Source organism: Callospermophilus lateralis, chromosome 11 (genome assembly GCF_048772815.1).
Source record: "Callospermophilus lateralis isolate mCalLat2 chromosome 11, mCalLat2.hap1, whole genome shotgun sequence".
NCBI lineage: Eukaryota > Metazoa > Chordata > Mammalia > Rodentia > Sciuridae > Callospermophilus > Callospermophilus lateralis.
The window spans coordinates 119,955,558-120,027,646 of NC_135315.1; positions in this window are offsets into that span (position 1 = coordinate 119,955,558).

Genomic DNA, 72,089 nt, shown 5'->3' on the forward strand with positions numbered 1-72,089 from the left:
GAGAGAGGAAAACATACTCATTTTCTCTGATCACTTTCCCCTAGAGGGAAAGATCAATTGTCTTCAACATGACGTTCAACTATTTTTCTGAGTCCTGGCCTCAAAATTTTTCAAGTTTTCTGAAAACATACGGATACTGCCATTTACTATCTTGCTCAGATAGCAAAAATGTTAAGAAATTAAGAAATCACTGGAATAAAAGGTTAAATGGTCACCTTCTCTATCATAACCACATAGAGAATCACTGTGTATGGACCTGTCACCTCTCCCCATGCCCAAACTCACACTTACAAATACTCCAATAGGTGAAGGCATTTTTCCCCAAATATTTCGTTTATTTCCATGTTAAAAAAGCTTGTGATTTATTAGTCCATTTAAAACCCATTAAAGATCTACTTGCTTTGATTAAATGGCACCATTTTAAAGGTTAATCAGTGTCATTTTTCATATTTAAAACTTAAAGGTACAGTGCTCCTTACTTACTGAAAATTATTTTAAAAAATGGAAATGGGAACAATCATTGAAATGCATGCCTACTTAAAGTGTGGGGTAAACACAGTGAGGATCATTTATTGGTCAGACCCTATGGGTCAGTATGCTACTAATAATATACATCTTTCTTACTTCCAGAAACCACAAGGTCACTGTGAATGTCCCTATTTTTCGTTTTTCTCCATGTGTCTCCACACTGAGCAGGCTGAAGAAGGCTCCCTGTATCTGCACTTTAAATTCTAACAAACCATGTTGTTAGACCTTTGCCACAAAAGTGGAAAACTGTATTCTAACTAATGCATAAATGCATTGTTTCTATGTATGTTTACTTTATTACAATTTGTTTTATTCTTTTGTGTGCTTTCTTAATTTTTGTGCTATACTTAAATTCTGTGTATTATTCTAGCAGTTAATATTGAAACATCACAGCAAAGGTTAATGTCATCTTTGATTTCACTTCCCATCCGGGTTCTTACCCAGGTTTTCTATTCCATTTGGTATATAGATGATCATTTTGATTTTTAAATGTAAAAGTGCCTATGTAGATATTCATCTGTACCTTGCACTTTTTCATTGTCTGATGGGTTCTAGAGGTTTTATATTCTTAATTCTCAGATTACAGAATTACAGAGAAAGGTACAAATCAGTCTCAGAAAAATTGAAAAGAAGAAACTTTCAAATGTAAAAAATGATGGGCAGTTACTAGAAGACACATGCTGAAACAATTTAAGTGAGTTTCTTGGTTTGATTGGGTGACAAGAGAGTAGCTTGTTTGGTTTTCTCTTGAGATTTCTATTATGAGATTCTCTATAGAATAGGACCTTCCCATTTATCTGTATAGAATAGAATTTCTTTTCAGGTTACTGTCATCCTAGTAAGTCTTTATCTAAATATGAGAACTAATAGTATTACGCGGTTACCTGGGTTCTGCTTTTTAGAGAACTATAACATCAGAGAACTCGCATCTCTTTTAAAATGATGAGAACACACAAGTGTTGGGTAACTTATCTGTGCTTTATCACTGGAGAAAGAAAGAAGAAAGACCTTATAGCAAAAAACCTGTATACAGCTTGATCTTTTTGTTTAAAACATACTGAAGAAGCAATGGCACTTTGATATTTCTACGCCTAGTGAATTTGCCACAGACAGAAGGATTCAATAAGAATTTTTAAAAAATTTTTGATGAATTTAATCTGTACTCATGAATAATTATTTGGCTATGATTCCCTTGTTTACCAAGTAATTATGGTTTTAAAATCTGTTTGGGTTAGCATTTAGCATTTCTCCATCCAAGGGAATCATAACATTGATGGAATATCTATCAGTCTATTCTTATGAGCTAAAGTAATTAAAAAAATCTTTATTATTCTCTGTATGATAGTAACCTATAATAAATTTGGCATGAGTTGTTCAAATATTGACTATCAAAGCAGTGTCCTTCTGCTTCTCTGAATAAAGGGGAGAGAATTTGAAGAATTTTATAAGGCTTTAATGAAACTCATGATTTCAGAATCACCATATACTGGAAGAAAAATATGTAAGAGATTAGTCACATCTCACAGACACACAACCAACCACAAAATTATATGCTGTGTGATGCCAATATTAAGCAGACCCACCTAAATGAACTTAGAATCTGAATTACAGAAGGATGAAACTTTGGGGCTGTGCTGTCACTTATGACTTAATATCATTTCATTCCTATGACATTAAATCAGGAATGCACCCTTTTAAAAACATAAGACTTGTCATTACTCTATACAAGGAGGAACTGTTATAAAATTACTTCTGCTAAGCAAAAGACCTACCCATGTTACTTCTTAGATCTGAGTTACTTTCTAAATTAGGCATGCTACTATAAGAAAATGTACTTCTTAAAATCCTCCGAAGAAAATGAAAGTGTTGAACTTGGTTTCTGAGGTCATGTATAATAATTCTAAGACAGCTATTATTCCAATAAAGTTCTCTTGATTAGTTTTTCTTTAAAAATATCTTTGCAACTATTTAACATTTGCAAGCGGGATAGTGGAACAGATAGGGGTTCTCAGCAGGTACAGGGAGAACAGGGTACATTTTTTGTTGTTTAAGAATCACAATGTTGAAACTACATAATTACATAGTAACTGTTGACCTTGTAATTACACTGTAAGCACCTGCAGTGACAAGATAAATGCATGGTTGTTTCAGTCTTTTAAGCTATAGGCCTATCACCAGACCCTTACAATATAAGCTACATAGTAATTTATTGGTAAATAGTGCTTACCCAAGAGTAATACCCACACATGTGCCTTGCTTGTTACACACATGCATAGAAACAGGCCAACTTAGTGCCTTGGAGGCACCTTTATTAAAATGACAGAGGAGTCACATATGCACATGGCTAAGATTCCTAAAGTCATCTGTGGGCCATTTGGGCTATTCGTCACTGCTGCTGGTTTCCACATAAAGACTTATGAATAACCTATTTTTACTAGTAATTATTTTTCATTGCAATAGGATATAATTGTAGACAGTTAACTGGAGTCCCCTTGTCTTTCCAGGTTTACTTCACTTTAAACAAGACCATGATGGAAAGGACTGCAAAAAGATCAAATTCCATTTTAACAAGTCCTTAGGCAAAAAAATCTTTATATGCCTTTGCAAAGGAAAGGAAACAGTAGTGGTGAAAGATTTTCTAAAACAAAAATTCTTTCATAATGTAAACAATATTGGTAGCTATTAACACATATTGAATGCTTATTAAGCCCCAGGGCACTATGATAATTACCCCTAATTTTGCCATGTCTGCTCAAATTTGGATTTCAATATACTGAGTGCTTTAGTGATAGTTTGATTTTAAATAAGAAGCTGAGTGAAATTTGCTGTTGTTGTTCATTCCTTAAAAAGTGTTATTTTTTTTTTTAGTGTCTGCACTGTACCAGACCCTGTACTAGGTCATCCTTAGGGTCTAATCATCTTTCTAATGTGGGAGAAAAGTGAGTGATTCACTTTGATGTTTTTGTCAAAGTAGAACTTAATGCAAGCTATAGGGAGTAAATTAAAGTTACCCAGTAATGAGGGCAGTAAGGTATCTTGCAGTAATAAAAGAGCACTCCTTGCTAAGGGGCCAGTGTGTGTCACTGTCCAGAGATAAGAACAAAATAGGAGATTTGAAGCCATCACAGCTGGGACTTAGAACTTGAGTATGTGGAGAGATGGTGCCAACATACATGGCTCTCCATTCTGGTGTCAAAGGGAAGGAAAACATGCCCTCTCCCTACTCGGCATTCGATAATTGAGCCACCAGAACAAATGGACAGAAGGCAGGTTAACAGGAGAGAAGCCATATTTAATTGCATATGTACACATGGAAGTCCCATAAAATATGCAGCTCAAATGTAGGTAAAATGGTTGAAGCTTATACAGCATCGTTTGGAAGAGGAAATGGAGGCTTAGGACATCTGAGGGGTGCTGGGGTGCTGCTGGCAGCAAACTGTGGGACAGTGGACAAAAGTGGTCTTGATAAGCAGATAATGAGTCTTGAAGGATAAGGGATCTTGAAGGACCTCTGAAGAATTTGTGATAGTGTATGTCACAGTCTGTCTGGGCATAGTACTAAACTCATATCCTCTCCTGTGACAACAGTTCATCTTCCCTGGTTGATGGGGTTCTCAGAGAGCAGAGTCATGAGTGGGTCTCTTTTGTAGGATCTGTCTTTAGTCAGATAAGGAGAGCTCAGAGAAAGCCCCTCCCACAATTACCATTCCTAAAGTGCCCTCAGATTGGAGTCACCGGATGACCAGAGCCCCATATTCTGGGGTGGCATTCCTTATCCTCCTTCAGTAGAGAGTTTGGATTTCATCCTGTGGTCAATGTAGAATCACTGAAGATTTTAATCACCAGAAGGAGAAGTTCAGCTGTGGATAATGATTGAAAGTCAGGCAAGATTATCACTAGACAGCCATATTATGAGGTCCTTGCAGGAATCTAATAGAAAGGTGTTGTTGCTCAGAATTAACCCTTAGAACATCACAGAATCTTCCCATACTCTGTGTGCAAACTTCTTCAGTTTGGAGTTTTAATGTCACTGGCCTTGATGGATATTTCATCTGTCCAGTTCTGGTGTAGCACAAGGTAGACAGGACAATAGAACTGCGATCAGCAAACTAGAACCACAATTGTACAAGGTTTAGCAGTGACTCTTATAATTGCATCCTCAACGTAACGTATCATCCACTGATGTTTTTAAGTATTGTAGGTGGAAGTCTGTCAGCCTGAAGGTGGTTTCAGCTCATGAGACACGCTGCAATCTTCTCTTGTCTGAAACATTGAATCATTCAATAAATAAGCCACTGGCACTTCTCCCCGTGTGGCCTGTGTGTTGATCCACTTTTTTTTCCCAACCAATACACAGTTTTCACATGGCGTATTTGTTCTCTTTTGACAAGAGTTTGCAAGTGAACCTTCCTGTGAGAGCCTATATGTATGAAGTACTTTGAAGGGCTTATGGAAAGCTAAATTGGGACTGTTTTTCTTAACACATCAGTTTGTATGATCCGGGGGAAAAAAAAAAAAGCAAAAGGCAAACTTTTGTTTGGATTCAAATGTCATCTTTGCCTGTACCACATTTATTTTTATTTCCTTTCTGACAAGGAATGTTAACTTTCCAGGAAAATTCAGCTTCTCTATGAGAACAGCCAAGACAAACAATTTCTTTTAAAGGTGTGATTTTCCTTGAGGCTGTAATTTTATCATTTGGAGCAAATGGTGGTTTGTGGGGGGTGCGGGGAGCAAAACAGCCTTGGGGTGTAGACTCCATCTATGAGGACACCAGGTTGAACCATGCTTCAGATATTGTGGCATAGGGTTGTGCTGTCCTTTGCCTCTCAAGAGACTCTGATGAGAAACAAAATGGAAAACTATTCACAGTCTCCTTGGGTTAGATCTCCCTGAGCTTGGGGGAGGTGGGAAAACTTTTGCTTGCTCAGGACATATTATAGACAGATGTTGTTCCTGAAAATATTTGCATTGGTGACTTATTATATTGGTGCAAGGTGAATTGTCTGAAATGAAGTCAGCATTTTCCTTTCCTAAAAATGAAAATTTTCCCTATTCAGGTACAGCTGAAAATTTTTTTAGGTTAGCTTTTTTTTTTTTTTTTTAATTTGGAGTACCCAAGTATACCTTACAAGTACCTGAATTTCATGATTTTTACCCACGTCCCTTTCATATTGCAGATCAAATATATCAATATTTGTTTTTATTTTTTTTTCAGTTCATTTTAAGTGTAAATACATTTTTCTGTTCTCATGGTATTAAGAAAAATATATATTCCCTTTAAAGTCTTTTCTTTGTACTTTTGAATTTGAGTAGATATATTTTCTTATAATGCTTATTTATTTATTTATTTATTTATTTATTTATTTGGTATTTTGCAGTACAACCAATTTAAAGGTAAAGCCAGTGGTCTCCCATCTTTCACAAGCCAAATAAAAAGCTAACTGAAAAATGATATTTTGTTTTTAACCCAATCTGACTTACTAGTTTATAATAAGAAATGATATCAATAATAGATATTTTAAAAACAGGAAGAACAAGAAGAGATGAAGCATGACTTAAAAATTAAATTGTGCTAACATTTATTTCTATGTGACACCTTCAATTCTGCCCAATACTTCAGCTATACTAATTCCCTGAACTTTTACTATTAATGATATTCAAGCTGGAAAAAAAGAAGGTTGAAATGCCAACATCATATTGGAAGACAAATTTACATTTCATTCCCAACACCGTAATTTAATAAAACTTTTATGGTGTTATGGGTACCTAATTATGCTTGAAGCAGAGCGGGAATTTAACATTGTTCCACATATACAGAGGATTTGGTGGTGCTTTATTTTAAATGGTCCTTTGAAAGTGCGATGTAGTAGACGATCCACCAAGTTACACTGCTTTTAAAAGACATGTTAGAAAACGATGAATTACTTCAACCATATTTCATTTGTATGAGACAGAATCAACTCTCAGAATTCACTTAAGTTGACTTAGTACACTACATTCCTGGACTATCAGGTTTTGAAATATTCATTCCTCTGAGAATTGTAGCGATGTTGGTGTTACTACAATATAGACTCTTAATGCAAAATTTACATTGTAAGCTAAGATGTGAGTTTCCTGACAGTCTTTTCCAAGTAAACTTTATCTTATTTTCCTGGGCACCCTGGAATATGGTTTTATTAAATCACCTTTTTACCTCTTCTTATATCCAACCAAAATCTAGTTGATTAGATCTTTTCAAAATCTCAATAAGAGTCATGTCATCTTCCATTGCTTAAAATTCTCCGCTCCTCCTCCCCCACTCTAGATTAACTCTAGTCTAACCTGCCATTTACTATTCTCCAGTCTGGCTTCTGCCAACTTTAATTTAAATACCTGATGTTACAGCCAAATGGCTGTCTTCAGAACAAGTCCCTCACTTTCTGTGCCTGCTTCATGCTGCTCCTTCGAGGAAAATTCTTCCTCTCCTAGAAAAACTAACCTGGTGGGGTTTTCTATCTTTCAGAATGTGGCCCTTTGCTACCCTCTCCCCAGACAGAGTTGTTTATTCCAGCATTTGACTCTTCTACAATAGACTCTATTTCTTTTATGACACTTATTATACTGAAACTTGAAAAAAATTTATTCTTGTCCACATAACATAAAATTGTATTAACTCTATTAATACCCTGGTCATGTCTTGTTAAAAGAGTCTATGTCTTACTTGCCCCCCCCCCCCCCACACACACACCGAAGGGCTGAATGGTGTCCTCTCCATAGTAGGCACTTGGTCACTGTTGTGAAATGATAGGACATGTTTTTGAAACAGGTGTTTATATGTGCTAATGGAGTGGTCACATCCCCTTGCCTCTGAATAAATTGGACTTAGTGCTTCCGTTTATACTGTTTACAGTCCCCAGATATCAGGTGTAAAGAATCTGTCCATGCTCTAGTGCCATTAATAACTCCTAATTGGTTGGAATGATCAATTTTTCCAATCACTTTACACAACAGGGTACTTATCCTGCACGGTTACCACCTCATCATTTTATAAAGTTACATGAGTCAATGTGAATATTTTCCAGGCCCTTCATTTTGAGAGTCAGTTTTATTTTTCTTTAGAGCATTTTATGTTTTAGACCAGTTTCAACCTTCTTTAGCCTGTGATAGATTAAAAAATGAATTGATTTTCAAATTTAAACTAGGCTTGCATCCCTGGGAAAATCTCACTTGATTGTGGTATATAATTTTTGTTGTTGTTGTTGCTGCATTTTATTTGCAAGTATTTTGTTGAGGATTTCTGCATCAATGTTTATACTGGTCTGCAGTTTTCTTTTTTTTCCCCCATGCTTCGGATTGGACCTATGGCCTCATGCCTGCTAGGTGAGGGCTCTACCACTGAGCTACATGCTCAGCCCAGTTTCCTTTATTTTAGGTCTTTGGTTTAGGCATTGGGGTTCATGCTAGTCTCATAAAGTGATTGAGAAGTATGCCCTCTCCATCTACCCTCTGGAAGAAATTGCCGAGAACTGGTGTACTGTCTTCCTTAAATGTACAGTGGAATACATTAGTGATCACATTGTTGGTTATAGATTCCATTTCTCCAATAGCTATAAACCATTCAGATAGTCTCTTTCTTCTCATATGAGTTTGTGTAAGTTGAGTCTTTTGATAAAATGGTCCACTTCATCAAGGCTATCAAATTTTCAGCTGCTATGTTTTCTGTATCCCTTAAAAATCTTTTTAATGCTAATATTACCTATAATGCTTTCCCCTCTCTTATTTCTGATGTTGATAATTTGTGTTCTTTATCTTTTTTCCTTAGTTATCCTGGTTACAGGCATATTGATTTTAATGATATTTTCAAAGAACTTTTATTTTGTTGATTTTTCTCTCTTGATATCCTGTTTTCAGTTTCTTCATTTTCTGCTATAATTTTCATTATTTTTTTTACTTGTGCCTGTTGAATTTATTTACCCTTCATCCTCTAATTTCTTAATGTGAAACTTAGGTGATGGATTTTTAGATTGTCTTTTCTAAATAAACATCCAAATTCTAGAAATTTCTCTCCCCTGCTCTTACTGGTGCTATACATTTTAATAGGTTTTACTTTCATTTTTATTTAGTTCAAAATACTTTGAAATTTCTGTCAAGATTCCTTTTTTTGACCCGTGTGTTATTTGTAAATCTGTTAGAATTCTTTCATTATCTGCCGCAGTCTCTCGGCTGGGCACAAATCACGAGTCTCCACACAGCTTGTAGATTCAAACAGCAATTCTATATTCCCGAACTCACACCGGCCGTCTACAAACACGTTCTGGGGGAATCCAGGTTCTCTGCCCAAATCCAATCCGCCCAAATCCACTCCTGCCTAAATCCACTCCGCATGGGCTTCTGTCTCCCAAAATATACTGTCTGACCCTAAGCACTCAAGAGGAACTCAGCAGCAGGATACGCCCTATTCCAAAAGAGGAACACCCTAATCTCCTATTACTAAACCGCCCTATTCTAAAGGGGAAACACCCTACTCTCCTATTATGCTAAACTGCCCTATTCTAAAGGGGGAACACCCTAAACACGGATCCTGCCCTGGTCCTTGAGCAAGGTCACCTTTCAGAAGTCCTTCCACTAGACAGCATGGGAGTAAGCTGGCAAGGAATTTGTCATACCTACTTGGCTGATGGCTCCCAGCATCTCCCCCCTTCTGATTAATTAAACAACAAGTAATGTGGCTTAAGGACCGTGCCTGGTAGGTTGTCCAGTTCAACATATGGCTCTTACCCATCATTGGAAAACTGACCTTTAGGCGTCAGCCTCCTGTCTTAGGTTGATACCAATGCAACTGGATCATACCCGTCACTGACTGCCGGTCCAGCATACAGCCATACTTGTGGATAGGTCTATGCACCAGTGGGGGGGTGAGGTTCTTTGCCTCACCTCTGTTGGCCCCCAAATTTGGCCTTGGTGCCAGTGGGGGAGTGAGGTTAATGTGGCTTAAGGACCGCGCCTGGTAGGTTGTCCAATTCAACATATGGTTCTTACCCGTCATCGGAAAACTGACCTTTAGGTAACTGACCTTTAGGCGTCAGCCTCCTGTCTTAGGTTGATACCATTGCAATTGGATCATACCCGTCACTGACTGCCGGTCCAGCATATAGCCATTGGCCCCCAAATTTAGACCATCACTAGCAGAAGGGAGGAGGATACAGAAATGCCACGACACCAAGCCAATTGACAGTTCCTTTGGAAAAATTGCATCATTGGTGACACCATCAGCAAAGATCACTGGTGACACCATCAGCAAATATATGCCAGCATTACCACAATAGCTGCACTAAATGTAGTTACATAGTCCAGGCAAGTTCTGCAAGCGGTTCAAAGTGGAGGAATCTATCAATCTGTCCATCTCCTCCCAATGTCCGTTGCCTCCCAAAGTAAGTTGGCTCCTTGATTGAGCATACTTGTTGAGTTTTATTCATTGGGATGAAGATAGGAATTCTGGCAATGATGCTAAAAAGACATTATCCTGAAAAGAATTATTAAATATAATGAAAAGGAAAGGTGAAAGTAAACAAACAGATCTGTTAACCTACTTAAAAACAATCCTTAACAGCTGTTTACCTGATTTAAATTAGTAAACAAGCAGATCTGTTAACCACCTTTAAAAAGAATCCTTAACAGCTGTTTACTTAATTTAAATTAAGCCATTTAAATCACGTGAAAAAAAAATAAATAATTCGGATCCATTTTCTCATGAGCGCTCCTCAATATGGACATACGCACACACAGACATATAACACAAAACACAAATGTGCAAACAAACGTACAACACATAAGATAATAATAAAGGCCTTGTAGCTTTACCTAGGTGAAATCTCCATTGCAATGTTTAAAAACTCCACAGTCAAAAAATAAAACTGATCAGAAAAACATTAACCTAGGTTTGTATGAGCTCAAAAAATAAAAATAGAACCTTATGATGTGGGAAAAATGCAATAATAAAATAGATATTGAAAAAAGCATCCTTGTTAATCACTGTTGCAGATGTAAGAATGGCCAAGCTGGAGTTCTGGATATCAGCTGTTATGGATTTGAGTCAAATCATCTTCTTTTCGATCTGTAGAAATCGTTTTAGTTAGTCTTTCTGGAATCCAAATCGGCTGCTGTTCTCCCTGTGGAAACACACAAACAGAGCCCCGACTCCAGACAATCACTGGGTCTGGACCTTTCCATTGTCCTGTTAGAATATCTTTCCAAAGAACTTTAGGCTTATGCACATTTTTTGGATACATATGCCTTTCCGCAGCACTAAGTCCTGATGAATCCAAATTTAAAAAGTTTAGAGTAAAAAGTGTTATTTTAAGTTTATCTTTGGGGGATATATACCCCTTTCCAATTCCCTCTTTTTGTTTTAGTAAGTACGTTTTAATAGTTTGATGAGCTCTTTCAACTATGCCTTGTCCCTGTGGATTGTATGGAATTCCTGTTATATGAGTAATACCAAATGATGAGCAAAATATTTTAAAAGAGGTAGAGGTATAGCCAGGACCGTTATCAGTTTTTAACTGTTTAGGAACGCCCACAGTGGCAAAATTTTGTAAGCAATGAGCTATAACATCTTTAGTTTTTTCTCCGGCATGAAGGGAGCCCATCAAAAATCCGGAAGAAGTATCAACTGTAACATGTAAATATTTTAATTTTCCAAATTCTGGCAAGTGTGTGACGTCCATCTGCCAAATATGGTTAGGTATCAGTCCTCTAGGATTGACTCCAAGATTAACTTGTGGTAAAAAGGTCACACAATTTTGACATTGTTTTATTATATGTCTGGCTTGTTCCTTAGTTATTTTAAAACGCTTTTGTAAAGTATTAGCATTAACATGGAATTTTTTATGAAAATTCGTAGCTTCTTCTAGTGAAGAGAAAATATGTATGTCATGTGTAGTTTTATCTGCTAAATCATTGCCCAAACTAAGGGCTCCAGGCAATCCTGTATGTGCTCTAATATGTCCTATAAAGAATGGATCTTTTCTGTCCCAGATTAGACTTTGTATAGTGGAAAACAAAGAGAAAACAGTAGAAGAAGGGGAAATCCTACCAGCATCTTCAAGAGATACTATAGCATTAACTACATACTGACTATCAGAAAATAAATTAAATACAGAATCTTTAAACATTAAAAAGGCTTGTAATACTGCATTAAGCTCTACCTTTTGAGCTGATTGTTTGGGTACTAAAAATGTAAAAGTTTGATCAGGGGTAACTACTGCTGCTGTACCATTATTTGACCCATCAGTGAATATATTTGGAGCATTCATGATAGGGGTTTTTCTTGTCATTTTTGGAAAAACTACAGGATGCAAAGACCAAAAAGACAACAAAGGATTAGATGGTAAGTGATTATCAAATGAAACATTAGATTTACACATGATTATTGCCCAAGTATTTTACTCATTAGCTAACTCATCAATTTGATCCATAGTATATGGAGTAATAATTTTATTGGGAGAAATTCCAAACACGCCCTTCGCTGCTTTTATTCCTTTGAGTATTAATTGTCCTACAGCCTCAGGATACCTAGTAAGAATAGTGTTAGGAGAATAAGATAAATGTATCCACAATAATGGACCTTCTTGCCAAAATACTCCTGTAGGAATATTTTTTGTTGGTAGTACAATAAATAATAAAGGCAAACTTATATCAATTCTATCCAAATGTATATTTTCCATATATGTTTCAATAATTTTCAATGCCTTTCTTGCTTCAGGAGTTAACATGCGAGGTGAGTTTGGATCTGATGGACCTTTTAGAATATCAAATAAAGGTCCCAACTCTCCTGTTGGTATGCCTAGATAAGGCCTTATCCAATTTATGTCTCCCAATAACTTTTGAAAGTCGTTAAGTGACTTGAGTTGATGTACTCGTATTTGAACTTTTGGTGGACGGACCATGGTTGAGGATAATAGAACTCCTAAATAATTAATTGGAAAATTTAATTGTACTTTATCTATTGCTATCTCTAGATTATAATTTTTTAATAAGTTTGTAAGTGTGGCATAACATTCCAGCAATATGTTTTTATCTTTATGTGCCAATAATACATCATCCATATAGTGAAATATTTGTAGTTCAGGATTTTGATTTCTAAGTGGCTGGATTGCTTTATTAACATATATTTGACACATAGTTGGACTGTTAGCCATCCCTTGAGGGAGTACTTTCCATTCATATCTCTGATCAGGACCTTCATGATTTAATGCAGGGATAGTAAATGCAAAACGTGGACTATCCTCGAGATGAATTGGAATTGAAAAAAAACAATCTTTAATATCTATGGCTAAAACATGCCAGGTTTTTGGCAAAGCAGACAATTGAGGAATCCCTGATTGAGCAGGTCCCATAATAACCATCTCATTATTAATGGCTCTTAAATCTTGCAATAATCTCCATTTACCAGATTTCTTTTTAATGACAAAAATGGGAGTATTATGGGAAGATATGGAAGGTTGTATATGTCCTTCCGCTAATTGTTGTTTGACCAGATCATGGGCTACTTGTATCTTTTCTTTAGTCAGGGGCCACTGAGAAACCCACACTGGTCTTTCTGATTTCCAAGTAATTTTGATTGTCTCAGTGGCCCTTTCTGAAAATCCAACCCATGTCTGTCTGTTCCTTGATCTATTTGAATTGGTGCTGCTATACCTTGTCCTTGTTTTCCTAATCTTTTTTCTTTCCTAAAACCTTGTCTAGCCCTAGTAGTGGGCGCATTAGGATTGATGTTATTTGTTAATGTCAAACCTAATTGATCTAGGACATCTCGTCCCCATAAATTTATAGGAAGATGATCCAATACATAGGGCTGTATAGTTCCCTCACAACCTTCAGGATCCTTCCAATCTAATATCATTGCACTTCTATGGGGATTAGTAGCCACTCCTAGGCCTCGAAGCGTTTGAGTGGCTTGTTGTAATGGCCAATGTTTTGGCCATTCCTTACTAGATATGATGCTAAGGTCTGCACCTGTGTCCAGTAGCCCATTAAAGTCGTGTCCTTGAATATTTAGTTTTAACATTGGGCGAGAATCTAAATTTAAAGACAACATAGCCCAATCTACACCTGTGGAGCCTAATCCCCTGGAACCTCTTTTTACACTATGACTAGGAAATTTATTATGTAGGCTGGGTATTATTAACAACTGTGCTATTCTGTCTCCAGGTGAAATTACTGATATACCTCTTGGAGAACTAGCTATAATTTTTATTTCACCTACATAATCGGGATCAATTACCCCGGGACTTATCATAAGTCCTTTTAATGTAGATGAACTACGTCCCAATAATAAGCCTACTGTCCCTTGGGGAAGAGGTCCTTTTATTCCTGTGGGAATGATTTGAACTCCCATCTCTGGAGTTAGTACTGCTCTGGCAGAGGCGCAGATGTCCAACCCTGCGCTCCCTCGGGTTTGTCTGATGAGGGATTTAATGGACAATGTGTCCTGGGCACTACTCTGATGGTGTTGCTGGGTTCCTCCACTGCCCCGTATATTTGTGGTTGTGGGCCCCGGAGCATTGGGCCCGGCTGTCCGTTTTTTGGCAACGGAGCCTGATGCCTTTCTCCACGGTATCATGGGTAAATACCTGGTCCTTTTCCGTTTTTTGGTAAGGGAGTACCCTCTATGGTAGTTTGAGAACGGCATTCATTAGCCCAATGTCTCCCTCTACGGCATCGTGGGCAAATACCCGGTATTCTATTTCTTTGATACCTAGTTTTGTTAAATCCTCCTCCTATGGGGCAACTCCTTTTAAAATGTCCTGTTTGTTCACAATCATAGCATGTTTTTGGCCTGGTATCTAAAGCCTGTTGTACTGCAGCTGCCAAGACTTGCCCTTGTTCATTAATATCTCTACATAATTTAATATATGTGTTTAAATCTTCATGTCTCCATGGTCTAATAACCTCTCTGCAGCAACGATTTGCTTGGTCATAAGCCAGTTGTTTTATTAATGGCATTGCTTGTTCCGTATCCCCAAATATTTTGGCAGCCGTTTGAATTAGCCTATCTACAAAGTCAGCGTAAGGTTCATTAGCTCTCTGTATTACCTTAGATAGCTGACCTTGTAAATCTCCATGTCCTTGTAAAGTCTTCCATGCCCTAACTGCGTCTGCAGCAATTTGTGCATATATAGCAGGATCATATTCAATTTGTTGCCGCTGACCCTCATAAGGTCCTTTTCCTAGCAACATTTCTAAATTTCTTTGAGGGTAACCGGCTGCTGCATTTCTCCTAGCTGTCTCTGCACAAAATTCCTCATTGGCAACCTTCCATAACAAATATTGTCCACCATTTAGCACAGATTTACACATGCTAGCCCAATCTGCTGGCGTCATGTCCAAGTTAGTAATGGACTCGACCATGCTCACCGTGAAGGGAGCTTGGGGACCATAGGTTGTTACAGCCTCTTTTAACTGCTTCACTGTTTTAAAATCTAAAGCACGGTGAATTCGCTGCCCTCCTACCTGTTCAAGTACAGGGCATGCTAATCTTTGAGGACCTGTCTCAGGATTCCATTTATCAACTACGGGGTTTGAGGGCCACTCAGCTGTCTCTATCGGTGGGGCTGTTGGTTGAATTAAACCCTCTTGTGATAAAACGGAGTTAGTAACAGCCTCCTGTTGTGGCCTTTTTCCTAACAACCCCTTTTCCTTTAAATTTTCTTCCTCTGTCTGACTAGCTGGAGAGACCTTCTCTTTTGCTTGATCTAAAATGTCTTTCACCATGTTCTGAACCTCTAACAATTTACTTAACATCTTTTCAGTTTGTTTTAATCTACTATAAAGATAACGCAACCCAATAAGATAACACAAAACAAAACCGAAACTGAATGAAGCAAAAACAGAATAAAAAATCGTTGTATCAATTTTCTCTTCCTCAGGGCCGACAAACTTCAAACCTTTAGTCAACCATTTTTTCCAGTTTGCCTGAGAAATTTCTAGGGATAGGCAGCTTGAAAGAAAAACAAAATAAATCAAAAGAAGAACACATTGTTTTCTGAAATGGTCACCCATTCTCTCGCCTTCCCTCAGGGGCGAGCAATTTCACTTACCTCCAAGTTTCAGACGTTCCCCGTACGGGCCACCAGATGCCGCAGTCTCTCGGCTGGGCACAAATCACGAGTCTCCACAGAGCTTGTAGATTCAAACAGCAATTCTTTATTCCCGAACTCACACCGGCCGTCTACAAACACGTTCTGGGGGAATCCAGGTTCTCTGCCCAAATCCAATCCGCCCAAATCCACTCCTGCCTAAATCCACTCCGCATGGGCTTCTGTCTCCCAAAATATACTGTCTGACCCTAAGCACTCAAGAGGAACTCAGCAGCAGGATACGCCCTATTCCAAAAGAGGAACACCCTAATCTCCTATTACTAAACCGCCCTATTCTAAAGGGGAAACACCCTACTCTCCTATTATGCTAAACTGCCCTATTCTAAAGGGGGAACACCCTAAACACGGATCCTGTCCTGGTCCTTGAGCAAGGTCACCTTTCAGAAGTCCTTCCACTAGACAGCATGGGAGTAAGCTGGCAAGGAATTTGTCATACCTACTTGGCTGATGGCTCCCAGCAATTATCTTTTTGTTACTGATTTGTAGTTTAATTTTATTATGGTCTGAGAGAAGAGGTCGTTTGATTTCTATCATTTTAAATTCACTAAGGTGTGTTTTGTGGCCTAGAGTGTGGTCTACCTTGGCGAATGTTCCATGGACATTGAGAAGATGCTGGATGAAATGGTTCATAGATGTCATTTCTCCGCAGTTGATTGATAGGGCTGTTGAGTTTGTGTCCTTACTGATTTTCTGCCTGCTGGATTGCTGATCCCCTTTGACTATCTCTATCTTTTAACTGATGTATTTAGCTCTTTAGGTTTTAAAGTGATTATTGATACATTAGATTACTGTCTACCATATTTGCTATTTTTTTACTTATTGCTCTTATTTTTATGTTTCTTTCTTTTTAGTTTTTAATTTTTTTAATTTGTTTTAATTAGTTACACATGACAGTACAATGATCTTGACATACATTTGAATCAGATACTCTTATTTTTCAATCGTTTTTATTTTCATCTTCCAAGATTTTATGGTTTTAATTGAGCATTTTGTATGATTTATTTCCCCTTCTTTATTACATATCATTTGTACTTCTTCTTTTCTCCTATATAGTGGTCATCCTAGAGTTTGAAATACACTTTTTACAATTAATCCAGGTTTACTTTCAAATTAGACTACACTGCTTCATGGGTGCTGCAACTGCCATACAATAAAGAACAGGAAACACACCCAGTTTTTAAATACAAATGCTCTTATGTGTATGTATACATACATAAAGCATATTTAAGTGAACACATTGTTGCTGTCATTATTTGGAACACACTGTTATGTGTTATGTCATATGTCAGTTAAGAATGAGTAGAAGACTGTGTTCTGCCTTCAGGTATTCATGCTCTGACCTCTTTCTTTCTTTATGTGGATCCTGGTTTCTGCCCTATGTTATTTCCTTCTCTTTGAAGAATTTAACATTTCTCTCAAGGCAGTTCTGGTACCAAAGTCCCATAATTTTTGTTTACCTGATAAACTATTCCTCCTTACCTATGAAGGATAATATCACAGTACACAGACCTCTGGGTTACCTGGCTTTTTTTTTTTCCTTAACAATTTTATGTGTATCATCTGCTCTGTTTTTACTTGCATGGCTTCCTAAGGAGTAATTGGATGTAAATCTTTGCCCTTTTGTAGGTAACTTTTGTTTTTAAATCTCAGGCTTCTTTTGATAGTATTTACTTATTTACTTAATTTTTGCAGTGCTGGGGATTGAGTCTGGGCCTCCCATGTACCAAGCAAGTATTCTAACACTGAGCTATATCCTCCAGCTTCTAATCTTTAATTTGTTTTCAACTTTCTAAAGTTTGACTGGAATACACTTGGGTGTACTTTTAATTAATTTATTTATTTTTTGTTTGTTTTGCATTCTTTCTTTTGGTCTCTAAGCTTCCTGGATCTGTGGTTTGATCTCTGACATTGATTTGGGGAAATTCTCAGTTACTAGTTATTACTTCTGTTCCTTTTTCTTTTCTTCTGGTATACTCTTGACACATATCCTACACCTGTGCATGTGAGTTTGCTCCACAATGCTTGGATATGCTTTTCTCCCTTCACCCCAGTCTCTCTCTCTCTCTCTCTCTCTCTCTCTCTCTCTCTCTCTCTTTTTTACTTCTCCTCATGTTTGAAAGTTTGTATTGTCATAAACTCCAGCTCAGATATTCTTTCTTCAGCAGTTTCAATTTTAATGAGTCATTGATGGCAATTCTCTGTCTTGACACAGTGTACGAGATCTCTTGCATTTCTTTTGATTGCTTCGTAAAATGTTTCTCTCTCTGCTTAGACTGCTGATCTGTTTTGTGTGCTGTCTTCCTTTCCATTAAAGTCTCTAAGTCTGCTGATCATCGTTTTTAAAAATTCCTGTTCTGCTCATTCTAACATTACTGTGGTATCTGAGTCTGTTTCTCATGGCACGTTCAGTCTCTTCCAACTGTGGCTTTGGCCCTTTTTTATCCCTTTATACTATTTTTGTTTAAAGGTGGGCCTGACACACTAGATAGATAATCTTTTAGTAATGTAGTGATAAAGTGTGGGGAGAGGTGCCTTGTCGTCCCCTGATTGTGCTTGTGAACTTGGACTCTGTAACAGGGCTGCTGCCCCTGTCAGAAGGCACATGGTGATGGGAAGGGGAGCTGTGGGGAGCAGATTTGCCACTTTTCCTTCACACATATGGAAGTCTAGAGCTGGGGTTGATATTTCTCCTCCCAAAGGAAAATTAGGCTCTGACAAATCCTCAACAGGTGAGGCTCTGGTAAAATAGCTTCTCAGAGGGCAGATCTTATTAAGAAGAGCAAACTGTTGGCGTGGTTCAAAATGGTTTCCCTTACCCTTCCCCTATCTCAAGCACAAAAGTATTCTTGCTTTTCAGGAAATGGCAGAGCCCTGGGGGGTAAAACTCACAAAAGGGTGAGAGCCCCCTGTGATGGGTCATGCTGCATTTTTAATTCTTGGTGCTGTTCACAGTGAGCCCAGAGGTTCATGAAGTCTTCACTGTGTTCCAAGGGTTTCTGCTTCAGTAAGTTGTGATTCTCTGCATTTGTATGTCTTTCTTTAAAAGTGTAGGGGTAGCAGTTTGTCTGGTGAAGAGTTGTTGCTTTTTTTTAAATTTTTTGTTAGGATGGAGATGTAACTCCTATTATCTTTACAGGCTAGATAAGGAAATGGAAGTTGGAAGTCAAGTGTAACCATTGATTAAGTGCAACATTGTTTAGATTCCTACCCCTGTCTATGTCTCAAAATGATAGCAACATCTTGTTTATTTTCACAATGTCCCAAAACTTCCTATTTGTTACAAAATGTTTAAGTCATAGGTAAAAATGAAACAAAACAAAACAAAACAAAAAAACCAGTATGAGAAGAAAGAGAAAAATTCAAATTTAGATGACGATAATAACAAATAATCTTATCTTCCTCTTTCCTGAGTCATGTGGCTGGTATTTCTTAGAAAAATGTGGAAAACATGAAATTAAGAAATATCAGTAGATGAATCACAGGATCAAAGCTGTTTCAGACTAGATACAGTGGTTATAGACCAACTGAAGTAGAATCACCTATAACAGGAGCTATAACAGGCACTTGATAAATACTTTGTTGATTGACCAGCTGATTGACTCATGCTCAGTACTAAATATGAGCTTTAGGATAGTTGACCAAGGGTGCAATAGAATGCTGACTTTTATAAACTGGAATAATTAAAATGTGTTAAAAACCAGATTTAAATAACTATTGACATTGGGTATGTTCTGTCCTATAAAAAGTACTCAGTTTTGCTTTGATTTCTTGACCATTTAAAACAAGTATTACTCTTCTCAAATGGCCTTGGGGAGAATGGGTGAGTTTAACAACCATACTTGGGATCTGTAAGACATACTAAATATTCAGGGAATGATAGGGACACCTTCCCACATTACTAATATTAAGTTGTTTGTACCTAACTGCTTAATGAATGAAACAGTTAGATAATTCTATTTCCCTAGGGGCACCATGAAAATTTTACTCAGCCACTCTGAATATTGTGAACTAAGAAAATAAGTAGATATCTGATTTATCTCAACATCTAAATATGAATGTGTAGCCTATGGGTCAGGAACATCAAGACTGGAATTCCCTCACCATCATTAAAACAGAGTAATGTGAAAATAAATGTACAAACCCCAGCATAGTAAACTAATAATAGAGTATAAAAAATTCCTAATGCTTTGATGTTGGAAGCTCCAGTATATATATCAGCTCTTTGGAATTCATAGTACATTGGCCAGTAGAGATATATCTATATCTATATCTATATCTATATCTATATCTATATCTATATCTATATCTATATATATATATATATATATATAGAGAGAGAGAGAGAGAGAGAGAGAGAGAGGGAGAGAGAGAGAGTCAGTCTTTTATATCCTATGTGTTTTCAACATTGTCTTCTCCTCAGTGTGGACTAGCCGGGTTCTTAATGCTCAATGGCTGCCATATTGGATATGGTGGTTATAGACCAACTGTAGTAGAATCACCTGTTGTTTCTTGTTTAAAACTGAGATGTGTGGACCCTAAACCAGACTTTTTGAATTAGACTCTCTAAGGGAGGTCCCAGTGATCAGAAATATTAAATTATTTCTAACTGATTCTTCATCAATTAATATTTAAGAAAATTTTACTTCTAAAAGTGAATGGTTAATCTCCTTTAGCACAACATTCATGTGTGTGCACATATAATCACATCCACAGAGCCTTGATCCTAGTTAATGCCTATTAACCTGTAAGAGACAGTAAATTCTCTTCCTTCCAGCTCCCCCTTCCCAAGTAAGTCCTAATATATCTTGTACGTGCATTCTTAAAAAACACGTTTTTGGAGAAAAGAATTCAGTTTTCCAATGAGAGCTGTTTCTGAGAATATCTGCTGAGCATGGGCAGTGTTTTGGCCATGTTCACCTACCACTGCCCCTGAAACAGGGCAATCCTATTCTAGTCAATTGATGACTGACTACTTAATGCAATTTCCAATAGACTGTTTAACAGAGACAATTCATTAGGCCCCCTTCTTATAGTAAAAACACTTTTGGTCAATTCTATGTGCAAAAATTGGTGAAACATGATTCAATATTTTTTGAATTGGTTTGGAACACTCAGAGAAATAGTAGGGATGCCCATCATATTTTTTTTTCTCACAGAGGCAATTGATTATCACATCCACAGAAGCAACAAAAGGGAATGAAAGAAAGGAATAAAAAAATATATTGTCTCAAAAAAAATCCTTCAATCATTCTTCTGGAGGCAGGTGACTTTTTTAGATACTTCCTATTGGTGAAGCAAATATGAACTGAATTCTTGTGTTAAATGTGTTTACATTTACACCAAAAACAGTAACACAGAGAGTGTGTTTCAATTAAAAGGAACCCTGGAGCAAAAATGTGTTACAGTCAGGGGTAGAAGCAGAGTGTATCATTATCTCGTAGGCACAGCAGTCAATATAATGAACAGCTAAGAAGACTGGACAATGGAAGGTGAAGTATGGCTTGTCATGAAACTGTCAATAGAATCTGAGCTCACTTTCCATTAGTAGGTGCTATGAAGTTGCAGGGATGTGCTGAGCAGCTGGAGAAAAAGCTAAAATAAAAGTGACTTAATAGCACTTAGTATTTTTAAGCCTGATTTAATATGGGCCACAGTTATCAAAAGCCATAAAGCAGTGATTTCAATGTTTAATTCCTCATATTCTATGAGCTGATGGTCTGAGTTTCTCCTCGACTGCCTTGACCTAAGAGAAATTCCTCCAGTCTTTTTCTCTTTGAGGAAATTTGTTGTTGTTGTTCATTTTTAGTATGGAGTGTAAGATTTGAATGTGATTTGGATTTCTGTCCCATCAAAAGGCTAATGTGGACATTCTAAAAATTCTAGTGAGAGGTGGTTTGAGAGCATATTAGATTTAGGTAAAAGTGAATTGCTATTCGTTTGGGCTCAAGAACAAGTTTCCCCAGTAGATAAAAGCTACATGGCAGACGGGCCAAAGAGAAACAAAAAAGAATCAGAATCAGGGAAGATTTCAAAGTAAAAATTTACTAACGCTATATGCCCAGGAAAATGTATTGAAAAACAAAACCAAGTCTGGTAACGGAAGGAATCAAAGAATGCCAGGCACAGGTTGAGAATCCCTTACCTCAGGATTAGAATTGTTTTGAATTTTGATTTTGATTTTCATATACTCATATGTGATTGCTTCGGGATGGGACTCAAATCTAAACATAAAATTCATGTATGTTACATAGATATCTTGTATGCAGAGCCTGAAGGAGATTTTATATAATACTTTTAATAATTTTGTGATGAAACCAAGTTTCACACTATGGTTATGTTTGACTGTAAGTGAAGGACATCTGGCAATATCAGGAGATCAAATGTTGGGAGGCTGCTTGGTGACTCTCGTCTGTTTGTCACCCAGCAGGTGTAATGGATGGCAGGCATGTGGGCTCTTTGCCCAAGTTAATGTACAGACCTAACCTATCCAGGGAGAAGGTTCCTCTGCACTTTTGAAGGATCACAGCTCAGGCTGGGTGGACTGGGGGCTGTGGTGGCAGGGAGCTTGGGCAGGGGAGTGGATATTTTCCTCCAACACCAATTCCTTTAGCAAAGTCGTCATTTTTTCTAGCCTACAGGCATTTCTCCTGTCCCGTTTCAACAAACTTCCACAGCCCAATTTGTTATTCAAAAATTTATGGAAAATGTATGTTAAAGTGAAAGGGTACATTGTGCAGAAAGGGGAAGCAGCTTGTAAGCATATCATTACGAGTGAGCCATGGGGCCCGCAGATGGCACTTCTACCAGAAACGAGAGCCGTGCCAAAAGCTAAATTCTAAATACATTTAAATCACATATCTTTACTTAAAAATGGAGTATTTTGGAAGGAAAAGCAGATGATATTTAAGTACACAAGTGGTATTCTTTTGTCCCTCATATAATAGAGCCCTTTATAAAAGTTGCTGCCTTCTGAGTGTGCATAAGCCTCTGATTCCTAAATTCCCCAGCGGATTTAGTTGCAGTACATGGCTCAGTTCTTAATAGGATTAACTATTGAGGTAGTACCTTGCTAGGAGAACAACTCTTGAAGTATCCTTACAGTTATTGAAAATTAAAGGATTTGTTGTGATTACTATGTTCAATGCTAAAAGCAAACCTTTGTTTTGCGCATTAGAAATAGTAACAAAAATTATCATGACATATGGGCTTCTTATTTTAATTGAAAATAAATTTAGTTCTTAGACTGTGCCAATCTGTTAATTAATTAGAGGGAGGGTAGTGAAAGGGATGAAGGCATTTGTTTGCTGCTTAATATAATGATTTTCTGGAAAATTTTTTTAATATAGTAATCATGCTGATTTCTTGTTTCAAGTGTGGTTAAATTTACTCCTAATGGAGAATTTATGCTTTAAAGGGTACAGTTCATGTTGGTGAGAATAACACAGTAAATAATTGGGTCATTTTTATTTCTCCTTTTAAAAAAAATCACATTATTTCTTCTAGCACCTTACTCAATGAGGATTTTTTAACTCTGAAATTGATTTTGAATGTGTTTTCCTAATTTTTATTGATGCCATTAGATCTCATAGCAATGTGATTAAAGTACACATGCTTTGTATTTAAAAATTTAGAACATAACCTTTTATTTTAATATTCTAACAGCCTGGTTTGTTTAATGGTTGTACTTTAAAAAAAATCCCAAAGTATAATTATATCTATATGACATTTGGTATATGGGATCTTGAATGTTCAAAATATTGCAAACACATGTCATTTCCACATTTCTCTACCCCCTTCTCTACTCTATTCCTCTGAAATATTCAACATAGAGTAAATTCCTTCCAGTGCTATGGTCTGTATTTAGTTGGTGTGTACTTATGTATGGAGAGACAATGTGTGCATATGTGTGTGTTTGTGTGAGTGTGTGTATGCACAAACAAATGGGTGTATGAGGTTAGAATGGGGGGGGAGAAATATTAGTTAAATTTTAAAGAGATACAATTTCATTTTTTTTCCTTCCAACTACAAGTAAAATATGGTGATAGCTAATAATGTGTCGATAAATAAAAGTCCACTGGGAGTTTCTGTTGAGGCACAGATAGAAATCAATTATGGTTATTTGTAAATTGTTCATTTCAAACTGAATGCTGATGAAGCCAATTGAAAGGTGCTTCAAAAGTTTTTGTATATGAACTGGATTACTACCTCAATTCTATTTTAATGTTGTGTGTGTGTGAAAAATTCTCTACTTAGTGCTTTCAGTGAAATTTATTATATTTCAGCACTACTCAGGATTTGTGTGTTTGAAAACCAAAATACTTACAAAGTGAAAGTTTGTACTTTTTTTTTCCTCATTTTTTTCTTTTATAGTTTTATAGCTTTTGTGGAAGGCAGTGATCATTCTATGTTCGTGGTCATTCTGTATTTCTCACCATGCTCTCCCCAAGGGTGATTGTTTGATGATGTACAATTTTAGATGGTCAGTTCACTTGATTACTTTTCAGTCTCTTATTCCAGTAATTTCCCCTAAATGGTAGGAATGCAGGATGTAGGAATTCAGGGAAGGGGCTCATTTGTTTCCATATCAGTGAAGGAATACGAGAAGAATGCAGAACTCTTTGAGGGATGTTGTGGGTGATATTTGAAAGGATCAGATGAACATTTAAATAGTTTGCTGTGAATAGAGGTTAAGTGTAGTAATTACTATCTTATAAATCAAAGCAATAGTCTGAGGCCTCCATGCACAAAGGTCAGACTCTTCATCATTGAAAAAACATTCTTCTTCTATTGGTTAGTTCCCCATCTGTCCACATTTAAAAAGAGATGATGATAAATTTATAAATCTCCTTATATATTTTAATAACACATGTCCCAGAATGTTCCAATGCAAATCAAATCCCAAGCAATGTCTTTCAGCAAGTTTATTTTTCTTAATGATTTCACATTTTTTAAAAAGAACCGTGTACTTCTTTCAAATTAAATAACAACAAAAGGTCCACAGTTTCTGAAGAGTCTTACAAAATTGTTTATTCTAACCTGTCACCAAAAATGGTATTTTGAATCCTAAAGTTACTCAGTAAATAAAAATGATCCTTATATAATCCAATACTCAATTGATTGCACTTTAGGCTTCCATATGAGTACTATTTTATATACTTTAGCAAAAGTAAATGAACCTCAACTATCTTCAAATTAATTATAATTAGTGACTAATTTGATGTTTTCTTTTGCATTCCTTTTTATATGTATCCTTCTGAAACAAACATTATTCTAGGCATGCAATACACAATTATTAGTTCAAGTTGAAGTGATTCTGTATAAAATTGGCCTCATATTTATTCACTCAGAAAATGAGCAGAAAGAGAGTGCATATTTGATATATCTCTGGTAATTTCTGTATCAGATAACCCTTAAGCAAAATAGGATTTGACCCTTTCAAAATTGCTTAATGAATTGGTATTACATAGAGTATCTTTTTAAACTTTTGTAGATTTTTTTTCCCTTTTCCTCAAGCCTTTGAACATAAGCTTTGAATCACATACCCTGCATTTGAATGTCGTAAATATGATTGTGTTTGGATTGGTTCGGTGCATCTTTATGATAGAAGCTATGTATTCTAAGCAAAACCATGCCAGCATTTGACAGATTATTGTGGAAATCTCTGGATGAAGAAGAGGATGAATTAAATTATTTGAAATGTTATCTTAAGAAGTGAAAATTCCATGATTCCAAGATTCCATATAATAAGAATAAAAGTCTTCCTTGGACAGAAGTGAGTTTTAGAGAGAATAAAACATATTTAAAAATCTGGTTCATGCCATTTTAAACCTCTTCTAAGCAAACCTCGTCACTGCTGTTTGGATGGCCATCATTTCTTTGTGAAGTTTTGGTCAGGACCACCAAATATCATTCTCTGCTCATTAATCTCTGACACGTATTTGATAGTTCTCTAATCTATTTGTCAGAACCACAGTGGGCCTTCGGATCCTGAAGGTGGCTTCAGGGGCTTCTGGATGTTTTGAAATGTATTCTCTTAATTCTCTCCTCCTAAGATCCAGCTTAGCTAGCTTGGGGATATGAGCACATTTCAAACAGCATTTATAATGAGGCCACTCTCTTGCTCTACTATACAAATTTGCCACTAAAGGCAAATACAATATGAAATCTGCCTTTCTCCCTGGAACCTGAGGACCACATTCACAAGACCAGCGTGCACTGGCCACATGCTTCACATGATAGAGGAAGTGAGTTGCAATGTACAAAACCATAATTTTAGAGGAGGAATTAAATTATTTTTGCATGAAACCATGTCATATTTTAAGTTATCTATATTTAATAGCATCATCATTTTAGTGACTTTTGATGCATACTACTACATGGCAAAGTTTCAGGGGTTGGCTCATGTCTTATACTTTAATGCTCCATCCATAGCATCTGACACAGGTCCTTAAACAGCATTAGCATCTGGCCATAAGCAGGCCGAATCCATGAATACACAGGCCTGTATTCTTTGTATACCACCAGTATTTTCTGGGGGAGGGCTGTCTGCAAGTAAGCAACACGTGTTACTGAAAAATATCAAATAGACCCATTAAAAATAGTGAAAGGAAAACTGGTGAAATTGTCTTACTATATATATTTTTGACCTAATATAGCAAACTGTACTTTTCAATGTGCAACCAAAATAAACATGTTGTTGATATATTTTACATTTTTTTATACTAAATCTGTGAAGCAAGGTATGTGTTCCACCCTTACATCACACATCATTGAAAACTAGCCACATTTCAATAGCTGCATATGGCAGATGGTTGGCCCATTTCACAGCATAGGCCCAGAGCTTGAATGGAATCTAGTACACAATCACCACTCAATGAAGTATTTCTCTAAAAAAAAAAAAAAGAAAAAAAGAAAAGAAAAAAAGAAAAAAAATGAGTGAATATATTCATTGACTAGTTTTAGTATACCCAGACCAAATAATAATTTTCTGTGGTATAAAGCTGCAGCAAGTCTAAATTTCTCAGGATAAAATTTCCTTATTAAGTAACAGAGAAATCTGTAATTTCAACTTAGAATATTCTATTTTTGAATAAGGCTGAAGTTCCTAAACCGTTATATGAATAGTCAAATGCAAACTGGCTTGAGTGTTATGAAATTCATTCATTTGAACTTGCCATTTCATTTTTCTCTGTGTGTGGAATGAAACTGATAGGCTCATATTTTTTTGTCTGTGAAATCTTTATTTTTATTCATTTGAAAGAAGTCAATTAATTTGCATTTATTAATCTCCCATTCCTCACATTGTAATATTATTCTCTTCATATCTGAAGGGGAAATTGCTAATATTTCTCTTAAGCCTATAAACTTAATTTCCATTAAGGGAACTGGTAGTTTGAATGAAGATAACAACATCTTGCAAGTTTTATTCCTATTGTGTGGCTTTTTATAGGCTTTTCTTGATCACTTCCATTTGTGGCATTTGTGTAACATACATAGTCTGCAGTTTGCTTTGTTTTTTTGATTTTTATGTTTAATGGTGGAGAAAATCTATCTAAAAGATAAAAATCAAGGCATCCCTAAATTATTCCCCAAGTGTAAATAATTTTTAATTATTTTAAATTGCTTCTTTTATAAAACTTTTAAATAGGATATTTAAATATTTCAAACTTCCTACAAATGTTAAATGGAAAGTTAAAATAATTTATTTGACTCCTAAGTGTGTCCACATTGACTGCCATCAGCAATCTATAAAATACATTTTATTAGAAAAAATATTATGTAATAAAATCAGTGAAGGATATTGTCTCCTTTATGTACAATTTTTTATCTATACCAGATGAGTTTATTTATGGAGATGGTTAGGAAGATTCTCAACAAAACATAAGCAGTGTTTATTATTAACTTGTGCTTTTGAATGACTTGCACTCTTGTTTCAACTGAAGCATTTAGGCTTTCTTCACAATGCTACTACAAGAAAATATTCAAAAATAATTCCAAAAATCTAGGTCATATCATATTGCAGTTATATAAAATTCTGTGTATAAAATGTAAAAGAAATTTGTATTTTAGGAAAAAAAATGCTATGAAGTTTGGGTTTACTTAATTATATTATTTTATAATCATTTAACTAATAAGGCACTGAAATTTAGTTAATTTTAGCTTTATCTGACAGATCTTAACATAGGTAGGTCCTAATAAAAAAATTCAGTAAATGTATTATCTTAAAGAATGTGCCATTTGTTATTGAATATTTGATGAGAGAAATACACTGATCTAAAAATATTTCTCAGTTACTAGCTTGAGGGATATTCATAATGCCTATAACAAAATTTGGGGTGTGTTTGAAAGTTCAGAAATCAGTGAATTTTTATATTATTCTATTTCTCTAATAATAATAAATAAATAATAATTTTATGCCAGTCATATTTTGTGCATGTATTATCTGTATGATCTTTAGAGCAATCCCATGAGTTAGATTCTGTTATTATCCCCTCTTACCCAGGAGTCTGAGGAATGCAGAGGGTTATAATTTTTCTAGCATCACATGGCTAGGGAGGGTTTCTGCTGAGGGTTCAAGCAGGCATTGAACTGTGGGGCTTGCTCATTTCTTCAGTACACCATACCCAGTGGACCGTGTGTACACTGGCCGTGCCTGTTTCTGTTTTGCATTCTAACAGCAGGTCTTTAAATTCACAATTAATATTATATGAAACAACAAAGCAAGGAACATTGCTCTATTGCCTAAAATTGTCAGTGGTCTTATTACATAGACTCCTGCTATTCCAGAGAGCTTGTAGCTTATCTTCAGAACAAATTGTTGATTCACTGAGAGGCGCATCTGACCCCACCGCATGCTCTCTGATGCAGTCTCAGTCAAGGGGCACAGACACCTAGGGCTGCACAGCTTCCCCCTTCCAGGTGAAATGTTATGATTTTATACTTCTTTTAATTATCCAAGTAATTTTTGATTCCACCTATTGGTGAATCTTCTGGAAAATATTCTTACAATGTTACTTAGTAATAAAATTGTTAAATTGTGGCTCTTAATAGAATTAAAAACTAATATTCAGGAGAGATTAAAGGATCAGAGCTTCACAAATGAGTAAACAGACATGATTATAAGGACACCTAATTATTCCGAGGTAAGATATAATTAAGTGCTAAAGTTGTGTGATATAACAATGATAAAGACTGCAGAGTTTCTAAGAAGGGAATCAAAGAGCCACACTGCTTTGCTGGGCTCGGATTGCCAACTTGAGAACCCCCAAAATAACACAACAAAAACAAAGCACATTTATACAAGGTCTGTAATTCTTCCTAGTCTCGTCACTCTTTAAAAGATACATAGTCTTGATTAGACAACTGTATACTTACAGCTACTGAACCAAGATATACTATAAGAAGGAAGGTGACTTAACAAGGAAGGCCATTGTGGTGATTAACGTTGGTTGTGTCCCCAGGTGTGGCAGAAGCATTGACTTTCAATATTACTCAATTTTGTGTGGAAGATATTTTAGTCCCATTTTACAGATTAAAAAACTGAGGTTCAGTGGGTCTCAGGAACCTTGGACAGTGTTGTGCTTGTGAGTGACAGACTCACAATTCAAACCCCAATCTGAAGAACTGCCTTCCATACTCTCCACTGCATGGTAGCAAGCTCTGTGTCTGCAAGACCATCATGTTAACACTCAAAAATTGTATTCCATAATATCAGGAGTCTTTGCAGAGGGCAAGGTGGTCAGGGGGGATATAGCCACTGGTCTAAACACACTGCTTGACCTCATATGGAGTGTCTCTAGGAATGTGGCCTGCAGTGTGGCTGGTGTGCGGGACTTGAGATGGGCTCAGCTGAGCTGGCAGTTCTCAAGCTCTCTGGAGGATCTTATATCCAGCCTGGGGACATGCTGAGTGGGGAGGGGCTCCTCGTATTACATATGAAGTATACCCTTGATGCCATAGATGGGAATGACCTGCGCTAACCTGGGAAACCAGAGCCATTTAGTTTTAAAAGTCATTCCTTCTTTTTCATTCAATACTAACACCACCCCTCTGGTGTGTTTTAAGAGGTTACCTTTTCATTGACCAATTGTTCCAGTTCCATTCATCAGAGGATGAGGGGACCTAGAGAGCCATAGATGTCTTAGTGTAGGACTAGTTGAATATGTAACCTCTTTTAGGCTGAGTGTGTGTGTATGTGTGTGTGTTTGGGGGGTGGTTGTATTTTTCAAAAAAAAAAGTCACTTATTACAAGATGAATCCAAAATTTCTTGATGAAATTTTAGACATGTGGCATTGGAGTGGTGGCTGTAAGGGAGACAATAATGGCTGACTTGTACTGAACAAGTACTAGGTGGCAGGCACTGTCCAAAGTACTTTTGGTGGATTTATATATTCCATCTTTTCATGCAATAGGCTCATGTTTATGCCCATATTTAGATGAATAAAATTTTATTTATTTTTTTAGACCAACTTGAGGTCATTGAAAACTTTCTTTTTTATAATATGTTCCTACATACTATTAATTATGGTATTCACTAGCAAACATTTGAATTTAAAAGTCATTGAAGTAGTGGCCAAACTGTTTGTCAAATTGTAACTTTCTTTCTTTCTTTCTTTTTTTTTTTTTTTTTTTGTATTGGGGATGGAACCCACGGTTGTTCTATCACAGAACTACATCCCTAGTTCTTCTCATTTTTAAAGAAATTTTGACACAGGGACTTGCTAAGTTGTTGAAGCTAGCCTCGAACTTGTGATCCTCCTGCCTCAGCCTCCCAAGTTCCTGGGAGTGTGTGCCACGACGTTCAGAGCCAGACTACATTTTAAGATGAAATAAATCTTTCATATATATGAAGCCTGAACGTAAACCTGAATATTACTAGGAATGCATATGATCGTTACCTCATTCTAACAGCATGCCTCTTAGGATATTATACACAGCATCAACTTTGAGGAAAAACAAATATACAAACAATAACACCATGGTGGTCATTTTGTACCCTGAATTTAATGGCATGATAGCTTCAAAGCAACTGAACTGATTAATATATTTTATGCCAGACTTTGTATTCCTCTGTTGAAAGATACCCAAGGTGTATAATTAGGTTCATTTAGTTTCTGATTTCAACATTCCTACATTTTGAAGATAGATGGCATTTGTGTTTTCTGTTTGTTTGTTTGTTTGCTATTTTGTGTTCATTTGCATCTAACCTAATTTTCTTCTTCATTTTGGCAGTTGTGTCCAGCTTTTTACTGCCTAAGCAGTCTGGGGCTCGCTTCCTCACTTGGCTTTGCAGTGGAGCCCGCCTAGAAAGCTAGCCGAATCGCACATTGAAGATCCAACCTTTTGGTGAGTGGAATCCCAGCTACAATTCTGTGCTTTGTTCTGCCTCAGGTTGTGTTTACAATGTGGACCAAAGTGCTTTCATACTGGGCCTATAATTGAGCTTTTCCAGATCTGTGCAGGAAAATTGTTTTGCATTATTTTTTTCTCCTTATGGAAAAACATTGTAATTTGTACTGATATTTTCCTTGTCTCTGGAAACTGTTATTATCTTTCTTCCTCTTACCCAATGGAGTGACTTCACTGTTCTTCAGCTATGCACCCAACATTTCTCTACCTGGATGGGGCTGTGTGCCCATCCCCCACTCTACTTGCTATATTTGCTCCTGACACAAAGAAATAAGATGTGATGGTTGTGGTTAGCTGGACCACATCCCATCACACTGCAGAGGGTAAAGACCTGGATGACAATCTTGGCTCTCTTGATGTGTTCTAATGTTGTTCATATATACAGGCCATGAGATAGCAAGTGAAAGGAAACCATGGGACTGTCTTATGTTCCTAGTTAAATGTTTTCTGCTTTAATTGTCCCTGAACTTATATTCTCAATATTTTATACATATTCTAGCCCCATATGGAGAATCCTTCCCTACATCTCTTTTTTTGGAACTCCTATCTCCATGTGTCTCTAGTCTGTTTTTTTCTATTTATTTATTCTTTTATTTTTACTTAAAATAAAGGATCTTGAACATGCTATGTAAGTCCTGGACCACTGAGCTATAGTCCTAGACTTCTTTTAGATCTCGCTTTTATCTTCTTAGAGATGAAATCCTCCTATTATGGTTCATCTTGGGGCAGGACAATTAAAGGATTCTACAGGGACCTTTAATGCATTCTGCAATTCTAACTTGGAGATGGGGGTGTCTCACTTAGCTAAAAACATTGGTTAGTGCAAAGTTTTAGTCCTTTGAGTATTATCCAGACTGACAGGTAAGGACAAGGTGTGCAAAGTGATATTGAGCATATACAGTGATTAGACAAAATACATGGAAAATGTATCTAAATTAAATCCCATTTTTCTTCTTTATGTTTTATTGCTAGCACAAGTTTTTCTGTGAAAATGAGACTGTGAGTGAAGAGGAAGTCTTAAGTGGCTGAGGGAGTAGGATGGCTTTAAGGACAAGGGCAATGATGTGAATACTGTGAAGAAGGAGGTGTTTATAGAACAGCAATTGGTGTGGTTGGAATGGTTAGTGTGGAAAGTACACTGAAATCTGTTATTATCTTTCCAACATTGAGCACGTTATATAACGTCCAAATGGGAATCTTGGGAGACAGTAGTGACAATTAAATTAGACGATGCAGTAAGGTACTTACCTGGTACTTTGATGCACAGTCAGGGATAAATGAATGTTTTCAGCAATTCTAGCTCTACTTTGCTTGTGAAGTAACTTGAGTTCAAACAATCAGTTTAGAATTTACCTTTCTATCACATTTCCGGCACTTCTTTTGCTGTCTACTTAGATCTTTGCGAATGTGAGACCCAGGCAGAGAGAATTTTCTACTAGAGTAGTAACAGTTCCATTTGGATCTTGTGTGCTTTCATTACGAGAATAGCATTCAATTTGATAAACAACACTCAGCATATCCCAACTTCCTCTGAAGCATATTTGTTCCAAGTTGTCCTCTAGGTGACATTCAAGTTGATGGAATAAGGCTGACATGGTTCGAAAGCCTCTCTGACTTCAGGGTGTTTAATTCAAGCCATTCAGGTGCTGCCCTTGCCTGGAAGCATCCGCCAGTGCTACTTTCTACAGTGGAAGCCAGGGTCTATCTTTGCTTTTGTTCTTAAGGAAACATACATAACCAAGTGCTGAGGAAATCCATTACAAATGTAGAGTTGTCAATTTTGGAAGAAATAGGAGGGCGTATGGTACAACAGACCTAAGACTCTGACATATCCTATGCTAACCCATCTGTCCTCTCTCAGCAAGCAAGAGACCAGAAAACTGCAGACTTAGGGAAAATAAGTTTTGTTTTTTTTTTTTGTTTTTTTTTGGCCAAGACCTGGAAGCATGGTGTCTGTGTGAACAAGGTCTTTGCTAGGGTATCTAGAGGGCTTTGTGACCTAGTCATATAGAGCAGTCATTCCTTGCCTTTCTTTCTCTTTCCTGCTCATTGTCCTAACTTTATCTAATTTAATCTTCTGACTCAGTTTTCTGAGAAATGGTAGCAAGATTGTTTTTCTGTATGCAGTGGTCAGGGAAGTAAGCTGATAAGATAGCCAGGGTGATGAGGAAGAGCCTGCAGGTATAGGAACAGAGAGCAGGTTACACAATTCTGGGCACTTGCATGATAAGAAAAATAAGTGTCAGAATTTCAGGCTTAAAAACTGAAAGCCTGAGCAACTTTCCATGCTCCCCAGAAATCTCACAGTGATTTGCCTAACATGCTGGTCTGCAGACTCATTACATTCTCTCATTGCTTTCTTTACGTGTTGCCATCATTTGGTTAGAGCAGTATTTTTATCATTTACTATTGCAACCAGAAATGTTTTAAATTTGGGCTCTATAGCAAGCCAGTCGGTGAGGCAGGGCTTGGCTTGCAGAAAACTGCTATCAGTTTATAGAAGAAGTTCTTCATGCTGTCTGGCATTATATTTCACATTCTTTTGAACCTATTTTCAAGAAATACCTACCTACTTGGAACACGGCTCTGCAAGGCTTCTGCCCTCTGCTGTTCATTTAGAGTGTCACTTGCAGCCCTAATAGAATAAATGAGAATGGCTTTGCCAGGCAACAGGAGGCTGTATAAACATTCGCTAGTGCTTCCCCAGGTTTTCCCTTCTTTCCCAGACCACCTCTGGCTTTTTCCTTTTCACTTAGGCTTATGCCTGAAGTTTTAAATGCTATTCTCTTTGCTCTTAAGAGGCAGTAACGTAAGGTATGCAGCTTTTCTGGCTGGGGATCCACCTTCAATGGGGCCTCGTGACTTCTTCTGCTTAACTAGAAACAGTGTATAAAATTGGATCCATACTGGATTCATAGAAAACACAAAACTGAAGCACAGATCCTTTACATTCCCAGTCATACCTGCTTTCAGCTAGACGAGGTTGGCATGCAAGTAAGGATTCATTCTCTCCTCGCCAAAAAGGTGAATTTCACTATTTAAAATATGAAGATAAAAAAGGAAGGCAATTACAAAATCAAAGGAAAATAGATACTATTAAGGGTAGCTCCAATAAATGCTATGTAGGTCCTGTGCTTCTCAATTTCTGCTGTTAGTGAATGAAAGCCTACTTCGGGAAGAAGTTTGGGGAAAATCGACAGAACTGTCTGATGGCTGTTTTGGGCAGTGTACCCCGCACTGGGTGACAAGTGGATTCAGCTCCTGATCTGTAGATTACAAGTTGACATTTCCACTTCCCTTCCCATTAGAAGATTCATAATATTCACTGTGTGCTGAGTATAGGAGTGACCACGTCTCTTTTTAAGAAATAAGATATGTACATTTTTCCCCTCTAGTATAAAATCTATTTCTGTATAATCACTGGAATTATTAGCATCATGTTGGAAATATTACACTGAGTTCTTTTTTCCTTTTTAATTTTCTTTCTTTCTTTTTTTTTTTTGCCAACATAGAAACACCCTTTAATACGTCACAGCTAACCTTTAAGATGAGTGCATTTTGAGGTGTGTGCGTGTTTTTTTTTCTCCTTATGTTACATTCCTGAGTTGCCTCTTAACCTTGTGAGATTCACAACAGGTTTTCTTTAAATATTTCACATTCTGTCTTCAACATGAAGTCATACAATATTGCATATTTCCCAAAATATTTTCTTGGAAATTTAAAGAATGAAATAGAACTTACATTATAGAACTAAAAGTAATCCATTATGCCTGTGGTAGTTTAACGTAACAATGATTAAAAGGGAAAAAGAGAAAGGAACCAGTATTAAATAAAAACCTTGTAATGTGTTCTAAATATTTTTTCTTTCTAACATAGATCATTTTGTTTAACTATAAAGTCAAGTCTTTATTTCTGAAAACTAAGGTCACAACAGGTTAAGTAACATGCTTATACTTGAGCAATTATGAGGAAGAAAACTAGTGTCTTTCAATCTGTTATTTGTAGATACTTATTTATAGCTAGAATTCTTCTGGACAATCAAAAAAATGAGATTATTCTAGGGGAAGATATTATTATAAAGAATATCTGATAAGGTATAGCATAGTAAATTAATTGCATATATTTTTAAGTTATATATTGTGTTTTTAAATTCCCATGTTCATCAGTTATACTGAAGTGGGAGTAGTGTATTTATAGTTATTTGTCAACTATCATTGGGATATAGCTTTTGGTTTGCAAGTCCTGAGTATACAAATCAATTAAACATTTGTAACATGAACTAAGAAGAATAGTTCTAAATACTAGTGAAAACATTTAATTAGCTCATTTATAAAATTGAGAAGGAATACCTTTGAATGGGTCATGTTACTATTATAGAACATTAATAAAGCTGGACCTGGTGACACTCACCTGTAATCCCAGCTACTGGTGTGGAGTGGCTGTGCTGAGGCAGGAAGATCACCAGCTCAAAGCAGCCTGGGCAAATTAATGAGATTTAATCTCAAAAGTAAAATAAAAGAACTGGGACCAGGCATGGTGGCACATACCTATAATTGTAGCAGTTTGGGAGGCAGGGACAGAAGGATTGCAGGTTCAAAGCCAGCCTCAACAATTTATAGAGACCCTAGGTAACTTAGTGAGACACTGTCTCAAAATAAAAAGGAGTAGGGATGTAGCTTAGTGGTCAAGCATCAGTGTATTTATTCCCTGGAATTAAAAATAAAAAAAGAGATAAGAATATAACTTAGTGGTAGAGAATTTTTCTAGCAAGTGAGGGTCCTTGGGTTTAATCCCCAGCACCACATTTCCCCACAAATACACACAGGGAAAAATAATTGTTGCAAAAAAATTCAAAGTATCCTGTCAAAATGTTTTTGTATCATTAAATCTTATGAACCATAATGAACAAAAGAACAGAATTTGCATAAAACCAAGCAATTTAACCTGTCACTGAGAAAATTAATGGAAAAAATATGAGTTTCAACTGACCAAAACTCTAAATAATAAAAATATATTACTAAAATATAAATTTAATGAAACTAAATATCATTTTACATAATCCACATTATAAATAAGTCAAAAGAGCATAATTAATATGCTTGAGAGGTTATTTGCTATGTGTGTGTGCAGGTATGTGTACAGGTGTGCATCCATGAACACCATACCAAGGTCCATAGCAAATGCGTTACAGAGTATGTATATTCATAAAGAATGTAAGAGTATAGGATAATGGTCATAGCAAGAAAGTCAGTAAATACAATTGATTCTTGTTCATGACAGTCACATTCAATAAAGTCTCCATGGAGATGGAATTAAGGAATCCTGAGCCATCTCATTGGGTACAAATACGGGGTTTGGAAACAAAATGCTGAAGTTGACAAAATTTGTATCAACTAATGAGCAGATGAGCATGTGGCCTTCCTTAGTGTCTCTGTTTTAAGATGTCTTGTTGAATGTAGACTGTGTATTTGTTAACACTGTGCTGATGGCCAGCCACTGGTGCTGTTCAGACATGAGCAGACCTCATCTAGCACATGCACTTTCCCACTAAGCATGTCACTAAGCTTGACACAGTCTTCTGGTGCTTTGGAATGCTAGAGAGCACTCAGCAACTAACTGTGCATGGGGGCCATCGTAAACAGCAAAGTCACCAGTAAGCATCCAAGTGTAAAAGATGATATTCAGTAGGCAGGTAGAACACTTGTTTACAATATGAAAACTGAAACAAGGAAGAGGATCGCCTGGTAGAATTAGTCTTGGGACAGACATGTTGGGTGAATCAAAATTTTCAGTGCTCTCTTTTGTAAGTCTTGATTTGGGAGTTATATTTTAAATTGTGGGTAAATTTACCAGTATGGAAGAATAAATAGTCAGGATTACCTCTGTCCCTCTCTGAAATGCCTTAGCATATTTGAAATGAATTCACCAAGTTTATTTCTGTACTTTTTGCTAAACAAAGCTCAAGTTGAAAGGTGGCCATTTGGGATATCTGTATTGTCTAAATTGAAAAGAAAATGGTATTGCTACTTAGAGAAAACAAAGAAGAGAAAATAATTGTAATGAGCATGTATATTGCTGGTATTTTCTTTGGATGATTAAGTAGTATCTTTTTTTAAAAAATCAATTAAAGTATAAGCTATCAGTATTGGACTCACATGCAAATTATCGAAGGTGTTTTCTTTTAAAAATGTTATCTTTGGGGGTGGTAAAGATACAGTGTTTACTATTACCAATCACCATTTATACTAGTGAAAAATACTGAGGATCTTAAAAGGCATATACTTTTTGACTCTGTTATTATACATTTAATCTTTTATTCTAAGAGAAGAATCAGAATCAGACATAAGGTTATGTCTAGAAGGATGTTTTCCAAACAATCATTTAAAGCATGAGCAGTTTGAAAACAAACTAAATGCTTACTAATAAGGGTTTGACTAAATAATCACATCCAAAGTTTGAAGTATGGTGTGTCCCTTAAATTTATATTTTTCTCAAAGAATATATATATATATATATATATATATATATATATATATATATATATATATATATATATAAAAGAATATATATATAAATATACTGGAATTAGTTTATATTTTTTAAAAATAATACATAAAGCTATTTTCAGACACATATAAAAATAAAATTAAAATTACACAAAAAGAACCTTAAAACCAATGATGACCAGGATATACCAGGTATTGCTAAAAGTGGTTACTCTGATAAGAAAAATAATAGATCATATGCAGTTTCTCGTTTGTTTTTCCCTATATTTTTCTAACTTTCTACCGTGATTTTATTTATTTATTTTTATTTATATATGACAGCGGAATGCATTAAAATTCTTATTACACATATAGAGCACAATCTTTCATATCTCTGGTTGTATGCATAGTATATTCACACCAATTCGCATCTTCATAAATGTACTTTGAATAATAATGATCATCACATTTCACCATCATTTGTAACCCCATGCCCCCTCCCTGATACAACTGAACTGAACATGTATCAGAATATGACAATGTTTGGTCAAACAAAGCATCTTATCTGGGGTGTTGAGTTATTTCATTCCTACCAAAAACATGCATGTCCTCATTTTTCTGAGGAGGGTTCAGTGACTTCTGGCAGAAGAAGATGCTGTTCATGTGGAGTGTTGTGGACAGTCAACAGGAAGGGGGAAACTTCTTCAGAAAACCAAAGACACTCTGCTCTTCTCCTTTTGCTTGGGTCAGAATTTACCATCCAAGTACTGCTGGCATAACCCTTCTCTCTTCATTTAAGAATCAATTTTAAAAAAATAATAATTTTATAAGTGTTCCTCCTGTGTCTTTTAGGAGTATATAATGTGTTGAATTGTGCTTTTTAAAAAGAAGTCTGTATGTCTTTCTTGCTTTCTAAAAGGTTCAATTACATTGGGAGATCAGGTTGGCTCAGTAAAAAAAAAAAATGAAATAAGTGATATGAAATTCAGAGGAGAGAGTTATCAATGCAGGTATCATTGTGGGCCTAGCACAAAAGGGAGAGTATCAGAGAGAATGCATGGCACGGAATGAGCAGTAAATAATAGGTTGGGATTTGATAAGCGCACTGCAGAATAATAACAACTGCTCATTGAGGGCCTGTTACATGCCAACTGCTGTGTTAGACTCTCACTGCAGCCACTTCAAAACATTTACCGCAGTGTTAGACAGGAATTGATACTATCTCATTTTGCAGATGAGGAAAGCAAAACTCAGAGATATTAAATAGTCCATCCAAGGTCACACAGTTAATGAATGACAGCAGGAGAATTCAAATTCCACTCTACTCTTCCTCCTCTTACTCAATAAATCCTTATGACAGGTGTAAATGTCATTTACTTGTTACCTCTCAAAGTTTCAGTTTCTTCTGCAAGAAGGCAAAAAAGTGACTTGCCAAGGACTGCAATTGCCTAGCACGGCATTGTTACCAAAAGAGCAAAAGTCATGTTACCAATGGTACAGGGAGACCTTTACACGATGACTAGAACAGTGAGACATGGACACAGGACATTGAGAAGGTATTTTCAAATTTTTTCTCAAGCATCCTTTTCTTTAAGTAGAGTATCTCAGATTGTGACTATCTAAGGTTTTGCTTTCTGAGGTTTTGCTTTCCATGGTTTAAGTTACCCATAGTTAACTCTGGGACAAAACTATTAAATGGAAAATTCCATAAAAAATAGTTCCTGAGTTTGAAATTGTATACCATTCTGAGTGTGATGGTGATTTCTACTGTCTCTCTCTGTCCGTCTTGGAATATGTCATTTCTTTGACAATGTGTCCATGCTGTATATACTACCTTCCTGTTAGTCACTTCATACCATCCCCATTATCAATTTGGCCCCACTTTATCACTCTTTATAATTGTTCTATTTTATTTTTAGTTGCTATATCTTACTGTGTCTAATTTATGAATTTAGATTTATTGATTATATGTATGCACACAAAAAGACATATGTAAAGATTATATCATCTGAGGTTTCAGGTATCTGAAGGCCTTGGAATATAGACCCTGAGAAAAGGAGAAACTATTGTACTATAATTAAAATAACTTTCTTAAATGCAATAATGTATTTATTTTTAAAAGATATAAGTTCAGAAAGAACTTTCATTAGCAAATTGTATTTAGCTTGAAATTAAGAACTTTAAAGAAATGATTCTTATGTTTCCATCTAGTCATAACAAATGAAAACATTTAAAAAAAATACCTTTAATTCTGTTTTAATAAATGACTTTTAAAATAATATACTTAAGAGAGATGAAAATGATAACAAATAATGCCAATTAAATGAGGCAATGGCCCTCGTAAGTTAATGCTTGAAATGCAGTTGAGAAATATTGCATTATATGGAGCTGATAAAAAAAGATATTATCTAAATACCAAAGTTATTCAGAGGGATCATAATAGAAGGTTCACATACAAAAGAAGTAAAGGTATGATGAGGAATGCTTCCACTATTCATGTCTCACCAGAGAGTGGTGATGTGGCTCTATGAGTCAGCACTGGACTGCAGGTGTTTGGGGTGAGATTCCTGCAAACCACTTTCAGTGGCCACTTCTCTCTATGATTTAAATAGAAGTAAGAAGTCATTGTGGACTGGCCTGTTTTATTCAGGTGTTGCATTTCTTGAGTCTAAACCCCAGGAGGATGATGGTCCTGTCTGATTTGCCTATCACTGGATCCCCTGTGCCTAAGCAGAGGCTTGGGCTCTGGTAGGTGCTTGGTAAACATTCTTTCCACCTAGGGACCTTCCCTGTGTTCATTTGATATTTGTATGACTGCATCTAAGAATTTTGATGGGATCGGAAAGGAGAGAAAAAGCAAATTAATTCTGTTTAATAGATGCATGACCTTCAACAGGGTCAGCAGAGTCATTACCGAAGTGTTCTGGAGACCTACCACTGTCAGATGAAATGTCCCCAGCACAAACTGAGATATTAAATCGATTCAAGAGGCCCACAGCACTCGTAGATGTCACTCTTGGGAAGACTATGAGGGGCTTTGGGACAGGAAATGTTACACTGAGTTTTCTTGAAGGAACAGATTGGTTTTACTCATCATGGATTGCCAGTGGTGGAGTGGGAAAACATGTTAGGAGGGTGGCAAAGAGCAGAGAGATCATGTTTCCACACAGTGGCATTGCTGTTCTAACAGGACCACTGAGCAGGATGATTCATAGGACACACAATTAGGTACTAGACTGTGAGAGTGTGTGTGTGTGTGTGTTTGTGTGTGTTTGCGTGCGCATGTGTGTGTATTCTTTCAAAGTTAAGGACATCAAGGGAGAGTCCTTCAGAAGTTCCCTGAATGCTCTAGTCTAACCCTCCAGAGCTTCCTCTTTAATATAAATCACTCAGGGAAGCTCGTCAATTTAGATTTGGACATGTGGAATTAGGCATTGATAGGATGATTCTGCTTTTGGTGTGCTGCCTAATTCGGGTATAAGGAATGGCAGTGACATTTTTTGCAGGGAAGGCTACAGATACTCTGTAACCAGAGGTTCCACACCACACCCTCTCAGGTTTTCCCGCACAGTGATGAGGGCCGAGTGGTTTGTCACCCACTTCCCTGTTGCCTGTGTTAGACAGACCTTGAAGGTTCAATGGTACAGCACTCAGGACTTGGCTACAAAAGACCTCTAAGCTTCTTGTTGTGGCATTGCTTTGGGGAGTCGTTTTAGTCCTTTATACAAATCAGATTGAAAATTTCTGCAAGATGTAGAAATGGTTTAGACCAAACTGGAATATTCAACAATAGCAAAGAAAATGTCAACAGGTGATTCTGGGACTTAGTACTTTGGGACGTAGCAGGTGAAGACCATAGTCTGGGTGAGCTTGGCTAACAGAACATGCACCATTGCAGTTAATCCCCTCATGGGAAAAGATGCCATCCCTTCCTGCCCCCTAAAACTTCAACAATTCTTACCTGACTTTTCTCAGTTTCTATCTCCTGATGAAGCAGAACAGAGCAGAGAAACAGTGATTATTTCACAGTTTAACTCAAAGTATCCTGTGTTTACTCTAAAGAGTCCAATTTTTTACCAGTTGTGTCAGTATCAGAACCCAGCTTGGCATGATGTCTGGCGACTTTCTGAACAAAATGACTCTCATTCGATGAATGTCTTCATCAGATGCTGCAGGAACAACAACAACAACAACAACAACTATATATTATATATATATATATATATATATATATATATATATATATATATATATATATATATATTACAGCTACATTTTTACTGCCGGAGGCTATTAGTCGCATCACCTACAATTTCTTTAACACAAGGGTCCTAGTCAATCATTTGCCTGACTCAGATACGGTAGATTTATTTATTATCTAATTTATCAATTCCAGAACTCCAAAAGGAACTCCAAATTGCTCTTTTATGTCCTTGATGGCGACCCTAAGTGATAAAGAAATTTCCCTGACCTTGGAGTGACTTCAAGAGACAATTTAAAGGCAAGACACAGCCGCATTGGAGAAAAGCTCAACATAAATTTGAATATCCTCCGAAGAGGGGGCAGTTGTCACCATGGTGATTTTATTCTCTCCTAGACTGAGCTCAAAATGAAAAGGGAGGAGTTTCCCAAAGAAAGATGCTGAAATAGGTGAATCAAAAATCTGGATACAATTTCCTGCTGTTATTAGAAATACAGTCCTTAGTTGGAAGTTCACAGCCTGCTTTTGGTATCAGATAGTGAACATGATTGGTAGGTGGCCTGAAAAAGTGCACTTTCATTGTTAAAATATGTATAGATAATTAGGGAGTTATCTTATTATCATTAATATTTCTCTACAAAGGTTTATACTCACACTGGTATTGAGTGTTTCTCTAAACAGTATTGAGTGTTTATTATTCACCATGCAATATGCAAAGTGCTTTGCAAGCATTATTTCATTTAATGGTTATAAGAATCTATGATGTACATGCTATGATCACTCCCATTTTAAAGACACACAAATGAAGGCTGACGTGTTCCTGATAGGCATTTTCATAAAAGTGTCATGAAAAACAACCTGATTGAATGCTCTCATCCTCGTGGAGTTGCATTCTGGTGGATTGCATAGGTCACAGAGCTAGTAGGCGGCAGATGTGGGATTCAACCCAGCTACGATTTCAAAAAGGCTGTCGTAAATAACAAGTATCAAAGCTACACATAAACATGCTATAATTTTAGAATGCAATTTAAGATGAGTAGCTCCTACAGGTCATGTTCTGAGTAGCACCAGGAGACAGGCTGTTGACATCAGTCCTGAGTGCTCACAGATTCTGTTCCTTTTGTATCCCTCTTTGAGAATTTCAGGAATAAACGAACAAGAGCTGAACTCCTTTCCCATCACATACTGCATTAGGAGAAGTTTCTCCATACTTCTGGCAGCTCCTCTCACCCATCACCCAAGAACGATTCTGTTCCAGTTGGGAAGGGCCTTCTCATAAACTGAGACTATGAAGCAGAAATGAATTGAAACCAACCCTGGCTGCCATTGTGGTGACAGATGTCACAGCTAGACCCCCCTCAAACAGTCCTGGAACGACTCTGGTGTTCTGCATGTGCCAGCAGTCATTTCAGAAGCCACAGTCCCTTGCTTATGTTCTCCCCTTCCTTCCTGCATGACCTTCATAGCTAGTCCTTTGTGCTGTACCTTGGATTTCTGTCTTTCAACACTGATGACACTCCTTTCTCCTCTTAGAGAAGTCACCTATCCGGGGAGATGGTTTCTTGGTGAATGTTGATTGGTACCAGGGAGTCTTGGCCCTCATAATCTCATCCTCATTGCTGAAGGTCCTGGTGTTGCTCACCTCCAAACCAAAAATTAAAAGGACCTTCATTTGTCTCCTTTGCAAATATTTTGGAGATAACTAGCCAATATCTTCTCTTCTTCTTTTTCTTTCTTACCCCCATTTTTTTTAAGAAATGCATGATGGAAGCCAGCTACTAAGTGCTGGTGTTTGTGTGCACCTGTTTGTTTATTTTTTAAAATGTAATTGGGAAGATGCCTGGAAGCATGAGTCTGTTTCTCATGTGCTTGAGTAGATTTAAGCATACAGAAGACAATCAGAGCCTTGTATTGTGCACCTATTGCATGCATGGTTCTGTGAGCTGGTGTTTTGCAAAGATGTAACAATCAAAATGCCTGGAATGCAAACCTCAAATGGAGACACAAGATGCTCAAAAGTCACTGGGAACATTAATTAATAAAAACAAACAAACAAAAACCCCAGTAATAATATCGCCTAATTGAGAATTTTGAAATACCTTATCAGTGGCTTTTAATACTGGCTACACTTCAATTTCATCTAGAAAATGTTAAAACACACACACACACACACACACACACACACACACACACACCACTGTATGGGTTCTGCCTTCAGCCATTGTGATTAATTGGTATGTGTGTGGGGACCACACATTTATATTTTGCAAAAGATAACCAGATAATATCAAGCAACCAGACCCGAGTACCACCTCGGTGCTTACCTTTCCCACTTCATCTCAGGCACCTGCCCCATGCATATGTACTGCTCTAGCCCTGTGCTTTCTGATTGGACATACAGAGGACATTCCTACTTTTATGGTCTGTGTTCCCCTTTGTCCCTTTATAACAGCAGCCTTTACCCAGATTGTTACATGGCCACTCCTTCTTGCCATTTTGCTGTCAACTCCCATGTCAACTTAGTAGAATCTATATGAACAGAACACTGTGGAGTTGTTCCCTGACACTCAGCATTCTTTCTGGTTACTCTCGAATCAGCTTCTCCTATTTTTTTCTTTCCAAATGTCTAACTGAAACTAGTTCCTTTTATTAGTTTTTAAAAAAATCTCCTACCACTAAGATGTAGTAATCCATTGGGTACAAAATTTCTCTGACTTGTTCAGTATTTGTGTTTCTATTAACTGGAATGGGACCTTGCACAGAGTAGGTACCCAATAGACACATGTTAAACAGATGTCCTGCGTATGGTATAAAAAGCAAAGGATCTCTGCTGTAATGTATGAGGTAGTCAGAGTTCATCAAGAAATTTTATCAGGTGTGCTGTGGCACACACCTGTAATCCCAGCAACTCAGGAGACTGAGGCAGGAGGATCGTGAGTGCAAAGCCAGCCTCAGCAATTTAGTGAGGCCCTAAGGAATTCAGTGAGACCCTAGTCTAAAAAAAAAAATGGTTGGGTATGTAGCTCAGTGGTAAAGTACCCTTGGGTTCAATTCCCAGTACCAAAAAGAAAAAAAAAAACAGAACTCTTTAACAGGGGGATAATGTTTAGGGCCAATTTCAAATATAGGGGAGTGGTTTTGGAGTGTGTGCAGTTTCAGAAAAGCTAAAGTAAGCTATGCACAGAGTAGAAGCAACTCATTCACTTGGCTGTGATGACCAGGCTGTGGTGAATAAAGTCAGTGAAGTGTCATGAGATAATGAGCACATGGAAATAGACCACAATCAGATCTAGTGCATTGCCTCTGAGTGACGTAGGTAGAACTTACAGAGCCCCCACTCCCATGAAAACTTTGAAAGCTACAGATTTATTTCAATGAAGACTCCCAGAAAAAAGAGACTCACCTAACAATAATGGTGATAATCACTTTGTTAATGGCATTACACCAAATATTCACATTAATCACCTCTTCCTAAGTGTCAAAGTAAACTTATGAGGTGATTAAAATCCACAGTTGTCTATCACCAGAAAAACCAAGACTTGAGAAAGTCAAGCAATCTGTTGAAGCCCACCCTACTTAAATTGTTGACAGGGGATCTGAGTCCAGGATCTCAGACCCCAAAGTCCCTGTATTCACCCAAAATGCCATATTAGTTATGTGGATGATGTTTCACCCAATGTGACTCTGTGGCTATCTTCCATACTAATTCACTTCAGTAAATTAAAATTGTAATCCAAGGTACAGAAACACTTTGAATGAATTTTTCTTGTAAGGTTGTTCATTGTAGCATTTAGAACACAAAATATACTTTCAGCAACAGAAGAATATTATGAAGAGTGCTCAGGTCCCCAGGCCACAGAAGGCAAAATTGTAGTTGTAATTCTGAACATTTTCATAAATAAGAACAGGAAGGTACATTTATTTTGCATGTTTTACATCCTATGTGTCATTTTAAATTATGACGATGGTGTATAACACGTAACGAAAGAGAGACAAAATAGTTTGCTATGCTTTTAAATCCTGTACAAATATCTAAGCAAAGTAAGCAAGAAAAATGTCCGATTCAATTTTTGGTTTATATTTAAATTGAATGTTGATGCCTGGCAGTGGTTTAATTAGAACGGGATAAGGAAGATATTCCGGGTGATTTTGTATAGATTCCAAAGGAGATTAGGAGGTCTTTCAAAGAATTGGGGTGTATTGCAATTGTGCTTTATTACATGTAATTTCATTTCATTTCCAACTGTATTTGTTTTTTCTTTCCTGTAACAGTATCATTGTTTGGAAAGCCCACCGAGATCAGGAGTGGGATGGTGGCTGGTGCAGAATGGGATGTCTATGTGTAAGATAGTGAAAACACGTGCGCCTTAGGTGTATTACAAACTATCTGGAGTTAAAGATGGAGGAGGAGGGATGGGCAGAAAGAGCAGTTTTAAGGGGAAAAAAAACCCACTTAGGGTAGGACCCAGCTGCCAAATAGCACTTGGCCTAGATCCTTTGCTTTTCAGAGTTGAGAGGCCTGGACAGGGGCTGCAGGTTGGAGGGAAGCTGGCTGAGAGGGTGTCAGATCTAAGAACTCCCCAGGCAAAGCTTATCTGCCTGGGAGGCCTCCTGCTCCTACTTCAGGGCGGAGTTGCTTTATCTTCAGAGTGGAGACTGACAGATCATGTAAAAAGGTGATTCCTGTTTAATTCAGGTACCAGTACAAAGACCGGTTTTGGATAAATAGCCTCAATTGATACTGAGTGCACAGGTGGGCCTATTTTTCTTTACTTTCTTTATTTTCTTAATGATTTATAACTGTCAGCGAACATTAATAAACTATTCTAGTGTAGTTCCTGCAAAAATTGGAGCTACTGCTGATTTGTTTTTAAAACAAACAGTTAATTCAAAACTAACAGAATTCTCCTTTTTTTAAAAAAAAAAAAGATGGTAGTTGCTTATTTACTTCATTTCAAAGGTTTTTGTTTTTTTTTTAAATTCAGTCTCCCTAGCAACAGAGACATCTGTCTCTATTCTCTTAGTCATTAAAGCCAAAGAAAGTAGCTGCTTCAAAAATAATAAAGGCAATTTCTATGAATTGGGTAACTGTTAATTGTTGCCAAGAAATCTTAGTGAGATAATGAGGCATACAGCAATTGACAAAGATCTTTTCATTGATGTATGAGCCTCCAGATAGCCCATGGTGGTTAGCTAATACATACAGTACCATCGATGAGGTATTGTGTGGTTCGCTATGTAACACAAATAGAGAAGTGATCTTTACTCTTTCTAATTCCTTTCAGAAGTATGCCTTGCTGTGATTTTTCTGATTGCTTAGTAACTAATCATACCTCGGGATTCCAGGGAATATGTTTGCCCATTACATTTTATGGAAATGGAAAGGTTTGAAGTCTTCACAATGGAGATCAATGCAACAAATAGTGTAGTAGCTGGTGGTGGTGTTAAAACACAATATATTTCTTTTCGAGTTGTAGACTCTGCAAAACCATTTGAATGAAAATACTTAAAATTGCACTGGATTCTAAAATGTATATTGGCATTTGTGCTAAAACTGTTTGCAGGCCCCTTATAATGAAACCCCAATCACCGTCTACAATAGCTTCACTAATAAACAAAACAGTTTTCAATGCTTTCTGTTTTCCCAGAAGCCAAGGAAGCAAATTATATTAAGTCAGTATTTTTTATTATTGGCCCTCAGTTTGGCACATGCCTGGCTATATGTGAAAATACTGTTAAATGGATAATAACAGAAGGAGAAACCAAGCATATAGAAACAGCTTTTGGTTTCTTTTTAATAAGGAAATATGGCTCTGATAACCAGATGTGGACATTATAGTACTGGCCTCATAAGCCTATTTTGGTTTCTTAAGGAGGTGGCTGGAGGAGGCAGGGTTGGGACGTTATAAATGAGAAGCATCAAAAATGCTGAATCTACTTTTAAATGTAGGATGTTTATAAAATTTACATATGTATGGATAACTATCAAGAAAAATACAAGGGACACTAAATGCATATCAATTTTAGTAGACATTTGAATAAGAATTTTTACTTTCATTGTAGTTCCTTGTGGTAGATTACGGATAAGAAACAGAGGAACTAAACCCACTTTTAACCTCACAATGACATTTGTTTTATGGCAAACTGTAGGTATATATAGTCTGGTGCATTATACAAGTCATCAAGGCATTGCTGTTTGGGAGTTAGATAAGATCTTGGAATAAAACTGCAGGCATAGTTAAGCAAATCCTTTTCATGTAGGGATATTTTTTATGATTTGTGAAGCATTTTTCTTTTAAAAAATCCTCTAAATACAGATATTCCTAATAAATGCTTATGAATATAAATGAATAAAAGACATTATCTTTTAAAAATTACAGTTTTCATCTGCATAATTTCACACTGTTAAGGTGACAAACTGTTAATTTCCTTTCAAGATGCTTCTAATAGAATGAAAGTGGAGAGAATTTTTCTAACAACCAAGTAGAAATAGACTTGAATAGCTTCTGTGACTTTTTATCCAAAGTTTAAAAAATGCAGTGTCAAGGAAATCTTGGCACTTGATATGGTCTTTGTGACATCCTCTGAGGATCTCAAAGTGGCATGCTGGCTTTGTTGATCAAGTTTTACCATATTGTCTACCAGCATGTAATTTCACAGCAGGATCTGGTGAAGGAATCCAAATGAATTTGTGTCTCAAACAAGGGGCATCCATACACAGGACTCATCTCCAAATGGAGACTGGAAAACTGCAGGCCTTGGGCCACATGTGACCAGCCACCTGTTTCTGTGTGATGCATGAAACTAAGGATTGATTGTTTATATGTATATGTATACACACACACACACACACACACACACACACACACACACACACATACATATATATATTTGAGAAAAATCAAAAGAACAAAATATTTTATGATGTGAAAGTTACATAAAATCAAAATTTGAATATCTGAGATTTTACTGAAGCGCAGCACATCCGTCCATTGGTTTGTAGATCATCTGTGATTGCTCTCAGGCTACAGGGGCATTGAAGAACTGTGGCAGAGATATTCCGGGTCACAAAATGTGAAATATTACTTTCATTAATTACTAATTAATTAAAAATTAATCCCTATCTCGCCCTTTCTAGAAAAAGTTTTCTGACATCACTGCTAGATTTAGGCTATAGTGCCAATGTGAATTAAAAGAAAATTCAACTAATGTAACTTATTTAAAGCTAATGTTTGCAGCTAGCATTGAATGGGAAATGTCCTTTGTTGTCAGGTATTGTGCTAAGTATTTTCTGTGGATCATCTCTCTGAATTCCTACAATGTGGAGATTCTTGTTATCTCCCACTTAATACACAAGGCAAAAAGAAAATACAAAAAAAAAAAGCAAAACTTAAAGCAAACACTTGCCTAAAGCCACACAAACAAGATGTGGTGAAATTAAACTTGGAACAATGCCTGTCTGAGGGCAAAACCCACATTTTTAACAATTGCTTGACAGTCACTCCTAAAATTATCAGCCCTGACAAATCAATGAGAAATAGACAAACACTTCACTAGAAAAATTAACTAAAGATGTTGGCATTTCCTCAGTGAAGAAAGATAAACATCTTTTCTCCTATGGAGAAGCTATTTATGGATGAAGAAGATAGAAATGACAAAAGCCCCTTTGATTTTCCAACTTGGAATCTTAGATTTGGATTTCTTCTTACTTTGAACCATGCTTTAGTGTCCAGCATCTCTGAAAATGTAACTATCACATCATCGCCCTGGTCTTTCCACAGGTAGAACTTAATTGTGTTAAGTTAAAAAGCCTGACTTAACTCCTGTGATTTCTCTATGAAACAGAATTCACTTGGGGGAAAAACTGTTGTCACAAGGAGACAGAGCACTCCAAGTGGGTCCCTGGGCATCATTCTGTGGCTTTAGGAAGTCAGGAATCCAGATTCATTTTGATAACCCAGGATTCCCTGGAAGCAGTGTTCCTGGGGAGATTCTAAACATCTTCGCCTCTGCTCCTCCTTCACTTATTCTTTCTTCCTAGACCCTGTATTTTGTGCCAGCTGGTTTTTGTGTGCGCCAGGATTCTAATTTGTAAGCAATCTGAGCAGAAAAGGAAAATATTGGAAGAATGTCAGGTAGCTTCTAGAATCATCAGGAAGCCAAGAAAACAAGGTTGATAAAGGAGACAAGAACAGAAGGAGATTTGGCAACAAAAGCCATAGCCTAAACCATGCCAAAGGATCGGGGTGGTAGGGACAATCATGTCCCTGGTAGTGAAGCTTCTTGGCTACTTCAACTTTTGAACTCTCCCTTCACCTTTGTGTCATTTGCAAGCCATCACAGCCCTGGATGGGAAGAGCCAGGTGTCCAAGTCCTAAACTCTGTGCCTTATTTTACCAGCCAGCTATAGGGAGGAAGAAGGATCTTGTGGGCTCTGGGCAGCTCCTGCAGTGGGCAGGGGAAGTTTTGCATAGGCAGGTGAATGCAAGCTACTTAATCACTGTATTTGGTGAGGGGTTTGAATGAAAAGAAGCTTTTCATAGTATCGGGCTTTAAGAGAGACTAGCCTATTATCATCAAGTGTTGTGGGATCTTGAGCACAGACCCACGGGATTGCTGGCTGCTCAGGACAATGAGAACTATCATCGGACATCTTTCTAGGAGTTAGGAGTACCGATATCTGAGCTGATTTACAAAAGAGAAGAATGAACAGGGAACAGAAAAGAAGGGATGCATTCCACCAAGCTGCTGGCACGTGCCCAGTGCATGCACAAAAATTTAAACCAGTATATGTCCAAAGATTTTTTTTAATGCTGCTAATTTGATGGTGTATTTAAAATTTAAAAAAAAAATTATGCCAAGGGAAGACTTCTTATTCCTTTTTTACATGTTCCAATTTTGTTGAAGTATGATTGATAGACAATAAGGTCCTCATACTTGAAGCATGCTATTTGGCAAATTTCAACATGTTTATTCCCATGAAACCATCACCACGATCAATTCCATTGCCACAAACCTGTACTCATGCTTTGTAATACATCCCCGCCCCTACCCCAATTCCTTGGAAACCAATATTCTGCTGCTTGTTACTTCTGTATGTAAGTTTAGATTTTCTAGAATTTTATATAAATGCAATCATTCAGTATAAATTATTTGAGGGAATTGGTGAGGAGATTTGCCCATGTTGTTGCATGAATCAATCGTTGGTTTGCTGTTTGCAATTCTGATAGTAGAAATAAAACAGGAAGCCAGGTCACTTACCATGGCTAAAATGTGTCACTCATTATTCCAATATACTTATGCAGTCTACTGAAAGTGAATCAAAAACGTACTTCAAAGTTTATCATTTTCAAACAGTTTGATTATTACATTATGCTGCTGCCTCCTACCCTGCAGAAGACCCAGTGAGTTCCTTGCTGGTAACTTTCTTAACCCGTTGAGTCAGGAGTCAAGTCTAATTTACTGGTGGGGAGAAAGTTTTTGTTACTTTACTTTCCTGTGATTTAAAACTATATAAATTATTATATTTCTTAGGGGCAAGTGAATTTCTTTAAAAGATAAAATGGTCCTGGAATTTCCAGTTGAAGGTATGTTAAATGTAAATTTAAACACATTTATAAATTCAACAATTTTCATGGGTTTCTTTTATGAGTCAGGCACCAGAGCTTGACAGCAGTGATACAAAAATGATGAAGACGTGTCCCTGACCCTGAGGGATTTATTTCTAGTGCAACGGTGTTATGCAGTTGTAAAAGGTAGTTTATATGCATTAATTTACAAAAAAAAAAAACCTCTTCATTAATCAGCTACTATGTTCCAGATCCTGTGCTACAATCCTGGTTGTAGCTACCTCCCTCCAGTTACAGAGCTTACTGTCTGATGAGGGGAAGAGCGTGATGGTAGACCAGAAAGCATGTGAACAGGAAGGATTAGAGCAGATGAGAGTACTGTTGGGATAGCAGTGGACAGATAGATGGGGAAAATGGAAGCATGGCCAGCTTTGCTGAGGAGCAAGATGACTAGGACAAGAACATCCCAGGAAGCACAGAGAACTCCAAGTACAAAGCTGGATGTGGGGCCAGTGCCTGGCTGTCCATAAAACGCAGAGAAGAGCATTCCTTCAGGGGGAACAGGTGAAGGCTGGAGAGGTCGGCCTGTGCGGAAAGTTTGGGGGGTTTGATTTTATGTCTTCCAAAGAGTCTCTGGAGTGACTGAAAGCAGGGGGTACCTGACTTTTTGTTGTCTACATTTTATTTTTAAAATGAGGCCATGTTCGCACCGTAAAACTTATAAGTAAAATTTGAGCAGTAAAATCCACAGATCCTAGGTCTTCACTTTGAGTTTTAATAGTTGAATACAACTAGGTAACCGTTACCCGAAACCAGATGTCCGAATTGCTATTCCAAGAAAGTTCCCTTATGCCTTTTTCTTTTTATTTTAAATTTAATTCTACTTTTATTTAAAGATAACCATATATTTAAATACATGGTTTTACATATTTATATGTATAAAACCATATATATATATAAATACATATATTTGTATATATGACATTTGGTGATGTTCTGATACATGCATATTTTATGGAATAATAGCATCAAGCTAATTAATATATCCATCACTTTGTGTTCTTTTCTCCTTGCCCCCTACAAGTTCTGAACACTTAAAACCTAATCTTTCAGCAACTTTTGGAATTTCCTTTTCTAGCTTACTTTGAGAAGGGTCACTAGTGAAAACTTGCCAAAGAGTCACCTCCCTTTGGCCATCTGAATTTTCTCTCATTAGATTCTTGGACCATGCCACTTTATTTTAGAGTTACTGTTTTATTCTGCCCCACTATGTCCCTTGCTACATGCTTTCCGATCTGACCCCTCTCTCCAGACTTTCCCGGGTACATTCATCCTTGAAGTTGCTTCCCAGTGAGTGTGTAGTGTCTCCTCTATTTTACTTGGTCCACCTTAAATGTCTGAGCAGCTTCTGAAAATCCTACCTTTCCATAAGCTGACCTCTGTGATGCTACCTCTTCATAAGCCAGCCCATTGCAGATCAGTCCGGTCCTCTGAGCTCCAGCCGTGTTTCTCAGCTGTTCCCCAATTAGGTGCTCTTGTGTACTACCTGGCGAAGGACTAAAGAGAAATGTATTGCTGTTAAGGGAACAGCTATGTGAAGTGATCTGGAGAAAATAGCAAGAATAATCATAGGGAGAGGCAAGACAGGCAGATTCTGTCTCAGTACAGCCTTTAATTCCTAAATGGAAGGTCTCATGCACCATGTGTCCATCTGGCCCAAACCCATTTTACTCTTGGTTTGGGAAAACAGTGGCCACTGTTTGGTTTTCCTCTTTATCTTGTTCTGGGAGTCACTCTGTCCCTGATCTAGCCAGCAGTCATGAAGGCTCCCACACCCCTGAGAACGCAGCACGCCGTTCTGCCAGGCTCAGGCTTCATTGTTGGCTGCCTTCATGTCCATCTAAATGCTAACTGATGCCTTTTCCCAGAGTCAAATGCTCTCTGTGCTGGCCTGTCAATGGTGGGTGTTTGCCTGCACTTGCCCCGTGGCCTTGTGAAGTAATGGATCAGCAGGATTTGCTTATTTTAAAGATGATTTGATCGAGTGCATTCTGTGTGGGTTGATGTGTTAAAAATTCAGGATGTTATTTACAAAGAATTGCAGAGGCACCAAGGGCACATGGGGCCTTGGCCAAGATTTTCTTCCTTATTGATGCTGCCATCACAAATATTTAATTGGCATCACTGTAAATAGTCAAAGGTTAATGTAGCATGCTGCTAATGGATAATGAAGGTGTGCAGTCCTTACTGCCTCACTTTGCTCCTGGAATGTAATTACCAGCATAGGGATAGTCAGAGACGGAAGCCATGTATCATCTTTTGGCACTTGCCTGCAGGTAGTACACACAAAAAATGGTGGCTATTAGGATTTTGTGAATTTTGATGCATTGCTCAAAATCAGATATCTGCATTTCCATGAGCACAAGACCTAGCATCAGTGAATTAGATAGTGCTTTCTGGCAGCATGACAAAAATATCACCAGTTTCCATATTTATGCCAAAGCAGAGAAACATTTATTTCTAATCCCAGTCCCATGTTTGGCATTTCATGGGAGATGAGAAACACCTTTCTAAAAGTCATATTTTGTGATATGCATTTTTATTTTTCATGTTTCTCAAGTGACAAGGATAGAACAACACCTGGTACGTAGTAAGTGCTCAATAAAAACAGATCATAACAATTGCTATTTTTTGCTATCCTAACTGACCTCTTTATTCTTTGTGCATTTCTAACTCTCCCTGGTATTGTGGTTGCAATGATAACAATATTTGAATCATGTTACTTGCATAAAAAAATCACATTGATGTTTTTCTCCAAGTTTTTATTGTTTTAGTCATAGAGTTCTATACCAAACAAATGAATTATGCTTAAACATGCTACCTTTATATAGCTACCATCTGGGAAATAACTATAAGGCTATCTTATGCCATTATTTGTGCTCCACTGCATGATTTCTAAAGTACTTAACAAGAATCATGATAAATAACATATGGGAACAGATACATTTGATCTGATAGATTGGACCCTGTGACATTTAAGTGCAAGTCACACAAATGAAGAATTGACAGAAAGAATGGTTAAAATCATGCCATTCCTTTGCATTTTGTTTCTAACTGGATTTGTCCACTGTGTATTGATAACAGAGGAAAGCTGCTTCCAATTATCAGGAAGCATTAAGCTTGTTGTCAGCCTAATATTTACAAGAAAGCAGTTAAATATGGGATTTGAGTGTCCAAGTTTGGGCCACACACACTGACACTGCATCCACGGGCTCCTGCTTCTGTTGGTTACTCCAGCCTGGTCCCATCTTTCTCAGAGTTTGTCATTCCTGTTGTTTCTGCCTGTTTTCTTATTAAACAAGAGATTAGCAGCTGTTAAATGCATATTAGAACCCAACTGAGACATTATTAGAGATGAAAACATAAAATTTGAAAACACCCTGATTAAAAGGGAGCCCCTTAAGGGGAGGGGATGATCAGTTTTAGAGACATTTTATCTAAAATGGACAGTTTCTAAGGCCCAGTTCCTTTGACATGGGAGGTTATTCTATCCACTGATATGAACCAAAGTGGTAAAAATTGATTGCAAACAGAACTAAGCAGGGTCCCCCCCCCTTTCTGCATTAACTTAGCAGACTGACTAGTGATGTTTCTCTCACCATGACTGAATAGTCCCTGTCACTAACACTGACTGCGGAACTTGATACAGTGCACATTTCTAAGCCTACCCCATCCTGTGGGATCCCTAGTTCTGAAGCCAGGACTGGGGAATCTGCGTGGTGACAAGTTCTCTAGCCACAACCTCAGATATATTCTGCAATCTGCATGGGAAATTTCTTTGCCAGAAATATTGGTTTCTTATTTTATTAACACAGAACTGAAGAACTGTCAAGAACAGGAGATGAGGAACCTTAACCACATGATTCTTATTAAGTACTTGAATTAGTGCACTGCAGCAGAAATAATAGCATAAGATAACTTAGTATCCATTTCCTAGATGGTAGAACTTATGGGCTCTGTGATGTTGGCCATTTACCTAACCTTTCAGTTTCTCCTGTGTCAAATGGCATCCCTTAGTATAGTGTGGGAACTTTCATGAGATAATCCCAGTGACACAGTTGGCACAGAGATGGACTTTGTAAGATGTCTCATTGTGTGTTCATTGTAGCTGTCTTCATATTGTCAGTCATTCTTACAATCTCACTTGTAATCATCACAATTATATACCAGCCGACCTGTGACAGAATTGTAGAAAAACCACAGAAATGTTGCATATTTTTAAAACATAAATATTTTGGATTTCTACAGTACTCTACCAAAAGGAATTTAAAAAAAAAAAAAGTAAATATATTGACTCCCTTCAATTTTCTGGACTGAACCAACAATTTCACGAAAGATGGTCCAGGCTACCCTGCAGTGACCTTGTGGAAGAACTCCCCCTCCAGCGCTGGAAGTCACATGGCTGAGATCTGAGCCACAGGAGCCACCTGGAGGTGTGCCTTCTCTTCTGCTAGTTGACCAGTCCCTCCGCACCCAGGACTATCGCTCATCAGCGCCCCCTATTGACTTGAGCTTGCTGATGGCAGTGGTGGAAACTTGTGCAGCCCGCCCTGCTCCCCTCTACCTGCACATCTCTTTCCGCAATTTAAAACACACCCTTTGACTTGCCCTGTGTAAAGGTGGCCTTGTACTTTAATTGTGTGCATTTTCGGCCAAGTTCCCACACACTGGGTTTGGGCCATTACAAGGCTTTAATTACAGCGATTACACAGCTTGGGTGAAGGAGTGTTTTTCCTCTGGTCATCCAGCAGAGTCTTGAAAGGCAAAGGCACAGGTGGAAATGCAACATGAATCCTGCTGTCCAGAGCCAATGGACCCTGGGCAATGGAGAAGGCCGTGGTGCTTCTCTTCTGTCCCAGGAGACCCATGGTGGTCACCTGGGGGACACTGACCTGTGTCGCCAGTTACCCCTACCTTAGCTTTGACTGCCTCCAAGGTCCTTGTGTTCCTTGCATCACATTGTTCTTGCTTCTAGAACATTCTAGGTTTCCTTGAATCTGCGTGTGGAGAGGACTTCCAAATTGTTCGTGGTAGATGGATTGAAGCCTCTTTCTTCGGCTTGATTATTTGAACATCCATTTCCCTCCTTTTCCTGTATAAGCAAAACATCTTTCTTTCTTGCTACCATCTTTTCCTCCTGCTACATTATCACAGCATACCTGGTACCCGAGAAGCCACATACGTATTACTTTGGTTTTTTTTTTTCCCCCGCCTCCCAAGAAACTGAGTTTTCCTTTAAAATTATAATCTGCGTCTCTTGTATATCTGTTATGAACAGCAATCCAGAGAATTAATTCAAGTTATTTTCAGACCTATTTCAAACATTTTGATGACTCAGAATCTGAATCAGAGCAAATAGAACAGGATCTAAATACTACAAGGTGACACAAATTCAACATGAGTAGGAAAGGACTAAAAAGGCAGTAATTGCAGTTATTCATCTTAAATTAGTTTGTATTGAGAAAAGTAATGCTGAAGTTCTGGAGATGTATGTTTAGGTATCACTTGCATCATTTTTCAAATCTATAGTCCCAGGAATATAAAAATAACCAGAATTTATGGAGCCTTTAACAAAACTACAGAGGTCTTCTCTCCTTGCCTAAAGTTTTGAATGTCCTTGTTTTAGCATTAATGAATTAAGGTTTATGTCATGCTCCACACAGTAATCAGCAGCAATGTAATTGATCATCCTGCATTCCAGCAATATGAGGGTCTTTATTTGGTATGGAAAGACCAAAATCCCCAAAGGCAGTGGCAAGAAGGAAAAATGCTTTGCTTATATGGTAAAGAAGAGGAAGCAAATGTGGGTCTTCAGTCTATCAAAAACCCTTTAGTTCAGGGAAAATTCATAAGAAAATAATAAAAAAAAATTTTGATTATTCCGAAATTATTAGGAAACACAAGCTTTATTCCACATAGGGTTCTGCTGCTATTTACCTATGACAAACTGAGTCCGGAAGAAGTTAAAATGGGCCCCAGAATTGTTAGAAATACCAAGATGCTGCAAGAAATCAATCAGGTGTTCCAAAGAGAGTGGGCAAGGCAAAAATTCACTTCTGACAGAAGGATGTGCTATTGAACCTGGTTAGCCAGCCACCTGGGCCTACTCATATCCCTATGCTGCACTGCCCTTCACCCTGGTTGGAGGACTCAGGGGTACAATCTAGGTGACTGGCTAATTTAATATTATGACTGGGCAAAGGGAAGGGCTATAATTAAAGTGACTGTAATTGGGTCCTAGTAAGGCTAGATACTATATTCTGGATATGGACCACTGGGTTTTCAATTTCTCACACATCCCCCCTTTTTCTTTTTATACCTTTTGGTTTTATTTTCATTGGCCCTTTGGTATGGCCATCCATCCTAGGTATATTAACTTTTAAGGTGGAAACCTTCCGTGGGTATGAGTTCTCCCCTTTTTAGCAGTGCAAATAGCTATCCCAGTGTCTCAGGAACACTTGGTAAGGTTCTATACTGTCACTTTCTGGGAAATTGTGTTTTCCAGAGAAGATGCCATCAGTATCCCCCATCCCACATGTTCTGGGCTGTGACATTGCCACCCCCCCATTAAAAGGTAGATTCTGTTTCTCCTCCCTTTGGCCTGAGTGGGTCTTAATTTCTCACCTGTAAGCAATGTAACTTCTGAACCTACTCTGCAGAAAGTTCAGCAGCTTCCACGTGGAAGGACGCTTGTCCTCCAAACACTGCCTTTCAGGGATCACCTCTTGGAGCCCAGCTGTGAGACCCCAGGCCACATGAAGAGGCCATGCTGGGCTGTAACTCCAGTTTTTAAGGTATCCCATGCAAGTGTTAGTGAAGAGACAGCAAAGGTGACCCAGAGTTCCCAGTCTTCCTATATGAGGCTCTGATACCATGACAGAGACAATCCGTCAGTCTGTGCCCTGCCCTTAATCCTGTCTTGTGGAATGCAATATTAATTTATATCATTGAGGTGGACTGTTTTACATATAACTATATTTATATGTATATGGTATTCACACTTGTCATAGAGGTAGAATATTAAGCAAAACAGAGATCACTAAAAGACATGTTACTATTATGTTGGGTAACAATAATCTGCTATGGGGATTTCCACCTATTGTTTGCTGGGTACCAGATTATGTGACCTAATGCTTCTATAATCTGCACTAGGACCCTGAATTAGGCATTACAGCTCTTTCCATTTGATGGGATTGAGGCTTTGGGAGGGGGAATAATGAAATCATATAGTAAGTGAGGGACAGGATGAGGAACCTTAACTACCCAGATAGGAGATATATAAAGTGCTAGACTAGTACTGGTGCACAAGTTCAAAAACTATGCCACTGCAGAATAGGGTGGCTTTATACTTCACGGGGCTTTATGAGGAGATAAAGTTTGTACTGAACCTGGTCAGGTGTAAGATTTAGATAAGCAGAATATAGAAGGAGAGGTAGGTATTTAGTGTGGAAGTAACCATGGGAACAAAGAACTGAGAAAAGCAGCATGTTTGGAGAAAAAAAAAACTAGTAAGAAGAGATTTCAGGAGGATGGTAGTGGTGTTGGATGAGTTCCTAAAGAGATATAAGGCTCTGGGGTATTCCATCTGAAAGAAATATCTCTAGAATGATTGTTCAGTTTGAGTTCATTCTAACAACTGTATAGAGACTATGTAAATCTAAAGGTAGGATAATCAGAAAAAAATTTGAGGTGGGATTCATGTTAGATGGAAAAACATGGAAACAGGTACTGCAGAAGTTGGCTGATCTTATATAATATTACACTCTAATGATAGTACTTTGCAGTTGTATTGCCTTATATCTGAAAGGCTCTTCAGTTGTCTTTAGATGACATGAATCTGTGATGTTGGACACTCTACAGCTCTGTGAGTTAGGGAATCCAAGTTGCTATCCTGTGTCGGAAGGTTGTTGCTGAGCCTTGTAGAGGTCAAATGTCTTGTTCAAGATGCCATGACAGATAATAGCTCATTTTGGGACCAGAACCTTTGAGGCTCAGTCCAGGGCTATTTTTCTTTGTTAGACTAGCTTTTTAAATAGATTTTTTTTTTTAACCTGGGCAAATAATTTTTGGTTCTAATAATAAGGAGCATGGCTACTTCCTAAAATCCTTTATACTTAAAATATTTTGTTTTAAGTGATGCTGAGGACCAGCCTTGAACTTGAGATTAGTGGAAAAGTGAGTGTAGGTTTTGAGGAGGTTTCTTGAAGTCCTTCTTTCTACAAATCTGTTAAATATTAGTCACTGAGAGCAGAAGCCCAGAAGTCACTCTCCTTCTTAACCCTTGTGTACAGTCCTACTCATGTCACATCCTACTGACCTCCACATATCTTTGTCTTCCGCCGGCTCACATCACTACTGTCTTTGTTTGCATGTTCTTGGAGGAACCCAACAGGCTTCTAATTTGTTGTTGTATTTTTACTACTGCACATTGAGGAATCTGATGATTTTCAATTATCAGTGTTTTTCCTGAGACTTACAACAAATATTCCATGCTTCCATGGAATAAGTCCCCAAAGAGCATGGCCAAGCTATTCAGTGTCATCATCAGATGTCGGTCACAATGCACACCGAAGCAGTATTGACAAAACAGTGAGTTTAACACCCCCACATTCTCATGCACACACATGTACCCTCATTCATTTCCTGCTTCTTTAGTGTGGCATGTGTTGCCCCCTACCTGGAGCACCATGTCCCTAGTTCCTACTGCAAACTCTGTTCAGTCCTAAAGCCCCACTGAGGTCACTTATCAGGCATGCCCAGCTTTCCTCACCCATCGCTTCTGTCTTGGTACTATGGGTGGACACTGTGTGAACTCTGTCCTTGCCTGGATCACCCATATCATAATTCTTTTCATACCTACTCTACTTACTGGATTGTAAACCCCTTGAGGGCAGGGACCATGGTCATCCCTTGAAATCTTTACAATACATGACACATGGCAAGTGCTTATTTAACAACTGTTGACCTGGGAAAATGCACAGTGTTTTGGCAATAAAGGATTTTTGGCTGGGAAAGGTCATTGCCACTGTGCCACAAATAAGAATTTATTAAGCACCTGTCTTCAGGAAGCACTGTGCTGAGTGCTCCTCGGAACAAATTGCACAGATCCGCTTCTTGACCTCTAAGAACTTATTTATAATTTAATATATATATCAGGCATGAGGGCAAATATGGAAAGGACACACAATAATTGAATTACCAACGTTAAACAGATATACAAATAGGTTAGATTAAATATTTACTTTGTATGTGCATTACCTCATAAAGGGTAATTGCATTTTAGCAGCTGGTGAGTGTATGGAAACCATTTGAGTTTTATGTTTAGACAATAGGATCCTATCATTGTGATTACAATGTAAACGGAATTTTGATGTTTTTATGGGTGAAGATGGACATTAATATTCCCTCTGAGGTTAATTTACATTATAGTGGAGGAAGAAGTCATATAGCTTGGATAGCATCCAAATCTAGACACCTCTGGCCAAATTACAGCTAATGGAGCTTATCTGTAGAACTCTAACATTTAAAAAAAAATAAGGAATTTGAAAAATATGTGTTTTTCATCAAAAGCAGGAAATAGGTTATTTGACAACATGCATTTGTCTACTGAATGTGATGGAAAATGTGATGAAATATGTTTTGTCAATAAAATAAATTGCCAAACAAAATGTAATCCTTTCTGCAAGCACATTTAGTCTCCAGAATGAAATAAGCTACTTCAAAAGGCGCATTTTTCCTTTGAATTATTTTAGATTTGCTGTCTATCAGAAACAATGGAGAAAATGTGTTTTGTCAGACACTGTATTTCAAGGTATATAGATAAAATATATTTAATTGGAAAAAAGTACACTGAGATGTGGAGGGTCGCTAAAAGTTTATAGCACATTGATGTGCATTAGACAAGTCTATAATTTTTACTTAAAAGACCAGAGTCTCATTTCCATGTTGGTTATATTCATTTTAAAAAATAATTAAGTAAATATACTGTTTTTAAATTGATATGTAAAAACATAAAAACTACATGTTAATAAGATACCAAGTGATGTTTTGATGTGTACATTGTGTAATTAGGTTAAATATTCTTAAAAATATTTAAGTAATACCCTGGATGGTTCTCGAGCACATTTGTAACCCTTTTCTTATACCGTGTTATCACTGCATCACTGAAAGAGTTAATTACATGCCTAATTAGGTTCTTTTTTTTCCATTCTCCTCCTGCTCTGTGAATTGCTCCTTTGCCTCAAGGCTCCTGAGGAATTTTCACTTCCATAATTAATTAATACAGTTTAATCCTTCAAATGTGACTTAACGGCACACCTAGTTGAACATAATTTTTTAGCTCTCTGGGTGACAAGCTGTGGTGTCCTGCAGTGGACAAGTTGAAGTCAAGTAATTCAGCATTGTTAGGTTAGGGCAAAGCCAAATTTCAAAAAAGCCATCTAATGACCAGTATGTATGCAAGGATCTTTAAGAATCGTAAGGTATTATACAAATGAAAAATTATGTGACCAGGAGATTCTTTTTCTTTTCTCTCTTGTTCTTTTTATTATTATTTTTCTTTTTTTAATAAGAACACACTTCCTCACTCATGGTATCTGTTCAATATTTAATGACTGTATGAGATAATGTCTATAAAGCTCTTGGCTCCATGCCTGGCATTATTTCTATATTGATTTATAGTTTTCCAGTATTAAATAAACATTGTTTCATTTGGCTTGCTAAATGAACTCTTTGGGGGAACAGAGATTATTTATTTCCATTTTATGGAAGAGCAAATGGAGGTTCAGAGAGAAAAATAGTGATGGATCCCAAAGGAGGGACCAATCTCTACCAGAGGGTGACGAGGACTATCTAGGGAAAAGATGACATTTAACTATGTTCTGAAGAATACAGAGGAAATCAGAAGGCAAGAATTGTGTGTAAATGATGAAAGTGCGTGGCACGTTGAGGGTATTGTACCAGAAGGGAAGATTTAGCTTATTGGGAAATGAAGCTAAAGATGTCATTGGAATCACAAAGTACCTTATGGACTATAGAAATTTGTCTCAGTTGTAGAGGTTACTGGGCAGCTACTGAAAATGTTTGAAGTGGGTAACTGACATGGCTCAAACAAATTTTGGAAAGCAAACTTTGGTAGTGTGAAAGGGCCTCAAGATGCATGTTATCCAATAAAGGCAGTGAAATCCTTCTCTGGGCTGGAGCAAAAGAGACAATGGTAGGGAGAGTAAGTGGGGAGTGGTCATGGTGGACATGGGCCTGGGAGATGTTAGAAATAACTGTGAATTTTGCACAGGAGATCCTGAAATAGAAAATGACAAGGAGCAAAGAAAAGTAAAGAAGGAAACAAGTTGATATTAGTGGAGCCGATGTATTTGGTTTTGAGAGTAAAGGACTGTGACTGCAGAATCAACAGACAAGTTATGTTGTAAATACAGATCCTGAGTCAAAGAGAGAGCTTAGAGGAGGAAATAAAGATTTGAAGCATTGTTATGTTGTTTTTGCTATTATCATGATATATGAATGAAATAACTTTCAAAGAATTTCAATTAATATTCAAAGTAATGTGTGGAAGTGAAACTTAACCAATAGAAGCACTGACTCATGTTTCTCTCACTTTTACTAGGGTAATCAGTTTTGAGAATATGCCTAGCTCAGGGTAAAGGTTTGCTTGAAAAATCTTAGGTGGATCAAAAAACTTGGAGCTATTTATAGGAATGGTTATTATTGTTTGTATTTCCCAGTGAGACTTGGACAGGTGAAATTAATTGTCCAATGTACGACAGGAATTCAAATCCCTGTTTTCCTCTGGAGCCCACACTTACACACCATAACTGTATGAAAATGTTCAATTCACATTTTGACTCATCTTCAAGGCATCCAGCTGACAGTGGCAACTTCCGTAGGGATCTGGTGGAAATCCAGACCTCTTCTTTAATGTAAAATTGTTCAAAAATACCCAGCAGGGGACTTGGCCCACCCATGGTAGCCCATGGATATTTATTTCTGTCTTACTCTCACGCTTCTCCATCCCTGGCTCTTAACCCTTCCATCATCCCTTCTGGCTGTTTTTTTAAGACCCTTCACCCTCTTTGTATTACCCTTCTACATGTCTGCCAGGCATTTTGAAGACAAGGGTTTTTCTTGGCTTTTAATGCAGGGCTTTAGACTGTGCTAAATTCTCCCATGACATTGTCCCATTTATAAGCCAATGAAGTATACCATAATTGTTCTCCTTTTTAGAGTAAAAATCTCTGTCTCCATCAGAAACTTCCCCAAAGACTGGTCAAGGAGAATCAGAGACTATATGTGAACCTTGCCTAGAGTAAGAACACTAGGTGACTAGTAGGCTCTCATTTTTTGCAGGAACAGAGGAACAAGACTTTGGGAGCATTGGCATGGTTCTGTGATATGGAGGCTTTTTCTTCTTTTGTTTAATCAGTGCTCCTGATAATGGGATTCTGCCTAATATGACTTCTCTGAGAGAAAGATTGAATATAAAGGAGCTCCATAATATCTCAAAAAAAATTTTTTTAGTCAGTCTTTTAGAGTATCTGAAAGGCACACGCTCACTCCTTAATCTCACCAATCCAAATAATGAACAAGGGAGTCCACAACAGAATTACAGAGATTGTTCCAAAGCTTAGGAGCTAATTTGATTTTGTACAGAAGGGCTTTAAAGAATTTTTAATGAAAAGGCAATTAACGTTGAAACCTTCATTAACGAGGAGTTGAGAGGAAAAACTGGACTTCTTGCTGAGTTTTTGACTTTTTAACTAATTGCAAAACTTTATGGTATTTTTACTGTATATTAGAAAATGGCAAGGCACTGTCTGTTTAATATAGCTAGACCTTATGGGCAAACAGAACACTTTTAAAGGCTTTTAATTTTTTTTTAAAGTAAAGAGAACAGAACCCCCAAGAACTAATTATAACTTAAACAGCTCTCATTTGATAAAATGGGTACAGAGTAATGAAATGTGCACAAAGAAACAGTAATTTCAACTCAGCTTTAAAGAGTCCTGAGACTATTTGTTGTTTTTCTGTATTAGTGCACATTGAATAATTTTGCATATAGTCATATAAGTTGATATTTTATAAGAAGACAGAGAAAAAGAGCTGACCACCAAACATAGAATTACTTATGAACATTGGTTTGTCTGACTTCAAATCCTGTAAATGCTTTAAATAGAACTACTTCCCCATGTTAGCCTTAATGATAAAGGAAATTACATGTGCAAATTTGGATTTTCAGTATTTAGTTTTGGTACCAGCATTTACCAAACCTTGTCCACATGTGCCATCTTTAGGGAATGGAAATGAAGACCAAGATCATTTGGCTGGAAGAGGAGTAGAGAATTATATTGGCCATATGGTGTAAACTCATGCCATGAAATTAGGAGAAGTCTTATTTATTTTGTTTTCAAAACAGCTTAAATCAAAAATTGTATAAGCTCCCAGTTAGAATAACTTTCTAAGTTGTTTTCTACCAATTTCTTGGGTACATTTCATTATAATAACTGCCATCTGCCAAAGTAGGTTACAGGGTAAGGGGGCTGTGGGCCCCCAATGGATGTGTATTTTGTTATTTAGTCTTTGCCCTTTAGCTAGTCTTTATAAGTCAAATCTTCTACTACTGAATTGGGTGATAAATATCAAACCCTAAGTTTTGGATTTTATATAGTGGATAAATAAAAGGTTTCTTTACATTTATTGTCTCTAGCTTTGTTTATTGATGGATGAGAATAAAAAATAAATAGCTGGAATCATGTCCCTTTAACAGAAATAGCCTAGTTTCATTTGTTGGAAATAGAACAAAGGGGAGATGTATAGGTGTCTCATTCAAAGCCTTCCCATCTGGAGAGGATCCATAGTATTGTTTGAAGAGTCCATCCCTTTCTGTGTTCTCTATGAATGCTAAAACTCATTTCATCTCACTGCAATATAATGTGTGTGTTGTAAGCATTCGGTACTTACATATACTCCTAGAATGCATGGTTAATTGATTGCACAATAAGTGCATCAGAGCAAAAAGGGTTTTTAGAATAAGTTGGGAGAAGAATTGAGTTCTATATCTGCCCCTCACAAGCTTTACTTATCTGACACATTCCTTAATTCTTTCTCTTTTATTTTAGAAAATAAAAGATCTTTGCTGTTTAAATCTCTGTTCTCATAAGCTAAAAGTATACTGTTTTAGTTGATTAGAATCAAAACATTTTAAGAGGCTTATAAAAGGATAGAGGATATCTGCAAAATGAAAAATTTTGTGCATGGCCATTTCTCATGAATGTATTTTTCTGTATTGGAGAATTTGTACTTCTATTCCTTGCAAGAAAGATAAAAATGTGGCAAAAATATGCATTTTGTTTCCATTGGTTATTTTTCCCCAGCATATTTTTTTCTCAGTTCTTTTTCTCTTTACTGGTTAACACCTCTAAAAGGCATCTTTGGGAATGATGCACAGAATAAAAAATTTGGACCCACAAAAAGTACTGAACTTATATTTTTAGAGAATGTTTTAAGTGAACTATACATTTAAAATTCTTTTGCAAAGATGTTTTTATAATCATGCCCTTATATTTTGCTTTCCTTTGGTATTACAACAGGGTACTATCCCCATATATGGACAATATCAATAAATGGTTCATATAGTTTTTTGATATTCCTGAAGAGCAGAATATTGCAAACTGTTCCAGAGCAAGGTCTCTATGATATTAGTTTTAACTATTAATGCACCTAATAAGCTGTGTAAGTTTTGTTCAATAATAATAATTATTATTATTAGAAAAACATGGCATAGTAATTCAACTATAAAAAGCAAAAAAAAAAAAAAGAAACTAAAGTGAAATCTATGGTGTTAGATTATTCCAAAGATTTATGCTGCATTTTGGAAGGGCCTGTAATGTTCTGGAAACCAGAAGCAGCTCAAAACAATTTGCTGTAGTGAAGGATTAGCTAAGTACTTTCCCTAGGCTAAGGTTTGCTGTACATTATTTTTCATATTCACATTTAATGTTGTTTTTACTGAAATGTATACCTAGTGTACACACCAAACAACAAGTGCAAATTTGAGTTTATTAGCTCAGTTCCTTTCTTTTCTTAAGTCATAGAAATAATACAAAGCAGACATTCTGGTTGAACTTTCATGTTCAAATATCTGTTTATAGTAGATGAGGTATGAGGATTTTATGATATTGTTTAGTACACTAGTGCAATAAAAGAATTGAATTAAACTATCTGCAACATGTTCTTTGTGATTAGTCTCATGCTCCTTTTTATTAATCCCTCTTATTATTTTATTTCCCTCATTCAAATTACTAATGTAAAAATGCATGACATTATTTCTGCATTTCATTGATTAATTTGTTCACCCAGCTATGTGTTTGCATGCCTTGATGTGACCTGGATATCAGTTCCCTTGTCACTTTTTCTTTATTCTGCCATCTTGTGAGTTGACACAAAAATACACACTGCGAAATATATGTTAGGCTGGGACATTAAAATGATTGACAGTGAACTTGCAGGGCAAGGAGAAGGCTAATCCATATATGACACAGGGAAGCTGTTTTCCTGGCAACAACTTCATCATTGTTTCTAAACATGAGAGATGAGCCAATGTACCTAAAAAATCATTCAGGTAAACAGCAAAGAATTTTGCTTGGTGGGGCATGAATGCCGTAGTCATTCGGCTTCTCACTTCTCCATGCTAAATGGAAATAGATTCTTCCCACCTACATTAATAGCTGTTTTAACTCAGTAAAAGATGTGTAAGTCTTTGGTATTTTTTCCCTATTGAGTCATATTCAATCTTTTTATATGTATGCAATACCAGAGTAATTGAGATATATGTCAGGCCCTTGGGGGAAAAATGTTCTTGTGTATTTAGAATGTAAGTTATATATGTAGACACCTTTTGGGATAATAAATTGTTGTGAGTACAAGTTAAAATCTGATGAGAGCCTGTATGAAATTTTTAGGTCCAATATCTCACAGTATTCAATATTTCATATTACATGAACAAAAGGGAAAATAGGAGACTAAATTGGATCAAAAAATTGTATAAGGCTAAGAAAAGACTGTCCCCAGATGGAATTCACTGAAGATTCTGTTTCTTTGCATTTTCATTATAATTAATTCTTTAATATTGCCAGTTCAATCTCAGGAATTGAAAAAATTCCAATCCATACAATCTGGCACCATGCTGCTCTTCTGAAATTCCAGGGAGCTTTCCTAAGGGAAGATTGGAAAATTCATAGTATGAATGGAGCAATTTGAATAGAGGTGTGGCATCAAGAGATACATATGGGCCAAGCAGACATAACATGACAACTGCCCCTTTCCAAATGCAGCAGAGTCAAATTATCACATTGTAATAGGGAGGGGAGACAAAGAGAGAAAGATGCTACTCTTGGTAAAACAGCTATCTTTACTTTTAAATCACATGGTGTCCAAAACATATCTAAAATAGGTGTCTATAAAGGGGAGTTGGAAGCAGCATTTGATGAGTTGACAAAAATTGCAGAGTTTCAGGCAAATGCGTGTAGGAGTGCAGGGGACAGGAGACCAAGAGGAGGCAGCCCATGGCTGAGGAGTCATATTATTGGCCAGGGACCCTCAAGATTACCCTAGGATGGAGAAATACCAAAGAGACAAACTTAATGGAATAGTCCAATTATTTTGGAGAAAAGAATTGGGTGAGTTGCAAAGGGGTCACGTGTGAAGGCTGTGGCAGAGCAGGGTCCCTGTTTCATGTCTGCCTCTAGAAGGGCCCTGAGGGCTTTTTCATCCTTTTAAGGAGTTAGATACATAGGATGTGTCAACCTCCTCTAACCTTGTGCGAAATTCATGTCATCTTTTGTCTACCTAATGACATTTTAATTGAAAAAGCAATACATAGACATAGAAAATTTATAAAATATAGGAGACTACTTCCCAACTCCACTGTCATATCCTTAGTGCTAGAAGACTGGCAATGAGTTCAAAGAAAGTGAATATAAAACTCATAGAAAATGTGTTTTATGGAGCACAAATAAGGTTTTGAATATTGGCATATACGAAGGATATGTTTGAACCCGCCTGGTGTCCTCCTCTGCTCCTCACAGGAATGTGGACAGAAGGTAACCTTGACCTGTATAACCTTCTTTAGACCCAAACAAAAGATTCCAATCTTAGGCATCAAGGTGTCCCATTCCCAGAACCAGCCACCACAAGTGTCATGTCATTTCCCAGAACATCCTAAATTTTTTTTTCCATAGAAGTCTTTTCTTCTCTCTTTTTACCCATATTGATAAGATTGAATTTCTACTGTGTGAATACAGACACACACAGTACAGGACCTTGCTTTTCCCATTTAATACTTTTGAGTATTTCTTACACCAATAATTAGTCTTCAACAACATGGCTTTACATTAATGCTTAATTTTACAGAAGCAATGGTGGATCTAGTTCGATTTTGAATTATTTGAAAAAAATCAGGAGTTAATTTATCCAATTCTCAGAATTCAAAACTCCCTTGCTAAGTTGTGAGGGCTAAATTTACTGAACTTACGTTTATATTATCAGGAAAATAATCACTATTGTTTGCTGAGAAGACATCACTTAAAATTAACTGTGAGAATTTATCTCTGAAAGGAAAGAACACATATTCACAGGTCTTACACAAGTAAGTTAGAATTTCTCATGAAAAAGAATTCATACATCTAAATCTTTTTTTTCCTTTTTTATATCAAAACTTTATTTTCTTCATTTTTTAAAAACTGCTCTCTTTTCTCAAAGAGAACCATCAAAGGCATATGTAATGTGTACTGAGTAAGTCATGTTAATGAATTCCAGAGATAATTTCCAAAGGTTGGAAAGGCCTTTGACTTCAGAGAAATTGAAGCAGTTTTGAAAGGAGCCAAAGAGGTGTATATTAGAATCCTCCCCATACGCATGAATAGTGGAGTGACATTTGAATTTGACAGAGAGGGTGAAAAGATCAAGTTGAAATGTGGCACTGGAGAAGGGAAGGCTGCCTTGTCCGTGCCTTCTCTGTTTGCCAAGGGAAGATATTCTGCAACTCTGAATGAGAAGTAAAGGGCATTAGCATCAAGAGGGGGTACAGGAGTCAGCTTGGATTTGCAAATAACAGAGTCATCTGGGCTAAACTCCAGGAAGACCTTGAGGCTGAGATCCAAGATCATATGCTTAAAAATAAGTAACTTTTGTTGAAGAAGAGTGTGCAGGTGACCAAAGTCGAATTTGCACAATAAAGGAGAGATCACAGGAAGGAGGCTCTGAAGAAGTGAGGCTACCTGGGCTGGTGGTGTAAGTCTAACTCCTGAGTCTACAAAATGATTTTGGAGAAGTGAACAACTTTCACTTCAGATTTAAAAAAAAAAAAAAAGTTCTGAAAGTAACTACATTGACATTTTTATCTCCCATAAAAGATGGGTTCCTCATTGCAGTTATGTTTATTTATTCTAAATAATAACAGCTACATTTCCCTCTTGGGTTCTCTCCTTGGAATCTGGGGCACCCATGGCCCCTTGAGGCTCTACTATTTATTCTTAGCTAAACACCAAGATTCAAATTGTAGGTTCAAATATCACAGAACTTGACTCATTTGTAATAAATAATAATTCCAATGGGGAAAAACTCATTGAAATTCACCTCCTCAAAAGCTATGGTCAGTAGTTAGTTGGTTTTAAATAGTATTTCTGCTTCTGTATTGTTTGATTCCGTTACAATGAGGACACATTCGTGTATTATTTGGGAATCTAAAAATAAGTTTAAAAATAGAAAATAAATTATAGAGTGAGGAAAAAATAGCATAAGTGGTATTGAAAAAAAAAGAATTTTAATTTGGGAATGAATTTAAATAGGCTTTAATAGTAATGTTTACCTTTGGTAAAGTTGGTTAGGGTGAGCTAGAAGAGTAGCTGAGAGAACTTGATTTTACAGGGTCAGACCACCTAGGTTTGAATACTAGGCTCTCCAGGAAAAGATAGAGAGACGTTAGCACAGTTCTCAAGCTCTGACATTAGAATGACGCTGTATACACACTACTGTGGCTTGATGTTCTTTGTCCTCCAGAGGTTTCTGCCCTGATTCAGAGGTGGCAGAGCTTATAAGAATTGGAGACTAATGGTAGGTACATCGGTCGTGGGCTCTCACCCTCATGAGGGGACTCAAGTTGTCTCTCAAGAGAGAGGAGGCTGTCATTCACGAAGGCCACCCTTGGCTTCTTCCTTTACTGCTTACCTCCATATTGTAATGCATTTGTGGATATTTCTAAACAATTAGCCCATCACATGGTGAGCTATCTAAGAGTGACTAGTCCGGCCTGGGAGCAGACAAGGCCAAGTCAGTTCATGTCTTTGAGAAGCAGATGCCTTCATGAGGTTTGACATGCAAAAGATTTATGGAGGAAAAGACCCTTGAAGGCAAAAGAGGATGAAGCAGTATTAGCAGGGAAAGCATGCAGACCATAGTGTAGGTTTGTCACCTGTGACAGAAGGTCAGAAGGAAGACACGTTAGGTAGGCAGTCTTAGACTACAAGGTGGTTCCAAGAAAGTTTGGGCCAGTGGGTTGCTCAGTCCTCCAGTCAAAGTTATGTGCTAGGGGTGATACCATGGCCCAGAGGAAGGGGCATGCATAGTCGCTGGCTGGCATCATTCAGGAGAAGCAAGGACCCTGAATAAATGTGGTGGTGGATCCAGAGATTGCATCTGGATCAGGAGACGTAAGTGACACATTTCTGTGACCACCACAGGGCCATCTCTTAAGCTGGGATTTTTGGTGTTGCCATTAAAAATCACTAATATTAATTCATTAACACAGGCCTTCACTCCAAACTTTGGGTAGCTTGGCCCAGGATATTGCATCTCAGATCCCCAATTTCCTCACCGGTGAAGTGGGTAAAATAATAAGTATGTCACACTCGTTTTAGGAATGATTTAAAGATTTAGTTGAGAGTGCTTTGGGAATGTGAAATACCACAAAGCTATTTCCTTTAGATGTTTTATAATTCAAAAACTTCTTTCCACTTGTTTGGCTTTTCAATTAGTCTGACTTTATAAGACTTTATTGTAATTAATTTCACAATGTGTGTCTATGGAAACAAATGTTCAGGCTATCTTGTCTTTGAACTTTTAAGAATTTAAGGTTTACCACCAGAATGTTTTATTTGAGAACTGTTGTAAATATGCATGGTGGTGAATCAGTTTCCATTATTCAATATGCACTTCATGGTGCCTGATGAGTTTAACCCACTGACTCTTGAAATTTATTTTGAAGATGCTGTGGACTGTAACTCCGGAATGGCATTAAGCACGGCTTTGGTTGTTCATGGTGGTGTCCCTGGGGCCTCACGGAGTGATGGGAACATCCAATGCTCAATAACTGTGTGTTGAGTGAGTCACTGGGTCAGTTAACTTCTAGCTCTTTTCGGACTTACCTCTAGGCTTGCCTCATAGGGATTTAGAATACCAAATATAAAAACAGAAAGTAAGACAGGATGAAAGTTCCATTCCCAGGTGCTTGTGAAAGTTGGAAAGGAACGGATCAGGTGTTTGGACCATACCTGTTAAAAACACAATAATCATAGACTCCTTAGAAATTATTACCTGCTTATTTTAGAGTGAGTTTCTCAGCATGGCCTGCTGTTCTTTTGAGCCAGATAAATTTTGTTGGGGGAGGGGCTTATAGGTTATAGT